The sequence below is a fragment of the Marmota monax genome, unplaced genomic scaffold, assembly GCF_021218885.2.
Source record: "Marmota monax isolate L192 unplaced genomic scaffold, Marmota_monax_Labrador192_F-V1.1 WCK01_AAM20220418_F8-fsc00201, whole genome shotgun sequence".
NCBI classification, from domain to species: domain Eukaryota; kingdom Metazoa; phylum Chordata; class Mammalia; order Rodentia; family Sciuridae; genus Marmota; species Marmota monax.
Window position 1 is genome coordinate 1,958,981 of NW_026695150.1, and position 72,089 is coordinate 2,031,069.

At 37.8% G+C, this 72,089-nt stretch overlaps 1 protein-coding gene across 2 annotated transcripts; it reads left to right on the plus strand.

Annotated features, from left to right (window-relative positions):
• The first annotated feature begins 16,757 nt into the window (after positions 1-16,757).
• On the plus strand, positions 16,758-43,601 carry Serpinb7 (serpin family B member 7). 2 transcript variants are annotated; one of them, XM_058573859.1, is made up of 8 exons: positions 16,758-16,842; positions 21,395-21,580; positions 28,293-28,337; positions 28,893-29,012; positions 34,986-35,103; positions 37,344-37,486; positions 39,949-40,095; positions 42,495-43,601. In XM_058573859.1, exons 2-8 carry the CDS (start codon positions 21,413-21,415, stop codon positions 42,891-42,893), a joined length of 1,140 nt encoding a protein of 379 aa, XP_058429842.1. In that variant the 5' UTR covers positions 16,758-16,842; positions 21,395-21,412; the 3' UTR covers positions 42,894-43,601. The 2 variants fall into 2 exon arrangements, with proteins under 2 accessions (XP_058429842.1, XP_046284170.1); XM_046428214.2 differs by having other exon boundaries at positions 28,896-29,012.
• Positions 43,602-72,089: the final 28,488 nt, after the last annotated feature.

The following is a 72,089-nucleotide window of genomic DNA, read 5'->3' on the forward strand; positions in this document are numbered from 1 at the left end:
AATTTTAAATAGTATTCATATAAAAATTATAGCCAGAAAAATTAAAAGGCAAACCACACATTGAAGAATTTATTTCTGACAAATAAATTTTCACTACCCTTAACTTTGTAAAGATTTAGTGCTAATTAATAAACTAAGTACTAATTTCCCTGCGGAAAATCAGAAGAAAGAGGAAATATAAATGACTAGCAAAAATAACTAACTCTTGTTGGACACTTTCTCATCCAACTTCCACCTCCCTCTTCTGAGTGAACTCTACCTGTTAGCCTTTGATCGTGCTCCAGAGCTACCTATGTCAGACACACAGCATCTAGCCCTTCACCCTGCACGGTGCCAGGCAGCACCGTCTCTGTGCTCTCCATTGCAGCCAAGCTTTAGAAGCAGTGGCTCAACACCTGTTTTCTTCCCATCTTCAACTTTCACTAACCTTTAACCTTCTACAAAATGGTACCAACATAACACCATTGTAGCAAAATTGTCGGGTGAAGCTCATCACTTACTCCTATGCTGTCAAACTCATTGACATCTCTGTTCTGTTACCGGTCCTTCCTCAGCAGCCTCCCCAGACCATGGCTGGTCACTCCATCTTATGCCCAACATTTCTTCTCCGAAACTTAGGGAAACCACAGTCCCCACGTTTCCTCATTTCCTGGATTCTTTTTTGAGTCTCCTGTTGTAGATCCATATTCCCTTGTCCAACTCCAAATGTCTGGCTTCTTCTGTGCTCAGTGCTGAGCCCTCTCCTCTCTCTATAGGTGATCTAGGCTGTTCTCAGGGCCTTTGGGACCCAATTCACATGACCACCTCAGCATGCTCTTCTGAGTTTCACAGCCATAGTCCAACTCTGTGAACTGCTGACAAGCACCTCAAACTTGAGTCCCCAAATCTCAACATTCTCTACAAAATCCCTCACCTTAACACTACGAACACTTGTTTCACTACTAAAGCCATCTTCTTTCCTCTCTTCCCATATTAAATTCCCTCCAGTTAGGCTGAAGATTATCCTTCCAAGAACCTGTTCTCTAGGGAGCTGCTAGACTATGAAATAAGTAGAAAGTAGAATAGGAGGGGCTGGGGATCTAGCTCAGTTGGTAGAGTGCTGGCCTTGCATGCACGGAGCCCTGGGTTCAATCCCTAGCACCACAATAAATAAATAAATAATTAGAAAGTAGGGTAAGAAAAAACCATCCCCAAACATCTTTTTAGTACTTAGCTTTGAAGGAGCTCCCTTTCCATCTAGAATAAAATGCAAATTCCTCTGGATAGCCTATGAGCCTCCACCTAGCCTGAGCCTTGCTTTCTCATTCCTCCTTGTCCCACGCCGTACGTCTCCTCGATGCGGCTTCTCTCTGGAATGCTCCCTTCCTTCCCTTCTGCTCATCATGACTCCTACCTCCTCTTACAGTCCAGCTCTACTCTTGGGTAGAAGTTAGATCCCAACATAGATGTTCCTTAGGGAAACCTCCCTCATCTATACAGTCTCAGCAAATGCCTCCCATCCCATTATTCTCTTCTATTCTTTTCCTTCTGAACATTTATTTCAGGGTGTGTTTCATGTTACGATTAGTTTGGCAAATTTCAAACACCTGAGAATCAGTCTTTCTTCTCTCATGTAATTAGAAGTTCACAGTTAGAAAGGTGGTTGCTGGCACCGGGGCAGGTGGTTCGAAGCTATTAGGACAGATGTCTCTGTGATTCTTTTGTTCTTTCCCTCAGAATTGTCCTCAAATCACAGGGAGACTGTTGTACCTAGTATCATACATTCCAGGCAAGACAAAGGAGAGAGAGCGAAAAATAGAATGGGCACAGAACAATGAAGTCACTTGTCTTCTACAAGAGATTTCTGGAAGCCCTTCCCAAACATTTCTGCTTTTATAACTATTGGCCAGAATCTAGATATATGTTCCATCCCTATCTACAAGGGAGGTAGGAAATGTGTTTTTAAATGTGTTTTTAAAACTGGACACAATGACCTCTCCCAACAAAATTAGTGATCTTTAGAAACAAAAGTAGGAAGAATATATCCTGGGCAAGCAATTAGCATTCTTGGGCAAAACAGCATACATGTTTGTTTATTAAATGTGTTTTTCTATTAGACCTTCAGCTCCTTGAATCACATTTTATGAACCCTCAGGTGGGAATCATATTTTATTTTTCAAGAAACATATACCCAGGATCTAGTAAGCTCAATACATCATGGAACAAATCCACTTGCTGTTAACATGGTGTGGTGTTCCTGAACACACCGGGTGCAGGATGCTGTATGGAGGTGCCCAGATTCTGTGGGAGGTAAACTTCTGCTCATGCGGGAGTGGACCCTACCGTAGCTTACGCTGGCAGGCTTTTCTTCTGAAATTATCACCTCTTTCTCCTACATCACCAGAGATTATTCCAAGGAGCAAGCCATGATTTAATATCTTCTGACTGGAAAGTACACATCTGACCATGCTCTGACTCCTTCATCAAAAGTTCTGGAGAGAGCCATGTGGGACTCCATCCTCCCCAATGCACTCTTCAGCCTGTAGTCCCCATAGCCCCCAGGCACAGGTTTTGTTAAAGTCACTGTAGCTCCCCATGGTGGGCTCCCTGGTCTCTCCTCTGTTTCCAGGAGACCCTACTCTCAGCATCATCGGTGTCGGCTGACAACCCCTGCCTCACACACCTTCTCCTTTGGCTCCTGGGGCATCTGGTCCCTCTTTCCCGGTCACTTCCTTGCAGTATCTTCCACTGGCTTTGCCTCTTTACGTCCTCTGGGCTGGAGCACTCCGGGGCCCTCTGCTCTTTGCCATGTCTCTCTTCCTACGTGATCTTATTTAAAGCCCTGGTTTGCAATGATCTGAATGGTGATTGCTGCGTTCACAGCTCCAGCACTGACCACTTACCTGGACTCTATAACTCTTATCTGGCGAAGCGTCTAGATAAATCACAGGCGACTCTAGCTTGACATCGTCAAAAGAGAACTTCCGCTTCTCTCTCAGTTTCCTCCTCAGTACCACCCAAGGCATCTACCTTGTAACTCAATCCAAAGAAACGTGAGATATTGTCTACTCTGACTTTACCTTCCACATCCAATCCATGAGCAAGGGCTGCTAAACCTACCTCAGGCACTGAGTACTACTTTCCTTCTCCGCTGCTCACAGCCATGCTTATCCACCTCCTGTCCAGGTATCTCAGCCTCTCAGCTATTCTCTTTGCCATTCTTGATTTCTATGGTCTATTCTTCACATAGTGGCCAAGTATTATTTGCTTTTCTTTTAAAGCTTTTAACTATTTTAAAATTTTAAAATTACAGAAATTTACAAAGAGAGGGTAGAGAGCTGTTGTATATTCCTCACCTATATTCTCCTAATGCTAATGTCTTATGTGACCATAATGCAATAAATCACACCAGGAAATTAGCATTGCATGATCATGTTAATTAAACTGAAGTCTAAATTTCATTTTTTTCCTACAGCAGAATTCTACCCAGATGCCCAAATTGCAGTTAGTTGTCTTATCCTCCTTGGTTTCCTTCAGTCTGACATTTCCTTCATCCTCTCTTTTCTGCAAAAAAAAACCAAAAAACAAAAAACAAACAAACAAAAAAAAACTATTGGTCAGTTATTTATACTACCCCCTCCCCCCCAGTTGGGCTTAGCTGATGTTTTGTTGTAGTTGGAAAGAGATTACCCTTTTGGCAACAATACTCTGGCAATGCCATTGTGTGCATCATATCATAGGGTTCATGATGCCAGTATTTCTTATTAGTGGGATATTGATCTAGACCACTGGTTATGGCAGTGTCTTCAGGTTTCTCTGCTGTAAATTACTTCTTCCTTCCTTCCTTCCTTCCTTCCTTCCTTCCTTCCTTTCTTTCTCTCTCTTTCTTTCTTTCTTTCTGCCTTTGCAGTCAATAATTGTGTGTATGAGGGAGATATTTCAGAGTATCCTAGTATTTAGCTTCTCCTCAAAATTTTGCCCACTACTTTTAGTATATATCAATGGGTTTTTCCTGCAAGAATTTTTAGGTATTCAATTATTAGTATGCTATTTTAGTTTTGGCAATATTATATTTTCCTTTATTTTACATTTCTTAAGTGGGATCTCTCTGTGAAAGAGAGCTGTCATTCTCCCTTATTTTTAATTCATTTAACGATTTATGTCAGTATGAATTCATGGATATTTATTTATTCTATCCAGTATATAAAACAATGTTATAGATACAATATACTAGAGATATAGAAGGGCAGATATGTAAATTGATGGATAGGTGAATTTGATTATGTTTTCATATATATTAAAATGATTCATATTTATACAAAAATTTTTGATTATTGCCCTTTTTTGGAACAACTAAGTAGATTTGTATTTTCTTATATTCCTTTCTTTCTTGCATGAAAGGTAGTGTACCTTAGGTACTTTAAGAGTTTTGCTTTTTCCCTTATTATATTCTGAAAAAAATCACTCTCTATTAGAATTACCTTCTTCATCCTTCTCTATTTCTGCATGTACCTGATTGAGTCGCTGATTTATAATTTATTCAACTGCTTCCTATCTGTAGACATTTAGGTTATTTGTAGTCTTGACAATTATCCACAACACTATGGTGAGCCATGTTGTGTACCTGGAGTTTCATATTAGAAGTATACCTTCAGAGTCCCAGAACTGAAATCGCTGGCTCAGAAGAAGTGTAGCTTTGCCAGGTACTGCATTCCCTCCGATGAGTACATTGCCTTTGCACCCCATGAGCACTGCCTGAGAATGCTTGTTTATCTGTTGCCTCAATGACATCTAAAATTTTTCTGCATCTGGTAAGTGAGACATGTTATCTCACTGATGCCTAAATTTACATTTTACCACATTCGTGAATTTGAGTATTTTTTACATGCTTGATGATTATTTTGTATCTATTTTTCAATTGTTTGTATTTTTCTACAATTTTCTACCAAGTTTTTGGTACTTTGTCCCTCAAGTTTCAGAGTTCTCTACATGTTAAAAATATTAGATTGTTGTCTATTTTGTATGTTATGAATATTTTTGCCAGCTTATCAGTTACATTTTTGCCTTGATTTTTGTTGTTTTTTGACATGTACAAATTTAAATTTTTATTTTTCAGTCAAATTAATCAACCTAAAAATGTTGATTAAAGTTTATTGCCTCTGGATTTTGAATCAGAATCAGAAACTTCTTTATATACCACAATTAAAGGGGAATTGAATCATCATCCTCTTCCTCCTTCCTCCTCTTCCTCCTCTTCCCTCCTCCTCCTCCTCCCTCCTCCTCCTCCTCCTCCTCCTCCTCCTCCTCCTTCTTCCTCCTCCTCCTCCTCCTCTTCTTCTTCTTCCTAATTGTATGGTTTTATTTATTATTTATATCTGTACTATATTCATAGTTTATTTCTGTGTATGGTATGAGATATGTATATAATTTATATGTGCATCTTTGCTTCATTGATTTGAGATGTCACCTCTATCATATTCTCACTTTCCATAGGTCTGTTATTCCACATCCTCATTAGCACTTATTATTGTCAGTATTTTTAATTTTAGATATTTTGATAGGTCTGTAAGTGTATTTCATTGTGGTTTTGATTTGCATTTCACTAATAGCTAAAGAAGTTGGGAACCTCATCTGCTTCTTTGCCATATCTATGAGTCCTCTTTGGCAAGGTGTTAATATTTCCCAACAACATGTACATTTCCCATCTCTCCTCAACATCTTTTATCTTATTTTGTTTTATTTATTTTTTATTTATATATGACAGTGGAATGCATTATAATTCTTATTATACATATAGAGCACAGTTTTTCATATTTCTGATTGTATACACAGTATATTCACACCAATTTATGTCTTCACACCTGTACTTTGGATAATAATGATCATCACATTCCACCATCATTAATAACCCAATGCCCCCTCCCTTCCCCTCCCACTCCTCTGCCCTATCTAGAATTCATCTATTCCTCCCATGCTCCCTCTCCCTACCCTACTATGAATCAGCCTCCTTATATCAAAGAAAATATTCAGCTTTTGGACTTTTGGGATTGGCTAACTTCACTTAGCTTCATCTTCTCTAACTCCATCCATTTACCTGCAAATGCCATGATTTTATTCCCTTCTCCTCAACATCTTACACAGAGCAAATCTTTCAAATGTTAACTTAGTTCAGTGTATCTTTTTATTTTATGGGTCATGATTTTGGTGTCATGTTATAAAATTCTCGTTGTTCAGGTCATGAAATTTTCTTTAAAAAATTTTATAGTTTTATGTCTTATGTTTTAGGCTTACATCTATGATCCATTTCTTTTTTTATTTTTGTGTATTATGTGAAGTTCTTTTTTCCTGTATGTATACATAACTGTTTCAAGACCAATTTGTTGAAAAGACAATACTTCCTACATGAAACTGTCTTTGCACACTTGTTAAAAACAGATTGGCTATACTTTTATGGATTTACTTCCATGCTTCAGTCTGTTACAGGGATTTATGTATCAATACCATACCGTCTAGATTATTAAATCTTGAAATTGGATATTATGATTCCTCCAAATCTATTATTAAAAATTATTTTAGGCATTCTGTTTCCTTTTCTATTTCATTTAAATTTTAGAATTATCTTGTCTCTGTGGATGAAAACCCCTGCTAGAATATTCATAGTGATTATGTTAAAACCTAAAGAAATTTTGGGAGAATTGAAATCTGTACTGTGTTGGATCTTCCAATCTACAAACATGGTGTGTTCTCTAGGTATTTAAGTTATGCTCTTTTCTTTTTCAGAGTTTTACAGTGTTTATCATATAGATCTTGTATATATTTTGTTAAACATATACACACACCCCTTTTGTGCATTGAAAATGCTTTTGTGTTTTTAATTTTAGTTTCCATTTGTTTATTATACTTCATGGAAATGCAATTGGTTCTTTTGTCTGTGGACTTTGTGTCCTGCATCCCTATCAAACTCCATTCCTTATGAGTTGTAGAAGCCTTCCGACAGACTCGTTGGAATTAATTCATACATGCATTATCATCTTATCTGTGAGTTTTGGTACAATTTTACTTACAACCCATCATGTCCTTGACTTCTGGCCCTATGTTGGATGAGCTTGAGGGTTCCAGCAGCCTAGCCATGACAGCTCCACCCCAGGGTCACTTGGAGACAGTGTGAGAACAGAGAAAGTAGGGAGAAAATATTTCAGAGGGATTTCCCTCTCACTCTCAGCATGATTGGAACTCTCTTTGCTATTCAAGCCAAAACAACAGAGTTTTTCCTGGATCATACTCTGTTCCACAGTGCTAAGTTCAGGATGGTATTAAGGATGTGTGTGTGTGTGTGTGGGGGGCAAACAAATAACAATAACAACAAAACCCCTCTTCATTGACTTTATTGTGCTTAGAATTGTGGTCTTCCCTAGTTTAGCATTTTTAAGCATCTGTCTGTGCATTCTTTCCAGATTTTGTAGGAGAAGTCTGTGGGAGATAAAGGGAGGATTGTGTTTACTCAATCTCCTTTTCTCCAGATTGTTAATATAATGAATCATACTGATCAACTTCCCAATACTGATGAGTCTCACATTACTGATATGAGCCTTTCTTGGTTGTGATGTATTATTCTCTATATTGCTGAGGCTGGCTTTGAACTCGTGATCCTCCTTGCAATGCTATCTTAATGCCCAGTGGCCAATCTGGAGCTATCCAGAGGAGGATGTGGACAATCTCAAAGATTTTTCTTTATTGGTTCTGCTCAATTTTACAAATGAATTAAGCAAGGAAGAGCAAAGGACTTCATATACCAATTTAGATGGAAGAACAGAAGTTCATTGGATTAGACAAAGAGGAATGAAGGGAAGGGAGAAGGGATGAGGACAGTAAAGGCAGTAGAATAAATCAGACATAACTTTCCTTTGCTTATGTATGAACACATGACCGGTGTAACTCCACTTTATGTACAACCATGAGAATGGGATCCTTGAGTGTATAATATGTCAAAATGCACTCTACTGTTATGTATATATAAAACCAACAAACAAAAAACTTACATGATCCTTTCCCTCTATTTATTACCTCTTTGTGATTTGCCTTAAACTCTGTAGTCAGGAGGGACAAATTTTAAATTTATTCTGAAAGTGGAAGAATATAGATAGAGGTTTTCTAAGCTACCATTGAGAAATAGAACAGTAATTTAAAGGACACGAAAGGTAGAAGATTATAGATAACTAAGTACATCATTTACATTGAACTTTACCACTGGAATTGATCAAAGTAATGCTTAATGAATCTGAAAGTTCAGAATATTTATTCTTCATGAAAGATAATAGTATACAGATATAATGATAGTATAATTCAGCAAATCAAATGGAACTAATTATCACTTTCTTCAGGATGTTAAGAAATTACAATTGGATCTTATTTGGGAAACTCCTGCATTAGTCTGTTCTATGAATACTTATATGTGCCTCATCACATTGTAATGGTCATAACCAATAGAAAATGAATACTAAATTTCCAAAGAATTGAATCATTAATGTTGCTTATTAATGACATTTTCTATTTTAATTCTTCTACTTCTATGATATTAGCATTCATATTTCTGTTGGTTGTGACTATAACAATGTAACGAGGCACATATAAGTGGAAGCCAAGAAGGTCTTGGTATTTAGAATTCTGGTGAGAAAAGTTGAATGGTTGCCTGCATTTAAGTGTCTGAGAAGAACAATATATCATGGTATTTACTGCCACATGAAAGCTAAGATTATTCATTTCACAAGTAGAAGAGAAGAATGTGGGGGAAGTAGAGCAAAAGGAGAATGGAATCAATATTTACATGTAAACAAGACACATAGACTTATTGAATATTTTGTGCCTGTCCATAGTAAAGCAACAAAGAATATACCGAGAAATAAAAATAGACCTAACAAAAAAAAATAGACCTAACAAGCAATCCCTTAGAATGAGTTACCTTAGATACAACACACAATTAAAGCCTGGGACTTGCTACTACAAGATTTTATTCAAATAGATAGCTTAGATAGATTGGAAGGATTTGATATGGTAAGCATAGTTTATTTAAAATTTCAGTGCCTGAAATTTGGAACAAACAAACAAAATATAAAACAAACAAATAAAACACAAATGGCACCAGCTTCCAGACTGGAAACTGAAATTGGCTGAAATATTTTAGGATGTGCAGGGAATTTTCCTTAGTTTGGAAATACTACCACACCCAGGTAGTTTCTCTTTCCAGAGTACCACTCTAAATCTAGCACTCACTGGCACACCATTTCCATTAGTCTGCCATCACCAGAGTATTTTTGTATTTCAAACAGAGTCCACAACTTCCTCTTCTAATGCCTCCTGTAATCTTCAATTTCTCCCTAGGGCTGTCCTCAAATGTCTCTCAAGTGGAAGCTGCTCATCTCCCTTGTGTCCCTTAACTCAGGCCAAGAGAAAGTGAGACCTTCTTTCTGACTCTCCATCATCAATTTCAGTTTTTTAAGAATCCTCTTTTACTGCCCTTCTTTCTTTAAAGCTCTGAATATCTACATGGATTCCTTTTGTTTCTTGTTGTTGTGACCATCTGCCCAACTCTTAAACTATCCTTAATAATCTTTGAAGATAATCTTATCTTACCGACTTTTGTATATTCCACATTCCTCTTAAACATGCTTAATGTCTTGTATTCTAGTGCATTGATGTCCAAAACCTTATACTCCATCAAGCCTCTTAGTTTCCCTTCTGTTCATCCTGTAAAGATTTACAGTGCTCATCAATTATAATAGTTTGAAGTGGGAGCCCCATGGGTTGATGTCCATGGTCCTGAAACAATCTCTGTACTTAGGAAAAGTTTTCTCTTTATTGTGTTGTGTCTAATCTGAACTTCATGGTCCAGCATTTCAACTACACTCTCACTATCACATCTCCTTTCATAGTCCACAGACAACCATCCATCTTCTCTGCCCTGTTCTTGGGCTGCCAACTTTTACTGCAGCAAAATCATATCACTGTGTTACTTGGATCCCAGAAGTATTTAATTCCTAGTCATGATTAGTTGGCTAGTCAGTCTAAGTTTCTTTTAGACTCTGAATCCTTATTATGGTTATCATTCAGGAATTTCTCAAGGGTTCTTCCTTATCTGTTTTTTCTTCTTTTTGTTTTTATCCATTGTCTAGGAGTCTCACCCATGGTTTTAACCATCTATGTGTCAAAGACCCATTCATATCACTAAGCACTTCTTTCATAGACTTGAATTTCACAGACTTGAATTTTCAACTAGATGTCTATGGGCAACTTAAATTTGCTGTATTCTAAGCAGATCAAATGATTCCCCCTCCCTCCATCATACACACTCCGCCTGATGAATTTTCTCTCCCTGTTAATGATATCATCATCCATCCAGTCAGCAGAGTCTGAAGTGCGTACACCCCTCAGCACTAGGTTACTATTATTTGCTGTCTACACACAAAGCTCATGCACACTGACTCCCATGGGCTTTTACTCATTCTGTTTTCTTCCTGAAATACTTCTCATCTTCATTTCCCAACATCCAGATCAAATGACAGTTCATTAAGATTCCCACTTCTAATTGATGATTTCTTCCTCAGTGATTACACTTTCTTTTCTAATACTTACCCTGGATCATGCTATTAATGCAATATCTTTTATTCATTAGCTATAATATACATGAGGGAAGAAAGAGAAGGAAGTCTTGGTTTCTGGCCTGAATAAGTTTGCTTTCCAATACCTAGAGTATAACTTTACCATGATGGGTATCCAAGTGTTGAATTTGAGCTTTTATTTTTTCAATCTTAAAAATATGGAAAAAAGTCATTTAAGTAGCTGTAAAACTACTATGAATAAAAACTTTCTAAGATTGGCAGTCACAATATCAAAGATACATGGAAAAATCCTCTCTTTTCTTGTGAAGTTAGCCTGAGGATGACTATGAGAAGGCTGTACCTTCTCCTAACTCTGTATAATATGACTCTCAGTTTGGGAGAATGACTTTGGATCCAGATAGAGCACTTTGCCTTATAATCAAGACTTGTATCGGAAAAAGTGATTATTCTGTATTCATATGTACTTAAAGAGAAAGTATGGATAGTGGTTTATTTGGAAATATATCAAAATATAATTCAGATAATTTCAAAGATAGAGAATTCAGTGGTAAGAATAGAGAAAATTAAAGCATATTTGGGTCATATGATGATTTGATTATCTCCCTAAGTGCCCACTTGTAACAATTAATTTTAACTGAGACAAGGAACCACAGAAAGGATGTTTATGTGTGGGTAACTATGGGTACAGTGGGTGAATGAAAAGCACAGAAAAAAAATGTCTGTTATTCATCTGGTCACAAAGTTAAGCATCAACCAAAGGAACTGTTTGGAAGACAAGTTCCAGAAGACCCCAGTACAGTAAGCATCTCTGCTAGGTGCCTGGCAACAAAGTGTGGTAAGAGTGAGGTAGGGCCCTTCTCAGTTATTCATATGACCACGCAATTGTGCTGCCCCCCTAAGTAGGCACCCATGAGGGCATGAAGAGATCACTGGTGCTTCCCGGAGACTGAGAAAATGGATGCGCAGCCAGAGGGGACACAGAAAATCATGGGAGACCCATGTGGTAGCTGAAGTTGATAGGTAGACTTGTTTCCTTGGGGGCTTCAAACATCATCGTAGGCTTCAGCCCTGGGTAAGTAAGTGAGGACAGGAGACAGTAAAACTTAAGTTAATACAATTCAGTGTGACATCATTGGTACTGTGAGCTGGTAAGGCCTATAGGAATTTGGGTTATCATTGTATGGCCAGGGAGAATTGACATGACCTACCAGTTCCCACGCCTGTTTCCTTCTGGGACTTAAGTCATTTGGGGATTGGCTAGTTGTAAATAAACTGTTGCACATGGTAGTGGGAGGAATTTATGAGTTAAAGTGGAGAAGAAAACAATGGCGAATAGACCTTTAATTATGGTCGACTCTGAGTAATCCCAGGAGGATTATCTAGTTCGTGTGTCATTTGCGTCCCTTGCTCATAACTTGCCAACAATTTCATGACCTGAAAGTACTTTACCTCTACAATAGATAGAGAATAGGAAGTGAGGTTAAAAGTATTTTGGTTCACTCTACCCAGTTATCATGACAGTGAGAATATAGAAAATAGGAGATCCATTTGTATGCTTATATTTTCCATATCAACAACTTCTCCATCAGAAAGCAATGGCTAAATCAAAAATTAGTTTCAGAAATGATCTGTTATTCCTCTGTACTCACAAGCCATCACAGAGGTGAACAGTAACTGTTCTATTTGATTATGGAAAATCTACCAAGACCTCCTTCTACATGGGAAGGAGTAAAAGTAGACAAAATTGACAGCTATGCAACAGTAATTCGATGGTACCTTCTAATTCCAACAGCTTTTCACAACACAGGAATAGTCATTTTGGTGAACATTGTACTTTGGAAAAAATTCAGCTGGAAAAAATCAGGATTGTAAACCTTTTGTGCATAGCAGGTGAGGGGGACACAATACACAGTGTGACACTGTGATGCTGAAGCCAGGACTGGGATGTGCTGCTGCCCCTGTGCGGCATGTTCTGATGGGAAAGGCATGAACCACCCATGGCTCCAATCTACCTTTCCCTGTACCTGGCCACTCTTCATGGGGCAAAACCACCTCAGTGAACCAAGCCTGCATTACTGCAGGGAGGAGCTGGGTGGTGCAGATGTGGCTTTCCATTGCCAGGTCATAAGGGTGTAGGAGAAGCTGGCAGGGAGACAAGAATGAACTAACACCCCGAGTTTCAGCTGCTATCTGAAGCTGCTGAGTTCAGGTAGAGAGGCCAAATGAGATAACTAACACAACAGATGCATCTCTGGAAAATTCCAATCCAAGGCCAACTGGGGAGAAGGAGGAGCAAGAAAGGATGGAAAACAGAACAAACAGAAGCCACTTAGGGGTCCAGAGGAGTAATAAGAAGTATGTTGTATAAATTTTATTTAAGCTCATTATGTCAGGCAAATTTGCACAAGATAGGGTGAAAAAATTGGGCTACAAGAGATCAATGACAAATTGCAATACAAATGAATACCAAAAACACAGAGTTGTAGCTCTTGTGCTTTAGTCTTTTGATGTCCATTTAATCAACTGATGCATCCTCTTCCAGAGGGTTATGTTTTGAGACAGGCTAATAAGTACTGTGGATCCTTGATTTGTTTGCATGGTTACAGTAAAACTATTGTCACTATAAAGAGTAGAGATTGGAAAACTACCTATTCAAATCTGATCACATACAAGCTGAATGAACCACATAATGACTGCCTTGGTCAGATGCTATTTTGAAACCTGGTGGAAAGCTAAATGTATGTAAGTTTCTTTAGGGTCAGGGCTGTGCTCTGAGTCACAGAGAAACAATCCCAGAAGCGAAGTTCAAACATCAATAAGCAGGTGCCTGGACTGGGTGCAGACTGCACTTATGGAAAGGCTTTAAAACCTGATTCTAAGATTTTTAGAACAAAGTTTTGTTTAGTTATCCTTACTTTGGTTCATTAAATAATGGTAAATCAATCTGTCAGCCCTTCTTTGCCACCTTAGGGCATGTGGAAAACATTTAGGACCAAATAGTCCACAGCAGTGTGGAAATGTTTTGGGAGTGAGACTTTAGACAGAAAGAGTATCAGATTCTCATCACTGCTTCTGTGTATCAGGATACTGGTGTGAATACATTGTTGATATGCAAATGTGTTTTTCCCTGCTGCTGTTGTAGATGACTCAGGTTTACTACTGGATCTGGAGAACTGTATAGATGGCCAATGATCCTGCACAGAGGCCTGAAATCTCTTTAGATTACTTTATTGAAAGGATTCCTCTTCTGGTGGGCCAGCCTGCATCACCACTAGCAAATCGGCTTGGTTTGGGGACCAGAGACCATGATCCCTGGTCTCTGCTATAAACCAGTCTTGCCAGCATTTAATTCTTACTTGTTTGTTCGTGGTTCAGGATCCCAGCCCATCTTCCATCAAAATTTGCTCTCAGGATCAGATAAATGATCAGTTACAGTCAATGTGCCATGGTCTTCTTATCTCTGAAGACTTTGATGTCTTTATTTCCTTATGAATTTGAAATTTACAAAATATAACTCATTTACATAAAGGTGTACTCAATATGTACATGCAATGTAACAGAACATTGTCAGGACCCCCGAAGCCCCCTTTTGTATTCCATAACCTAAAGAACCTCTCCTGCACTAGAGGGAACTATGGCGATCACCCCTTTGGCATGTCTTATCCACTCAGAGAAGCATTCTTAAAAATACACTTTTGCTTGGCTTGATCTTTTCAAAAAGGATTCATGCTGTGTGCATTCTTTGGGGGATGATTTATTTGGTTTCTTTTTCTTTTTTGATTCATTTGGTTTCTAAAATTGACTTCTGACAGTAGAATGGGAGCCCATGTCTCCTGTCATGAAAATATCAGGCACTGGTGAGCAGATGATGGCAAATTTGGTGGCAGAAATGCCTTCTGGTGAGAGTTGACCCAATGGTTGGGTGCATCAGATAAGCAGGTCTTGTGAGAGTTCTGGAAACAGTACCTGAAGGAAGAAGGTAGGTCTCCATGTTCAACCAAGACTGAGGGAGTTCCAGGATGCCAAGTTCAAGAAGTCCCAGGAAATCTGGGATAAGCTGGTGACCCTCACTCTTTCCTCCACAATCATTGTCCACTCAGTTCAGTTACTTCTCCCTGCTGTTAGCTCTGAACTTTCACTCCCAGCCACCCAATCCTGCCTAGTCCTCCTATGATTAAAGTCCCTAGTAGAAGCCATTGCATTATTTTCCTGAAAGGGACAGAAGTATCATATCAGAGGGATACTAGGGGCAAACCCCAGATTTCGGCAAGTAAAATACTGCATAACCAAGTTCTTTTAATGTTGCATAGTAATGACATATGATATACTATAAGAAGGTCAAAGTGGTGGTAGAGAAGAGGTAGAAAGGGGGAACTAACACTGTTGAGGGTCTGTCCTACAACAAGTGCCATGTTGATTACCATGAATATTGATCTAAATTCTTATTTTGTGAATTAAAAAAATGAAGCATAGAGAAATTAAGTTACTTCCAGATCACACAGTTAGAGTTGCCAAGTTGAGATTTAACCCTAGATCTAATAATTTGTTCATTATTTTACATTTGGTTTACATATGAACTAAGTGATGAGCAGTCCACATGAGATCACAACACTTATCATGTCAATCAACAGTATCTGCTGGCCCTTTACCTCCCACTCGGCTTTCCACTTAGTAGGAACAACATGCTCAAACACTTTTAAGGCTACTTCTCGTATCTTCTTCTGAATGTCTAAATAGCAAGCTAATGCTGCCTTTTTGTACTTTGACTTTTGAAGACTATCTATAAACTTACATTCATGGAAAGATGATGTACTACTTCAAAACTTTGTTCCACCTCACCCTTTAAAATCTCCTCTTAATTTCCCTGAGAAATACATCATAAGGTTTGTATAGCCCAACATTCAACTTGTAAATTTTACAACGAAGAGAATTTTATCCACAGTGTACCAGGAGCTGGATGTGATGGTGCACATCTGTAATCCCAGTGACCTAGGAGGCTGAGGCAGGAGGATGGCAAATTTCAGGCCAGCTTCAGCAACTTAGTATGATCCTCTCTCAAAATAAGCAACAAAACGAACTAGGGAAGAAGCTTGTGGTAAAGCATCCCTGTATTCAATCCCCAGTAGTGCCTCTGCCCAAATCAAGTGCACTGTGATATATGCTTCAAAGTATAATCTGTCTTTTTTTTTTCTGGAGTTAATCATATTTTCTCATTTTTTTTTGTGTGTGTGGTTACTTTTCTATTCTCTTATCCCTAATGTAATACTCTTCTGATGGAGGCAGCTATTTCTCCCATGTGTTCAATATATTCAAACACATCTAGCTGTCTGATATGATATTCACCCTAGAGAGTTTCAGATTATTGAGATATTCAATTTTAACAATAAATCATATAATTAAAAAATGAAGACTGTGGGCAAATGCTTGTAGGAATAATGAATGTATAAGGTAATGTCAGACACTAAGGACAATATTACTCCTCTCAAAGGGGTCAACTCACTTACCCCCAAAATGCAGTATTCCCCAATTCCAACAGAGGTATCACATATATGTATCATATGATACATATATACTATATATATGATACACATATAATATACATATATATGATATACATATAATATACACATATATATAATATATACATATGTATTTAAAATGTGATTGATCTGAATTCTTGTTTTATGGATGAAAAAATGCACATGCTCTGTTCTCCAGATCTTTGTTTTCTTCAAATCTCTTATATTGCACTTGTGTTCCTTTGTAATAGTAAACTTGCAGTTTCCAGAATATGAATCTCAAAGGAGAAAGGAGGGGCTTTGTTGTGTCTCTTGTTCGATACAAAAACTGGAGGGGGAAGGATAAAAAAAATAGCAATAACAAATATCAGTGATTGAATTCCCAACCCTGCCTAGAGTATGGATAACTACATATCCTATACAAAAATACCATGTGATGTTAAGTATCAAATTAAATACAATTTCATACCAAAAGTTCATTTGTTGAAAGTATCCGTTTTGACTATTTTGAATAGGAGCTGTAGCTTATACTCTACAAACTTCTTTTAGTTCATTGTACAAAGGGCCTGAACATAATTTCATTTTAATAGCATTATTTAAACCTATCATGGTCATCACAAAAGCAAGCAGGGAGTGTCTGAGTCAGAGGCTTTATATTTCAAAGTTGTGCAGGGAAGTCTTTCAGACTCGCCCAACCAGCTCCCAACCTCCTCTATGAAGACAGTAAGGTAAATATTTCCAAAGTTCACCCTTAAATCTGGCTAGGTAGAGAGGGAGGGAGGGAGGAAGAGAGGGAGAGAGAGATTGGAGAAATGAGCGAATCTTGGCTGCTTCTTGGTATCTGAGACACTAAACTCATCAAACTATCAAACTATCTCATCTGTTCACTTCTCTCCTTCACGGCCTGTTGGTGCCTGGTTTTCAGTGGTGACATGGAGTGGATCAGCTCCAGTGGAGAACTTTGTCCCATCTCTAAAGAGATAAATAGGGAATTAAGTACGATCCAGATTCTATATTTCTAGTGTTCTTACTTAAGGCATTACGTGTTGGAATGTACGGATTTTTGAGAATAGTATTGAAGTCTGTTTTAATAGTGTAATGAGTTACTCATCTGATGAGACATTTATCAAAATTTGAATCTATGGAAAGATTCAAAAAGACTTTTGTAGAGTAATAACTTTTTGTAGCATCACCTTTGACTTATATAACTTATAAGATTTAAAGCTCAGCATGTTTAATAGTTATTCATTACCTTCTGATATGTATATTTTAGTTTAGTAAATATGAAGGCTTCTTTTCAATAAGGCACCATGAACTAGGATTAATTTTCTGTGTATGGCCAAAATTATCCTAAGGTTATATAATGTTTTTTAACAAGCATTTAATGCAGATAATTGATCAATTAGATACAATAAGTCTAGGTCTAAGAAATATTGTCATTATAATTTCATGCTTTATTGAATTTATTTTGTGACTGTTTTTCTTTTGCTTTATTTTAAAAATTATTTTTCTTTTTTAAAAAATTAGACTTTTAAAACAAAGCTTCAGTATTGTTTTAACACCAATAGCAACTTGACTATAGGAATGAAAGGTAAAAAGTTCTTGGATTGAAATACACTGTATGTAATCAAATAAGTCTCAGTCTGCTATAGGGTTTGAGGGCCTCAAGTCTGAAGTTTGGGATTGAAGAACTTTCATGAGTATTGGCTAATTTGCATTAACTTGAAAGTTCCAAATTAATTACCTAGTTGTATATTAAGCTAAGGTATTTACACAAGAAACATCAAAATATGGTTTGTTTTGGAGAAGAAAAACTAGTCTTTTAAAGCCATGTTTTCTTATGATTTGAAAGGAATCGCTTTACTGCTCTCTCTGCACAGTGGCATTCTGGGGAATGCCACACTGACATCTTCTGCAGCTTTAATGTAATCTATTTTCTTTTCAGTAGTCTTGGTTATTTAACTGCCATCCAAGTCATTTGGCACTTCTTTGAGGCTTTCAGAATTTTTTTTTTAATTCGTGCTTTAATTATTAGTTTTTAAGTTGCTGTGAAAGTAATTAAGGGAGGAAGGAAAATCACAGTTCTGGCCCCATGCTAATTTTGATTCTTCCATCCCTGATGGACGCTTGGGGCATAGAGCCTTAGTTCAGCCTTAAATAAAATTACCTGCTTGCCACTGAGACTCAGACTTGATCTCAGATGAAGAGCATAGAATCTTGCTTTCATTTCTAGAAACTGTAGTGCATCTGCATTTTAAAAAAAGATAATAAAAGCAATTATGGGAAGAACATTTTTGGAATTTGTTTTCAGCATTCGTGAACATGTCTGTACAAAGGTGTTTAAGTACATCCTGTTTAGTGCTACCTGTCACTCTAAAAGTTATTACTTGAGAATTTATAATTGTCCAGGAATGTCTTGGCTCTTGTTTTCCGGTAATTATTCTTTAATCTAGTATGATTTCTCTCCCATAAGATTAACTTAGCCAAGAAAATTATGTAATCTGTTTCTTGAATGAACTAATTCCTGTGTTGCTTTTCTTCTCTTTGGTATGACAGTTTTGTGGCAAGTTACCAGGATGACTGAAAAATTCAAACTTGAATATCTGTGGTTATTGCTTAGAGAGTAATTGAAAAATAATGTTGAAAAATAGGAAAATGCATTTCTTCTCCAAGGAATAAAGTAGTACTTTGCAAAGCAACCGGAAAAACTGGGGCTTGAGCAAGGAAAAATGCATTTTGGGATATGGTACCAGGAAGCTTGCAGACCCCTATGGGACTGTGCAAGCAGGTCCCCATACAGGGTCATTAAAATCTTTCAGGTCTTATTTTAAAGTATCTTACCCACATTATTTCAATGTGTTGAAATAGACCCACAATCCTCTACCAAACCTAATTTTCGCAGTCAATATCTGGAAAAGATTATTGAGCTTTTGCCCTGGAAGTTACTTTCTAAGAGTGATTCATTTCATTTAGTGCTGTCTCTGATTTTCAGCAATCAGCATGAAGTCTCGGAAACTCTTTTGAAGGGAGAGAATTTAGCATACTTTTCCCCAGGAAAGAAATGAGACTCTTATGCCTACTTACTTTAATATAAAAATCATTGTTTCGTTTTCATAGACTTAATTGCATATTTGTTAATGTCAATCTTATTTGTTTCATATTTAAGAAGCAATACTCCTATTTTAGGTCTAAAATATGATTAGAATCCCTGATTGTTTGGGGCCCTTAAGCCCTACCGGTGCCCCTCACTGTGCCTACAGCTTTCAGTTTTCTCCCTTCCTTTGCTGCAAGGTTTCTCCCGTAGTGTCAGTGACAGCCGCCACAGTTCCTCACCCTGGAGTACTTGCATTAGAGATGGAATCAATTTAATATTTTTCTGGATAATTTTTATTTTATTTTTTAACTCTTTGGTGGTAGTGGGGAGATTAAACCGAGGGGCTCATGCGTTCTAGGAGAGCACTCTACCACTGAACTGCTCCCAGCCCTGGATAACTTTTAGAATATGTAGATGATCTTTCTTAGAATAAAGGGCAAGTGGGATATAAATGATGTTCTTACCTTATGATCCTGGAGTGCATCTGAGGAATGGGATGTACAATGAATGGCGAACAGCTGAACTTGACCCTAAGAAACCATTATTTATGGCCTCTTGCCTCAACAATGTTCTCTGAGCTTGGTATTCCAAAGCATATGGTATGAATTCCTCAGGAATGCTTTTTCCAGAAAAATATCATTTGTTGTCTTTTAGTACTGATTAGGTTATTGCTCTTTTACCATTTTTGATTTATTGGCTGTCTACTACTAGTATAGGTATTGTTAATTAAAAAAAAACTCAAGGTCTCAATTGATAAAAATAAAACAAAATTCTCTCACTTGTAACTTTAAAGGCATTATTTATTATTGCAACCAAGTCAACACAATGGCAATTCTAGAACACTCCATTTTTCAAATGCCATTTATCTCCTCCTTTTTTTTCCTCCCACACCATACTTTCCCCCATCAGATACCAACTATTATGATGTTCCCCTCTTATTGGGTAGAAGATAGATAAATGTATGATGTTCTGTTGAGCACAGCTAAGCTAGATCCTGTAAACAGATCATCTCATGAGGTATGATGCATCTTAGAAGCTCAGAGAAATGAAGGACTTGACCAACGTCACACAACTTCAAACAGCAAGATTGAGAGTAGGACTGGGCCTCCTAAGGTTTATGACTCTTAGAAATGTCACTAGATGTAATATCATGGCATATTCAAAGGGAATAATTAGGAGCATCCATGCAAGTTCATTTAGTCTGAGACAACCAGAACTGTGGTATTAAGATCATTGAGCTGTGGAAAAATTCTTCGAAGAAATACCAACATAGATTCCTGAAAATGTCACGGGGGTGTCAGTCTTCTGTGTTTTAGAAACAACACTTTCCAGAATTTAAAGATAATCTGATTTTCATTCTCTATTCCAAATTTGCTACTGCAGACCTGGTTTTCTACTGAGTGATAGATCTGTGTGTTAAAACATTTTTATGTCCATGATAAATACTATAGTAACCACATAATTCACTGAGAATCAGAAAATTGTCTTAAAAGAATAAATGCACTTATGGGACTAAGAATGTGTAATATTTTAAATTAAGGTGGTCCTGAAAAAAATTTGTAACAAATGATTGCTCTAACAATGTGTATGGAGGCCATAGTAGAGAGAAGGGATAAGGAAGTGATGTATTAACCTCCAAATTTTAACACTATTAAGTTACAGGTGCTTTAGAAAGCAAAGGCTATAGCACCTTGGCTAGACTATGGAATAATGTAATGTTTACTTCAAACAGAACTTTTGCTCTATTTCAGTACAAACTGGGTGATGTGAGAAATTGTGATTCCCTGAATGCATCTGCTTGGGACTTGAAACCAGAGGCTACTTAAAAGGATAGAAATGCTCAGGTAGCTCAAGGCTACTTGAGGGTAGAAATGTCCCCTCAAGGAGAATCAAGAATATTACCTGTATAAGACAATAGGAGAGCACAGGTAGAAATGCTGCACTGAAGAATATCAATGTGAGAAAAATTAGTGTATCATAATATTTTTGCCTGAGGATAGAGTTGTAGAGTATTGACAACAAGAATGTTGAGCCAAAGGAAATTTTGCTCTCTGTTATAAGCTTTTAGATTATTGCATTTAAGTCCGAAGAGACGAAGCTTTGAATTTAAACAACAAATGCATACAAAAATCTCAATGCTCGTAGAAAATGATCTCTGAACTAACTGAAATTCTGCTGTCTCCTAGGCTGCCCTCCATTTCACAATGGCCTCCCTTGCTGCAGCAAATGCAGAATTTGGCTTTGACCTCTTCAAAGAGATGGACCACAGTCAGGGAAATGAAAATGTGTTCTTGTCCTTTCTGAGCATCTTCACTGCCCTGAGCCTGGTCCGTTTGGGTGCTCAAGGAGATTGTGCACGGCAAATTGATAAGGTCAGTCTCAGCTTTTGCAATTAATCACGGGAACAAATTGTTTGCCCCGAGAGAATATTTCACTACAGTGATGCCCATATTAATGGGCGGCATTGTGAGAGTACAGGGTGTCACATCCTCACACACCTCCAGGATCCCTCTGCAGGTTGTAGCATTCATTTTTTTAGGTGCTGTGGAGTGAACTCAGGGCCTTGTGAATACCAAGCAAGAACTTTGCCCTGGAGCTATACCCCTGCCCCCTTCAGGCCCCAACTTTGTTTTTGAGCCAGGAGACAGCAAGAATACTCCTACAACCACACCTCTGATTCTTTTCATTCTCCCTTCACATAATTACTGGGTTCTTTTTAGAAAGTAATGAGTAAAGGCTTAAAATTCTGAAGAGTAGACATAAATTATGACATAAATTAGCATCAAATTATGCTTTATAATTATATTTATATGAATTTACAAAGCATTTGTAGTTTAATCAAGACATTATTAAGTGAAAACCAAATATAGTTCCCACTGTGTTCTCATGTTTCTCCCTGAACTGTTTCAAAGATCATGAAACTGGACCCTCCTATTCCTGTCCCCTCATTTTAAGAGAGAAAGGTACAAAGGGACTACTCATGTTCAAGGTTGGTAGATGCAAATTGGAGAGACTTTCTTTCCCTTTCCTTTTTTAACTGTGATGATTGACAGCAATGACTTCCAGTTGCAACATTTCCTTTTCATTTTGGGCGTACTGAGAGGCAAACTTCATTTATTTTCTTCTTCTTTTTTTATTTATATATAATAGTGGAATGCATTATAATTCTTATTACATATATAGAGAGCACAATTTTTCATATCTCTGGTTGTATACATAGTATTTTCACACCAATTTCTGTCTTCATACAGGTACTTTGGATAACAATGATCATCACATTCAACCATCATTAATTATCCGATGCCCCTCCCTTCCCCTCCAACCCCCTGCCCTTTATAGAGTTTGTCTATTCCTCCCACGCTCCATCTCCTTATCCCACTATGAATCAGCCTCCTTATATCAAAGAAAACATTCGGCATAAGAAACAATCTGTGAGGTGAATAGAGAGTTTACATTTTGGGAGCAAAAATATTTATTTTCTAAGACAGATGTCACAAAGCCACAAGAATGAAACAATTATAATGACACAGTCCAAGTTATACAGATTCATGTTTTTATTTCCTCCCTTGGTGTAGCAAAAAATAAACAATTCCATGGAGGAGTAAGGTCCTTGTTTGAACCTTCTTGTCCTAATGATAGGTTGCCAACTCTGTTGGAGTCACAGTCATGATGACGTTGACTATAAAACAAAGGAAGGGTTGTTTAAGAACCCAGAGTCTTTAAACATATTCTACCCCTAATATTTCTATCCATTGGGAAAAGATGATGACCATATTTTTTAAGGCATTGAAAATCCATGTATCTGGCCAAGGCAAAATCGGAAAGGAGACTGATGTTCTTCATGCTCCACAACAGTAGAACTAGGGGATAAGGGACCCCAGGGGATACGAGAACTCCAGACTGCCATTGTGATGTCTGAAGAGACTTTACTTCTGAATTTCTTTCTTTCTTTGTGGCGCTGGGGATTGAACCCAGGGCCTTGTGCATTAGAGGAAGCACTCTACCAAGTGAGCTATTAGAGGTAAGCACTCTACCAAGTGAGCTATATCCCCAGCCCTCTTACTTCTGAATTTTAAGTGACTAATTTGTGTATCAAGTTCGCCTTCTCATATTATCATTCTAGATTAAGATGAAGTAGAAATTAAGGTAGGTTCAGATTCTCTGTAGCCTATTAAGACTAAGGTGGACAATCATAGCCTTTTAAAGTTTTCATACCTCTTTCTGAGTGATTCCACTTTCCCCCTAGTCAATAAGGTGATATTGTTTATTGGGTGTCTGATGTCTTTTAGTTGAAAACCTTCCCAGAGAGACTGGCTAATTTAGTTGGTAGTGTACAAAATTTATTTACCCCAGCATCAGAATGGTCCTTCCTACCCCAAATCTACCCTCTCAAACTAGAGATGTGGTCAAACAAAGCACATATGACCACATTAAGAAAACCCACACTTTTTTTGTTTTTACAGAAACATGATCAAGATTCCAGCAGTTATAAACTGGTGCAGCAGGACATATCCACCTTTGCCTAGCAGTTATTTAGACCTTTCCTACAGTTGGTTGGAGGGACAGAAGTGGAATGAGTCCATGGCTGCCCCTGGGTATGGTTCATCCATGTCTGGGGTGACACATGTTCATTCTGTCTCAATAATTCCATGACTTGTTACCCCAGGTACAGTACATTTTATCACTTCCTAGTATAGTGACCCTTTGCATTTCAGATCTCATAGCCTGGAGGACCCAGGGAAAACTCAAACAAAGCCCAAAAGGAAATCACACTTGGGCATAGTAGCCACTATTAGAAAAATGGGTTATAATATGAGCCACATTGAAAAAAGAAAATCTAAAATTGCCTAATTTTAAGTAATGGTAGGATCTTAAATTTTATCTCTCAAGTCCTGATTGAGATTTATCTTATATTTCCTAGATATTCAATGACTATTTTTGACTTTAATATCTATATAATTAATCCTATCCCTGCCTCCCAATTGATGAAATTTTCCATTTTTTATTTTATTCTTTTCAATATTGTCCAGGTTGAATCATGAAGTAATCATTAAATTGCTCCTCAGAATGTACAAACAAAAACAATTAAGCACTTCTAATTTTGCAGCCACTGAATTGACTCTTCCAGTTTATGTTTTCTTGATGAATAGTCTGTTTTACCACGTCAGTCAGGCTATGTACTTTTACTTCCTGCCATACACACCAGCCAACTAACCCATCAACACAACCACCAACAACAAAGTCTCCACTCCTTATTTTATTTCACTACTACCTTTTTTTTAAAAGTCAACTTTTTATTTTTTTTTATTTTTAAAGTGAATTAATTTTAATTGACAAATAAAAATTGTTGTTTTGGTTGATGCATACCTGTAGAAAGATTAAATCAAGCCAGTTAACATATTCATCTCCTCACCAACCTGTTGTCACTGTTGTTGCTGTTGTTCACCAGGTCTTTTCTTGTTCAGTGATGAAATACAGGCTAGAAGTCTGACCCACTTTATTGTTACCCATCTGTCAGTACTGTCCCCTCTGTGGTCTCTGAATGAGCTGTTTGGCACCTCCAAGGGGGCAATAGTTGAGATTTAAACCGTCCTGTTAGAAGTTCATGATGGTGAAGACCCTGTGCTGGGACATGGTCCTGCTGCACCTGCTGCGAGGGGAGGCAGACAGGTGGAAGGCCCATGTTCGTGGCCTCTGCTGCCTCCTCCCACAGGTTGGTCTCTGCCTCTCTAGTATTTGTGGATGTGTCTGAGTTGATTTTGTTAAAGATCAACAGCATTTATTCCCTAAAGCAAAGGACTGGGAAGACCAGCCGAGAGGATCTTTCTGGGCTGGGGATGAGGCTATTGATTGCTCCTCCAAACCCACTCTGACTTTTTCTGGAATCTGGAAAAAATTACCTGGGTCACTGTGGCTAAGAAGTCCTTCCCGGGTTTCAAACGCAGTCCTTTCTAAAATCATCTTGTGTGTTGATATGTCAGGATCTTGTCAACATTGCATACCCTTTTCTTTTCAAAGATGACTTGAAATATTATTCCAATTATTGTTGTGGGTATTAACTCTTTACGTAAATTTATAAAAGGCTGGTAGATCGTTTACTTCTTTTGACATTCTTTATAAAAGACTGCCGTTTTGAGTGTACAACGTTTTTTTTTTATCCTCTACTTTATTATATTCTTCAGATGATATTTTTCTACTTTTTATCTCTGTTTTAAATACCTTTATTTCACTTATTTATCCTTATGTGGTGCTGAGGATCGAACCCAAGGTCTCAAACATGTGAGGCGAACACTCTACCATTGAGCCACAACCTCAGCCCTAGTTTTAGTAATGTGGAAACATCACAGATTTCCAGCTCCAGGAGCTAATACCATGATGGCCACAAGGCAGGCTAACAATGATGTTTTAGGACATTGCCTAAGGGAAACCCTTTTCTATTTGAAGGACAAAATTCATTGTTCTTTGAGAATTTTGGATCACTAATCCTATTATGAGTAAAATTTCCTGGGGGTGGGGGGAATGAGGAACTATCAAATCAGTAAACCATTTTCAACATATAAGCTATTATAAGAGGGGAATCCTTGCCTTTACTCAACAGTACATTAAAATTTAAATTCATTGTTTCGTGTGGCCACCAGTATGTTTTAGAAAGCTTTTTTTGTTTTGTTTTATTTTGCTTTTGCCAAAAGAGGCAGGAAAGCTCTTATTTTTGCTGGACTTCAAATTATGATGTGATTTTCTTTTCTCTGAGACAGAGAATGAACATTTCAGAACCCCAAGATCTCCAAAAATTCATATATTCAGCATCCATCAAAAAAGTTCATAAATATTTTGAGTGTACCTGGATACCTCTCTGCTCTTCCATTTAAAGGGAATCCAGGGAATTTTTGTTTACTGAAAAGCTCAGTGGATGTGCTGTGGCCTCTGCTGCTCTCCTTTGAAGTGACTGGCCAGCCTCTTAAACTTGATGATTGACAGCGAGAGCAGCCAATTGTGTTCTTCCTTTCTGATATAGGCAGTGAGGGTGAATTATTCTTTTATCTAGTAGAAATGTTGGAAAGGAGTAAGATTCTCATAATATAGTGAAAGTTTAAGATTAAAATGATATCTTACTTTTACATATTTTCTTCATCATAACACACACACACGTTTTCTTGTGGACTGCGTTGACTTGTGGCTTTCAGTTCTGCGGCCTCACAATGTCAGTTTACCAAACCTACAGATTTATGAAGGAAGCTTTTTCCTTCATAAAGTACTGGTGTTGCTGTGCACTGCCAGCCCAGAACTGTCCAAGGGCCTCTGGTACATGGTCACTTAAGGTTCTAGTTCAAAATTTTGAGTCTTTCTGCAGATGAATATGTGATATGTTAATCACTCACAATTGGAACAAAATCCACTTGCAATGAATTAATGCTGTGGGAGCAGGAAACATGGTGGAATGAGATGAACATCATTACCTAGGTACATGTATGACTGCACATATGGTGTGATGCTACATCATGTAAAACCAGAGAAATGAAAGGTTGTGCTGCAACTGTGTACAATGAATCAAAATGCATTCTGCTGTCATATATACCATATTAGAATAAATATATTAATAAAAAAATAATTAATGCTTGTCAAAACTATACCTTAATGCAGGAGTGATGTTTATACTTACTAGTGTAAGTAAGGAAGTTTTTAAACTGAAAAAAATTGTTTTCTAGTTCTATTTTATCATGAATATAACATATCTTTTAAAAAACAATAAACTCATTTAATATAAAACTGCAGATTTATAACATTTTATATTTGACAAACCTCTGTAAGCATAATCTTGATAGAGTCTAAAAAATTCTCTTCTTTTGTCTGAAGCCACCATAGTGTGACCTTGAGTCAAGCTTCCACAATGGCCCAGAGGGCAGGGCTGCTGGGGGAGGTGACAGCAGTGATGGTGGGTTTTATTGAAAACAGTTTTGACTGTTCTCTGTGCAGAGAATAGATGAGGAAACGCTCTATCAGACTGAAATGTTCTTTTCATAATCAAAATCATACCTGATACACAAAATGTAGCTTTAAAATTTGGTCAATACAAGTGACTACCTTAACTAAATTTGTTTTGTGCATTGTTTGAGACAATGTGTGGGTAAAACGAACAACACTAAAGTGTTAGCAATCTGTGCTGAAATCTATTGGATAAAGTAAGGCATGTATTCACACAGTGCTGAGTTTTGTATTACTAGTAACTTGAAAATTAGGGGAAGTTACACATATTGAGACTTCTGTAAGATTGGGGGCAGGAAGAAAAGGAAGAGAGAAAGTCCTTCAAGTGTTCAAATGGGAAGGACACAGTGTTTTAGGACCTAGCCAATAAAAGCAAAGATTAAGGTTATTTTATAAAATGAAATTTCAAGAAATTTAGAGATAATAATCAGTAGGAAATGCTGATGGGTTATATGTTTCAAGAATTACTTAAAAATAAGTTGTGTGGGAATCTAGTAGGTAAAACATAAATAAATGTTAAACAAACTCATGAGTGGAGGACCTAATTTATATTGACTTAAATGCTAAAAGTATAACTACAAGGTCATTTTAAAAAGAGGCTGAGTCATTCAACAGATCATAAAACAGTTCACAGGTATCTTGAGTTATTTCGTAAGGACTTTGGCAGAGTTCGTTGACTATATGGTAAACTGTTGGGTTCAGGTTCAAATGTTCTAATATGCTTTCTGTTCAGTGTGACGCTAGGCCCAGTGGGCAACATAGCACCCAGTGTGAATGCACCACCCATGAGCATATTTTTCTGGAAGCCAGTCACTGTAGTGTTTATGTGTATTAACATGAATTCCAAAATCCTGGTGACGCTGAGAGAAATCATCATGTGCAGAAAGAAAAAAAATGAAATGAAAAATAAAGCTATAACATGCTTCTCTCCTTCTCAGCTCACTAGTGATGGTGAGCATTACTCTAGGATACTGGTGAACTTGGAATAGCAATTAGACAAATGTATTGGGAAAGACATACTTTTATCTATAAGGTCTCTTGTCAGCCATTTCCCTGGTAATCTCTGATTCTGACAACCACTCTCCTTTGTTCTGTTTGTAGACCCTTTACTATAACATAGGACGTGGAAACTCTTCCAACAACCAGGTAAAGACAATATGATCTTTTAAAAAAGAGAATGAGACTAAATTGAGAAGAATTATTGTTTAATGAATATATTTTAATATGTTCTCTCTCTCTTTTTTTAAACAATGAAGCCTGTTCTAGATCCCCAGATATTTCAAATAAAATTTTTGAAAAGTTACTTGTTAATTATTAATTTACAAATATTTTACTTGTGTTTTGGCCAGATTTTGTTAAGTTCAAATGAATCTAAATTATATGCCTTTCTCCTACGTTATCACAGTTAACATGTTGGTAAAATCAATTATTTGGTACACATGTTAAACAAACTGCTTCGTATGAACAGTTTTATTCTAAGTCCATTTCAGTAAATTTTCAAATCTGATAACAGACATTATTATGAGGAAGGGTGAAACATTGGATATGAATATGGCATCACTTGCTGCTTTTATAGCATCATTTTGAGTTCTTTTATAGTATAATGTACATGTTTTATTTCACAGGTACTTAAGATTATGCATATACCTAAAGTTCAAGAATAAATTTTTAAACAACTTTTTTTAACACATCTTTTAATAGCAGCCAGGACTCCAGTATCAGTTGAAAAGAGTTCTTTCTGATATAAATTCATCCCACAAGGATTATGAACTCAGCATTGCCAATGGTCTTTTTGCAGAAAAAATATTTGACATTCATGAGGTAGGTGAAAACTGCTTATTTGAGAAGATTAATTCCACTCTGGATCTGGAATATTGCTCAGTTGTGTGTGTGTGTGTGTGTGAGAAGAAAGGATTATGCCTTTCTACTTAGCCATACAAAAGTGATTTTTTTTTCTTATGGCTAATCACATTGCCAAATATCTTCAAAATATCATCACTGTGTCCAGAGTTCAACTCTTCATGCTATGAATCCACATATTCAGAGTCTCTGCACTGATGGGCTCTAAGTAGAAGAGACCTTCTGCATTAGCAGAGACTTTGAGCTGTATTTGGAGGGCATTCAGCACATTTAGGGGAGTCCAGGGCCCATAGGAAGTGTCCATCAGTGTTCCTTTGCACTTTGGGTCTAGTGAGACATCGTTGGCATCCTTTGTGTGAGCTCTTCTTCTTTTTTTCAGCCGTGCTTTTCACCTCTCCTTCCAGAATTTTCTTATATTACTGTGAGACTGTTTATAAACGAGTCCCTCTTGGGAGATATGGCCAGATAAGACCAGCCATTGATAGAAGAGAAGCTCAAATCTAACACAGAGTTGGAAAAGGGGGTCACAGACTAATTTTTTGTACTTCTGTATAATGTTGGTAATGGATGCATTCATTGTAGCATCCTGCCTACCCATAGGCCTGTTAGGCACAGAAGACTCTCTCCTGGTTGCTATGCCCAATCCATGCTCTGGTTGCTATGACTACCAGAAACTGCTTACTTGGTTTGGACAGTTAAGCTGATGTACTGCCTATAGTTTTTCTGTACATATTTTCTCTCCCTCTTAATTCTCCACTCCTCAGACAACTATCTATAAAACTCTGCCTCAGACATTGCTGGGCTAATCTCTGTCTTCATCTTTGCCAGCTCTCTCTGTTCCACCCAATCATTATTGTTTTCTCTGTTTGTCACCCACTCAAATTCTTTGCCCCTCCCAATAAAACTTCCAATCTTTGGTTTCTGGCCAATTATGAAGCATCAGGTCACCTTCTGACTCTTCATAAAAGATTTCTGCACAATTTTTTACTGGGTCTCTTCATATGTTCAACATCTGATTTCTCTTTTCTTATATCCACTGCTGTCCCCATGAGGGACTACTAACTCCTTTAAACTGGGTGTTGATCTGTCTATCATGCTACTATTTTTGGGGGGTACTGGGGATTGAACACAGGGAAGTTCAACCACTTTGAACCACATCCCCAATGCTTTTTTGTACTTTATTTAGAGACAGGGTCTCAATGAATTGCTTAGCACCTTGCTAAATTGCTGAGGCTGGCTTTGAATTCACAATCCTCCTGCCTCAGCCTCCTGAGCCGCTAGAATTACAGTCATCTGCCACCATGCCTGGCTATCATGCTACTATTTATAGCAGATTTCCATGTTTTTTTCTGTACACATGGTATGTAAAAAGCAATGCAAGTGGGTGAGTTTGTGCATGCCTATAGTGCCATCTACTCAGAAGATTGAGGCAGGAGAATCACAAATTTGAGACCAGTCTCAGAAACTTAATGAGACCCTCTCTCTAAATGAAAAATTAAAAAGGTCTGGGGATGTAGCTCAGCGGTAAAGCACCACAGGGTTCAATCCACAATACTGGGCAGAGAGGTTGTAAAGGGAAGCAATGCCATTAGTTATTCTAAAAAGTACTTTTTATTTTAAATGTAATGAATCACAACATTTTAATCATTTTTAAATCAGCAAAAACTTCAATAACTGCCAAGCTATTTAGATTTTGATCCATAATGCCTTTTCCACTCATAGAAGACTCAACTGTCATATCTGATATCTTCTTCTCCCTTTTGTTCCCAATCTGTTCTGAATATGACTTGGGCCACACTTCTATAAATGCCATTCCATGTTCCCTCAACTGCTGCCACTGTCTGGCTAACTTCATTGTGGCTGTGGATTGGGACAACCACGCAAGTGGATAGTCGGCCCTACTTGCTGGCTTCTGTTCCCTGATCCTCTCTCCTTACTGTTTTCAAAGGTGATCATCTCTGTATCCATAGGATCCCAGGCTTCTTGTTCTTTCACTTCCGCTCTACCTGTTCTTCAGCTGTTTTGATTGTTACTCAGTCTCTTAACTTCTCCAATTTTTCTGAACATATTCACCATTATACCAAATTTCTCATGGATCCATTCCTTAACCACTCTCTTCCCAACTCCCTCCTTCTCCAGCAAACCTCCAAATTCATACCAATGCCACAAATTTCCTCAGCAAGTTTTCCTGGGAAAGCCTCGAAGTATGCGGTTGCCACTACTGTGCCACAGTCTCCCATCCCAGATAGACTCTTGGCAACCCTGTTGATAACCCTGGAAATTTCTCCTCTCATCATTTTTTTAAGAGAGAGAGAGAGAGAGAGAGAGAGAGAGAGAAAATTTTAATATTTATTTTTTAGTTTTCGGCGGACACAACATCTTTGTATGTGGTACTGAGGATCGAACCCGGGCTGCATGCATGCCAGGCAAGCGCACGCTACCACTTGAGCCACATCTCCAGCCCTCCTCTCATCATTTCTATAACATTAATTTCTCCCAGCTTTTCTACTTTCTCCTCCAGTCGCTTCATCTCAATCTCCTCAGCTTATCATCTTTTCTCTAATAATTCTTAAAATGTGAATGTTCTTTAGGGGTTTGACTTGGTCATCTTCCACTTTTGATCCACCTTCTTACATAGGGAGAGGTGATCTATGAATACAGTATAGAGTTTCTGGAGGCTGTCCTCTGTATTTTTGCATCTCTCCACAGTCATGTGACAAGCCGTCACTTATTCCTTAATGCCAGGCTCAACTGTATCCCTGCCCCATGTAAGTCCTCAAGTTGGCATCTGCAGGTTCCTAAACACAGCAAATCTCCTGATCCCGTACCTTCTGTCTCTCCTTGTTCTCTTTTAATGAGTGACCCATTGGGTATCAGGTCACCTCTGACTGCTCTTGTTTTCCTAAGCTTTGTAGTGCTTCTTTCCACTTAAAAACAAAACAAAACAAAACAAAACAAAACAAAACAAACAAACAAAAAACCAAAACACTTATTTAAAATACTTTCAAAGTAACAGAAAAATTTCAGGTCTTAGAGAAAAGCAAAAACAAAAACATTTTCCCTCTGAACCACCAATGGTTAGGTCTATAGAGAGTTTAGAAAGATAAATTTTTAATAGCTTGAGATAAAGTAAACTGGACACACAACACACCAAATTTTATGAGATGCAGAAAGGTGGTCATGGGAGGAAGGTTATAACAGTAAATGCCTAAATCAGATAGGAAGAAAAGGCAAAAAAAAAAAAAAAAAAAAAAAAAAACCTCATACTACATCTCAATGAATTAGAGAAAGAGCAAACTAAGCCACAAATTAGCTGAAGGAAGGCAATACTAAACCCCAGAGCAGATACAAATGAAATAGATACTAGAAAACAACCAAAAAGATCAATGAAACTAAGAGTTGACTTTTTGATAGAAATAAACTAAACTGACAAACCTCTACTAGACTATTAAGGAAAAAGAAACACTGAGAAATGAAAAAGAAGATGTTGCAATTGATGCCACAGAAATATAAATGATCTTAAGAGACTGATATGAACAATTAGGTGCCAACAAATGAATGATCTAAAAGAAATGGATAAATTCCTGTAAACATATAACCTGGGAAGACTAAATTATGAAGAAATAGAAAATCTGAGCAGAGCAATAATGAGTAAAGGGATTGAATTATAAATCAGGTGTATTCCATCAAAGAAAAGTCCAGGACCTGATGGTTTCAATGCTGAATTCTACCAAACTTTTAAAGAACTAATACTAATCTTTCTGAAATTCTTCCAAAAGACAACAAAACAAAACAAAGGCCCATCAATACCCATTACATGGAGAAATTCTGCTTTACTCAGTCTGCTGATACAGATGTTAATCTTATCTGGAAGCATCTTCACAGATACATGCACAATAATGTTCGGTCAATTGTGTGAGTACCCCATGGCCCAGTCAAATTGACACATACAATTAACAATCACAGATAATATTAATGGCCCAGGTTTTTCCTTGAAAGAGAGGGATACTTATTTCTCAGAGATAGAGATAGTAATCTAAAATGACCTTGACCACAGAGAAGTAGAATATAACACTATTAGCTGATAGAGATGCAGAGGGGTTACATATCTGAAGAAAATGACTAGTTTATTGGAACAACTGAAGTAGAGAATAGGGGAGAGGGTCATTGAGGTGTGAGAGAAGAATTGACCAGCAGCATTATGATCTCAGATAGGACCAGGTAATGCTTGAGTTAGTTGTGAAGTCACTCATTGTAGATGCTTTAAAACACCAAATTCTTGAGGTGGAATTGAGCTCTTGTAAATTACCATGAATTCTACTCTTTGCGTCATTTAAGTTTATGTCTATTTATGTCTGCTTTTAAGGACATAAGCAATAGTCTCTGAAGAAGGTTAAGGATGTATAAAAGGTATAAATGCATGTAGTGGCCTGTAGCTTTTCCAGGGTTTTCTGGGAGTGGTAAAGAATAGCCTCTATGTAATTCCCAGCCCTTCTTCTTGAGCAACCTCATTCCTTGCTGATATCTTGCACTTATCAACTTATCTCGGCAGTAGACTGGCTCTTTAAAACTGCTCTTTGTAACCAGTATCTGAGTGGATGGATGGGTGGATGGATGAATTAATCAGTAGATGGAAAGAGCCCTATCCGTGGATATGGTACACAAAGCTTGCGTCATAGAGCTCATCTCATCCTGTAGGTAGATCATGAATAACCAGATGATCCTTATTAGAATTGAAAATCCTATGTAATTTGTCAGTATACCCACTGGCAATACCTATAATTTGCATTAAATCTTTTCTCTTCCAATTATGAAAAAATTTTCCCAAAATGTGTGTGTATATATATGTTAAATATATACACTCATTATTATATATATACACATTATATATATATATATATATTAAATTATATACATATTATACACATGTGTATATATTAAATATATATTAAATATATATACATACATTTTGGGGGAAATTATACTGATAAATCAAGTCATCATGCTTTTATTAAAAACAAGTAATTCTGAGCATGTATTTCGTGCAAGACAACATGCTGGGTGGTAGGAGTATAATAATAAGCAAGGCATATAGGGTCCTTACTTCATGTTAAGGGCTCAAATGCAAATAAGATGTATTATAATAGCTGTGATCAATGTCTAAAGAGATGGAAGTGCTCATTACTCTGATTTGATCATTACACATTGAATGTAAGTGTTATATTATCACAATATCCCCCATAAAGATTTATAAATGTTCTTCCCAATTAAAAAAGAAAAGAAACAGAAGGTAAAGTGACTGTTATGAGACATAGAAGGGATCTTGGAAAGACATTTGTCAAAGAGAGGCAGTGACATTGGGAAAATGAGCAAGAAAACCATGAGAAATGTGGGACATTCCAGGAAGAAGGAATGTTGTTCAAAGACTTCAAGGGACAGAGGGCACACAGATGCCCTTTTGAGGGACTGTAAGGAACTGGGGATGGAGAGAGGGCAGAGGATGAAGGGGAACGTGACTGGCAATGAGGCAAGTTGGGCACAGGTCAGAGTCTGGAGGGCTGAGTCCAAGGGCTTGGTTTTCTCTTATGTGCAATAATTAGCCTGGATGGGGCGGGTTAGGCGGCTGTTGGGGGTTTTTAATGAGGCAGCAGTGGGTAAACCAAGGGGGTGGGCCTTAGGTATATTCTCCATTAGCCTCTGCAATCTTTTGAGATAAAATGAAGTCCAAAGAGCAAGTCTGCTGTACAAATTCAACTTCACGTTCACCAGACCCTCTACAGCCATCTTGTTATGTATCCGGCTACGTTTACTCATGTTTGAGGTGTGGATGGGGCTGTGAATAAAGCAGTAGAAATCATGATACAGGTTCAAAGATACATTTCTCATGTACTTAGTGGTGATTTGTAACTACAAGCTCTGTGTTCTTATTTATAGAACTACATTGCATGTGCTAAAAAATTATACGATGCCAAAGTAGAACGGGTGGACTTTACAAATGATGTAGAAGATACCAGAAACAAGATTAATAAATGGATCGAAAATGAGACACATGGTGAGTGCAATGTCTTAATTTTCTACAAGATATGTCAGTTATATGTGAACATTGAGGACTGTCAACGTTAAAGCTGGGAGTTTCTGTGTATATAAGGAATGGCTCCTGTCAATACCGAGTCATGGTTATTGTTCTTTAAAACTTCCTTAATATTTTTCTGCAATATGGTTTTGAGTAACCCTTAATATTTTGAATGCTTTCTACTTTTCAGAAATCTTGTTTTGTGTAATATCTCTTTTGACTGGGAAATAAACTTGTGAGACAAACATATTATTATGACCTTTTTATAAACCAACAATAACCGGATGTAATCTATGGAATCAATCTCAATCTTCACTAGTTAGAGAACAAGACCTAAGATTTGTTTACAGCACTTTTCCATGACCACAACATAGCATTTCATTCTAATAGTGCACCCCTTTTAGGGTTGGGTTAATTTTCATACGTGACTGCTCCTTCTTGGTCTGGATTTTATTAAAGTGATAATGTTCTACTGTCACAGAAATATATCTTCATGTCATTGCTTTCTCTAAAGGATGTACAGTTTATCTTTACTTTTAAAATTTGCTTTATTTATCAAAATAACATATTTGGCAAAGGAGTTATCTTCCAGAAAAAGTACAACTCTTTATTGGTAAATCTTTTTCACAACTAAAAATTAAATTCTATTTAATGTTTTTGTTTATTGCAAAACAAATAAGGAAATTTAGCATCATTTGTTAATCAACCGATTTAAAAGATAGTAGTTATTTCTTTACTTAAGAATTGATTTGTACTCTGAGCATTAAAACTGTATTTATTGAGTCTCTTTGCTTCAGAAATGTGAGACATATAATTTAACACTCTTAAAGCAAAGATTTAGCAGCATATAGTTAACCCTGGCAATAAGAATACAATGTCTCAATTTCCTTTTTGTTTGTTCATTCATCATTATATCAGTATTGAATTACTTTGGTCCTTAGCTAGCACAAGTGAATAATAAAGCTAGAAGAACTATGTAATTGTTACTTTTCCAATAACTGAATTCCATTACAATTACATAGTTCCTCTAGATTTATTATTCAGTTATTCTATGTAATATTAAATATTTAAAGGTATCACATTGATAGTATCTTTTCCCCTTTGTCTCAGTTATTTATTTCTCTTTCTCATACAAACCTATATGTGATTATCATTTGTATAAGCATATGTCCTCAACACTTATTCGGGAAAGAAACTTCATACCCTTGCCAATACCCTAAACAACCCACCCGCGTCTTACTGCCCCTCTCTCTTCACAACACCAGAGCCATCTGTTTGAGAAGTCGATCTCATCCATCATGACCTGCCTCTCCTTGTCTTTCAGTGAAATCTGAATGGCCCCCATCACCTTCAGGATAATCCAGAATTCTTACCAGACCTTCCTTCAACCTTTCCAGCTTCTCCTTCTCCCTGACACATAGGGATGAATTAGGGTTTCCTCCAAATACACTTCCCCTCCAGGATTCCATATCTTTGAACAATCAGTCTTGCTTTATGGAAGCTCCCCTTGCCCCCTTAAAGTGCCCTCAGACTCAAGCAGACAGCCCTTTCCATGGTGATGAATCCTAACCTGCACCCCTGTAGCTCACGGATCCCACCTGTGTGCCACTGGAATGTCCCAGCTGCTTGGTCAGGTTGTTAAATCCCCTGTGTTTAAACTATGGGCTGGAAGGTTGCATGGGCTATGACTTTCATGGTTTCAATTCAAGTACCCAGAATAGTGGATGGCATCTAGCAAAAATCTCATTAATAAGGAATGAGGAAAGAATCAGCCCTTTCAGCTGAATGAAGTTATCTATACTTGAAGTGCCGCAGTAGCCCAGGTGGCCCTATCAGTGCAGTAAAGGCCATTTGGTGCTTATGAACAGGGGCTCTGCAAATTTTCATCCCAGGTAGGAAATCCTATTGCCATTGCTTTCTTGCGGTGTGACTTTATATTAGTTCCTTAATCTCTCCGTGTCCCAGTTTTCTAACAGAAAACAAATAATAATAATGCCTGCCTCATAGAGATTTTAGAAAGATTCAACCAATATTGCACTTGAAGCATTTAGAAAGTGCTAGACCCATTAATTACCTATAGGTTATCACTAATAATCATGGTTATCAGTGTGATTATTACTTGGTTGGAGAAAGACTTCATGCCCATTAATGATCTTTGAAAGCAGTTTTTACATTTACATTAAGAATTAATTTTTTTCCCTCAATTTATTTTTTAAAAGGCAAAATAAAGAAGGTGTTTAGCGATGGCAGCATCAGCTCCTCCGCGGTCATGGTGCTGATAAATGCGGTGTACTTCAAGGGCCAGTGGGAGTCGGCCTTCACCAAGAACGAGACCTTAAATTGCCGGTTCAACTCTCCCAAGGTTTGTACATCTCCTGCATTACACAGGAGGCTTTCCCCCACTAGTATTTCTTTGCAGGAAATTGTGGTATTTACACAGGCAAACGGTCGGCTTTCCATTTCTTCTGCATTACCAAGCAATGCTTTATAAAGCAAATGCTAGTATAGGTTACAAAACACACTGAAGGGATCTTTGTAAACTGATATATCTTTAGACATATTCCCTATTGAAACAAGTATTAAAGTATGAATTTATTTTAAGATATTCCAATTGGAAGACTATGGAAAAGAAAACACAACAAAAGTGTATGTTATTTTATGTGTTTTTAAAGTGTGGGCTCCAACACTCATTTATCATCAATAATTTTCCTGAGTCAAAGAAAGGATATATTTCTTTTGATAAAGGATGAAGTTATATTTAGTAAACTTATGTCTTTACAAATATACCTATTTCTTTAAATAGTTATTTTTTTAACATAAAGCATCTTATTACAAAGCTTAAGCATAGACTCTTGGTTCAGTATTTAGTTTGTAATAGTATAGGGGAAACATCAGAAGCCTTGGAATCACCCATGTTGGGGTCCCTGCCTAGCTTTACTGAAGCTGTGTTGGCCGAGGCAAGTGAACTGTGGTGGACCACCTCTTCCTACGCAAAACAAAGTGATTTGTTTAGTTGACATTCAAGATTCTTTTCAATCACTCAGCCTTTTATGTTGAAGCAGAGAAACTCAGATTTAACTTTTAAATTTAGTTTTATTTTCCAAGTGGTATTTTGGTATTTCTCTTTGGTATAGTCTGTCTGCACCTTCTATTGGAAGTTATGGACCGGGAAATGCTGGGAGCTGATAGCAATTAAAGATAAGTGAATGAGTCAGGAGGAGGGAAGTAAAAGGCAATCTAAGCAGGCGCTGTGTGCAGGTATGGTAACTCCAGGGAGAGCCAGGAGAGACACCAGTGCAGAGCAGAACTGGGACTAGACTGCACCCTGCGTTGGCTGCCTGGACTGCAGGCCAGGCCTGCTCTGTGTCCCCGACCTGGGGTCCTAAGTCAGAGCCTAGTGGAGCAAATTCATGGTGTGTGTGTCTCTATGAGAAGAAAGAGTTTGGCACAGATATATTTTGAAAATTGCATATGACAAAATAATAAATATAATAAATCCTAACAAAATACAGCTCTGTCTTCTAAAGATATTAACTGGATAATAGTAATATGAAGCACACTAGGGAGTATTAGAATTTCAGTGACTGAGTTTCCCACTCTTTCCTCAGCCTTTTCCCCAGTTGATGGTATAGTTCTATAGTAAATTCCATTTGTTTCCTCCTTTCCAACAGTGAAGGCAAAGCACAAAACATTCCTGTCTCCTGGATTTTTTTTGCTTCTAATAGAGTTTTGTTTTTTAAAGTATTCATATATATATATATATATATTCATATATATATATATATATATATATATATATATATAGAGAGAGAGAGAGAGAGAGAGAGAGAGACTGTGTGTTCTATCATGGACTAGGCTATGGAATCTTGATTAATGGCATTAATGTTGGTTGCACCAAATTAAAAATTGGTGAAATCACCCCTTTAGCATGTGTAATTCTTTCCCTGCCCCAGTATAGAAAATATAATGTTATGGTATGAAATCCTTATCCCACTTATACCAAGCTCAATTATTTTGACCTGACTCACTGGGCAAATGCTACCTGTTCACTGCTTATGTGTGTCCTTTCTAAGGATCAGACTGTAAGTCAAAAGAGGCAAATTTCCTGAGGGAGAAGGATCTTTGGTTCAAGGACAGAGAAATGACCTCCCCATGTAAAACCATTTGTCCTGAAAGGAGGTATTGTAAGAAATGTTGACAAGTTTGCAGATTATAATATCATTAGCAAAAAGACAGTCCATTACATCTCTCTGGTGTTCCTAAATCTATGAACAGCATCTTTGAGACAATAGCTATTGTGCTTCTTCAAGTGAACTTAAGGGATACTATCAAATCTTTTGCAGGAATTTTTAATTTTCCAAGACTTCATCTTTAAACTGTGTAATTTTGATAATCCTAGTCCGTAGTTTATTCTGATAAGAGAGAACATCCATAGCATTCATTTTCACTGTATTGCTATTTAGTAATTATCCATTGCCTGTTAGACTTTTCAGTTATAACAGTAAGTGCAAGGCCAAGTTCTAGCTGCTAATACATTAGCTGACACAGTCCTCATAATCCACTGCAGCAAGAATTCTTGCCATCTCCATCATGTAGGTGTGGAAATGGAGATACAGGTAAGAAGTAGCTTATCCAAGTCACACAGTTGAGACCAGAGGGTAAACTCAAAGCCTGTGCTTTTACAACTAGGCTGTGCCCCAATGAAAGCAGCATGTCAGAAAAAGTCTACAGCTTTGACTAAGAAGTATAATATTTTTCATATGCACTCAGCCAGTAAATAAAGTAAGTGGGATTATGAATTACTTTTTGTGACTTGACTTGCAGTGTCCTGGGAAGCCAGTTGCCATGATGCATCAAGAGCGGAAGTTCAACTTGTCCACTATTCAGGATCCATCCATGCAGGTTCTCCAGCTCAGGTATCACAGTGGCATAAGCATGTACATTCTGCTGCCCGAGAACGACCTATCTCAAGTAAGTGACTGGTCACTTCCACTCCTGGGGAATATTAAGACCTTTAGGAAACTCTTGGTTGTGTTTTTATCCATCAATTTTAAGATTTCAGGTTAGGCTGTTAGATACTTACCTATTTATTTGACAAATATTTAAGGAGTACCTACGAATGTGCCAAACACCATTACAGATGATGAGACTGAAATATCTCAGTTTATCACAACAGTGGTTGAATAGCTATAAACTTTGGACACTCTCAGATCTAGCCATGGAGTTCAAAACACATGAGCTTAGGTCTTTTTAACTCTTGGTTATGAAGAGTCTTTAATGTTATGAAATTTTTGTTTGGCCAACCACCTTCAGTTGGCAGGAAATACTGGCATCATGAGCCTTTGGAGAATGAAAATGTATAGCATCAGACTGTGCCGCCGTGTCTCTGGTGCCAAGTGGTGATTAGGGATGTCACAGGAGAAACAGACCAGCACAGTGCAGGAACAGACGGTGGTGGCTGAGCAAACCAGGTGTCGTCACTCTATCTCAGATCTTGCTTTTCTTCCAGCCCTTCTTCCATTTATCCTCCGCCTGAACTTGGCTCTTTCTGTTTGTGACCTGCCATCCCAGAGGCCTTGGTTGGTCACCTCTCCCTTCCCTGCTCTCTCAATAAAAATAAATAATCTGACACCATTAATTGAATACCTCCTACATTGCAGGCCATGGGCTCTCCATTTCATTTCTACTATTTCATTTGATTCTAACAGCAACTGTGTGAGAAAGGGAAAAGAGGCTCGTGGGATTTAATTTGTCTCACAGCTGCATATGTGCAAATATATGTGTGTGTGTGTGTGTATGCGCATGTCAACTACAGTAAAAAGTTACAAATGCAATTTAAAATATTGGCTATGTTTTGATCTGGAAAACAAGGAAAATTCATTGTAATATAATTGGAAAGTAGGAACAGTGTAAAAAAACCAATGCGTCCACTCTCCAGTCCATCTTTTTCCTATGATTCAAAAACAAAACTTTATAGCTTTGGAAATTCAGTTTCTACATAGAAGACCCCTGAATTATTGTAATGACTTTCTTTAGTTTTTTTTTTATCTTAATATTCTTTTTAGTAAGGAACCACAGAGAAAAATGAAGATTAAAATCTAAAACATGATAATATAAAATAGTGATACTCAGATTAATTGAACAATTCACTTGATAAGCTTCATAACAATTATATTTTACCACACATAATTGTTTTACCTTAAAATATTGGCATTAGTGCAGAAAGTAGCCCATATGAAACAAAAATTGGCAGAAGAGAAAATTTGTTCTTGTACTTATTGTCTGAGATTTTTCCTATAATAATTTACCTAATAACATGTGAATTAGATTCATAAAATTTCTCACACTACAAAAGCTCAAATACTTATATTTCTGCATAATCAGATAATGATAAGGAAGTGGGCACTTAGTAAGCTGAGAAAAAACTCAGTTTAGAATAAAAAATCATTATAGATTAGCCACAAACTGGAAAATTTACACACAGAATTTTCAAATGTACTAAACTTGATTATATGAATCAATGTTCTTAATAAAAATACAAGTGAAGCTTAATGTATATGAAAAGGTATGTAAACATTTCAGTGAATCTAAATTTGAAAAGAATGCCCATATATGAGATTTCTGAAAATGTTCATGAAAAATCTCCCCATTCTAAATCTGGAAGAATCTATGATCAATTCTTAGTATCCAAGAGCCGGCAAATTCAATTTGTGAGTTGTCGTTTGGGGCAGCAACGGCATTGGAGGGAAGGGTGGGCTCCTGGTTGTGTAACTGAGGTTGTGCACTGTGCACCCCGAGCACACCTCCCTACGTCCCTTGAGATTCCATCTTCTCATGTGTTGGCCAAGAGAGTTATTGGATCCAGACCTCCCTGGGGTTGTGGATATTGGTCACCAAGCTCCCAGGGCTGCGGCTCTGGATCTTTTTTTTCAAGCCACCTTGGTTTTCATTGATTTGCTCCTGTAAGTTGTGCAAACATTATTATTTTCTGTCTTTTGTGAAAGGTAAATGATTACAAAACTCTGGTTTAAATGACTGCTGAGCTCTTGTTTCAATTGGATCCTTCATCCAGCCATATTTCACTTTGGCTGTATTTGTTCCTATGTGGGCAGAGAACAGAGAAGATAGGAAGTGCTTGCAAGTCAGGCCTCATCATAGGGGAGAAATTAAACATGGGGTTTATTTTTTTAAATGTACTTGAACTATCATTTAAATCACATTCCCTTCCCAGGCTCCTCCAGTTCCCATTCATATACCTAAATTCACAAATTCAAGAGTGGGTAATAATGGAAAACTGTTTGTCTTGGCAGCTATTGCTTCATATTTTCTTAACCATAAGATTCTAAATGGCATTTACAATATTCCTACAGGTTGAGAACAAACTGTCCTTTCGGAATCTAATGAAGTGGACCAATCCAAGAAAAATGACCTCTCAGTATGTGGAGGTGTTTCTTCCGAAGTTCAAGATAGAGAAGAACTATGAAATGAAAGGGCATTTGAGCACCCTGGGGCTGAAGGATATCTTTGATGAGTCCAGAGCTGATCTCTCTGGAATAGCTTCAGGAGGTCGCCTCTATATATCAAAACTAATGCACAAGTCTTACATAGAGGTCACCGAGGAGGGCTCAGAGGCAACTGCTGCCACAGAAAATAACATTGTGGAAAAGCAGCTCCCTGACTCGACGGTGTTTAAAGCTGATCACCCCTTCCTGTTTGTCATCAGGAAGAATGACATCATCTTATTTGGTGGCAAAGTTGCTTGCCCTTGAATATCCAATTGGTTTCTAGTATAATCGTCCCTGTGACATCAATGATATGCCCTATGTAAATAGATTTGCTGAGTTGGAATCGTGTGGTGTTCCTTTAACTTTATTTCTTCCTAACATTGGCCAGCAGATAATTTCGGTGACCCAACCCCTCTCAGATGCCTGGTTGGTTGTCTTGATCCCTGAGCTTAGCCTTTCTACTTCTATCTGGTCCCTGGTTTCTAATTTCATTGGCTTTCCACCCACACTCCTTCCTGCCATTCTCCTCTATAGCCTATCTAGGGATGATGGAGCTTGCTTACAGGCAGTGAGAAGGTAGAAGCAGCACTAGGAATCCTTTTTGAAACTCTAGACACTGCAGATTTTCTAGCTTGGTTCTGAATGATCTGGGAACTAAGACTGGTGTTTCCTAGAAATCAGTGTGAAGGAAAACTTCCTGGCTGACCTTAGAAGACATGAAAGCTGACTTTAATGCATTTGATTTTAACTCAATGTATAGTCTATATGCTAAAAAACTATGGAATTGGGATTGGGGACCAACAAAATATTTTATTAATGATTTTAAGTTGTCACCTTTGGGCTTTCCTTAATAGACTTAATATGTATGTACATAGTTTTTCAGATATTAAGCACCTTCACCTGTTGGTTCATATGTTGTAAAGTTCACACGTTTTTCCTTTATTTATCAAAATAAAGAAAATACCACATCTGTATAGTGTGATTGTTTTCCTCTAACCAGTTGTGACACTATCAGAACTTTCTTTTTTTTTTCCTCGCCCAAACAAAAATTCTATGAAAGGAAAAAAAGTGTTTTTTTGTAAAATAAGTCTGATTTGGTTCAATTTCACTAATTTATGACACATAAAGTCACTTTTACAATTCTACAGACTGATGAGCTAATCATAAGTACTAGTATTTAAATTCATGAGAAAATGATTCATAAATATGACTATAAGCCATTAAGTGTTTAGAGCTGATCACCCCTTCCTGTTTGTCATCAGGAAGAATGACATCATCTTATTTGGTGGCAAAGCTGCTTGCCCTTGAATATCCAATTGGTTTCTAGTATAATCGTGCCTGTGACATCAAAGATATGCCCTATGTAAATAGATAAAGTGACTTCACAAATAGATTAATAACGAGTTGAACCCGGTAGACCAGGATGAACTTATTTAACAGCTGATAGATAAGGCCAGCTGATTGCATTGTGTTTTTACTGCATAATACTGTCACCTGATTAGAAACTAATAAATCAGAGTAGCCTGCTGCACAGCGCTGTGGTGCTCAGTGCCAGGCCTGGCAGATACTTGATTTTCAACAGATGTTGTGGAATCCATGAATATGGCCTAAATGTGACATGAGAGCCGTGTTCTGACTTTTCGCCATGTTTGGTCTGTGTTTGTGTACATGTGTATTTGCATATGTGTTTGTATGTGTGAGGCTAGATTATAAACCCTTAGAGGGAAGAGAAGGGCATATGGAAAGGACGGATTCCACATTTTAAATAAATACATTTCCTTATGGCTCCAAGAAGGAAACAAAATCAAACAGATTGCAAATGCAGACCCTGGTTGGCCAGATAGCAGGCTCGATTGCCAGCACTCCTCCCAGCTCCACCAGGGGCTCCTTGGAAACTCTGCGCTCTGCTGCTCACAAGCCGAAGGCTGTGTAAAGGCATGAGCTCTGAGGAGGGGCAATGAGCAGGGAGGATCTGTTTCTGCAACAGGAAGAAGTGAATTTCACAGCAAAGGGGAAACATCACCTTCAGCACCATCATCTTCACCATCCTAAGACAGGTTCACAGACCCCGTCCCAATTGTCATCATACTCCTGTAAAGTGGAAATTATTATAATTGTGATTGTTGTTCCCACTTTATAAGAAAAATAAAGGTCAGAGCAGTTGGCAACTGCCCCAATTCTTGTGTGCTCTTTTCCTCAGAACACGCAGCTTGAATTTCATTCCAAGTCTTGCCTGTGCCTCGGCTGAGCTCAGGGTCCTCTCTCATGCCCCAGCACCTCAGCCGGCTCACTCCTCCCTTGGCGTGTGTCTATGACGGACAAGCACCTCTGATGACCTCAGGCTTTCCTGGGACACTACACCTCTTACAAGTTTGATGGAGTCCATAATTACTTTGTGTTCTTATGTTTGGGTCATTTGCAATTTAGGTGATTTCACTTGGCTAGATATTATTTATAATAACAAACTTTCTGAGACTTTATATAATAATAATGATAACAGTAATGAATTTAATAATAAGGTCTCCTTATTATTAACTCTTTGAGAGAAGGGACAGTTATCTTAAGTTTCTTTTATAATTCCTCTCTGGAATATTCTATAGTCCTAATGACTGAAGATTCTACTCACAGATGTTTCTAGAAATGTATCCACTTATTTTAGATTTTCCAGTTTATTGGAATATAGGTTTTCAAAATAGTCCCTAATAATCCCATGGATTTCTGTGAGATCTGTGGTGATCTTTCCTTTTTCATCTCAAAATTTATTAATTTAGGTCTTCCCCTTTTTTTTTTGAGTGTTTTTCCTTCTTGGCTAAGGGTTTTCCAATTTATTTTCAAAGAACCAATTCTTCATTTCACTAATCCTTTGTATTTTTTTATTCTCTACTTTATTGACTTCAGCTTTGAAATTAGCTTGCTCTTGTTTTTCATGTATCTCAAAATGAATCATTGGCTTATTTAGGATATTTCTGGTTTCCTTCCTTCCCCCCTCCCTTTCTTTTTTCTTTCTCTTGTTTTGTAAACCAGAGTTTGAATGCAGGGGTGCTTACCCACTGAGCAACATCCCCAGCCCTTTTTATTTTTATGTTTTAAATTTTGTGACAGGGTCTCACTAAGTTGCTTGGGCCCTCAGTAAGTTGTTGAGGCTGGCTTTGATCTTGTGGCCTCCCTCAGCCTCCTGAGCTGTTGGGATTACAGGTGTGCACCACTGTGCCCGGCTCCTAGATTTCTTTTATAAGCACTCATAACTATAAAATTTCTTCCTAGTGTACCACAGGTTCTAATATCTTATGTCCTAATATCTTATGTCACTATGATCATTTGATTCTAAGTATTTTTTAGTTTTTTCCTTGCTTTTGACCACCCATTCATTACTTCAAATTGCATTGTTTAATGCTATGTGTCTATATAGTTTGGTGTTGGTTTCTGATTTAATTTCATTGTGATCAAATAAAATGCAAGGAATTACATTGATTTTTCTATATTTGCTAGGAGTTGCTTTGCAATCAAAAATATGGTCTATTCTGAAGAAAGTTTTCATTAGCTACTGGAAAGAAAATTAATTAATCTTTTGTTGTGTGAAATATTCTATAGACATCTGTGAAGTCCATTTGATTTATAATATTAAGTCTAAAGAGTTATTCCACCTATCAACATTGAGTGAATTCAACATGCCTCTATTGGTGAGAGGCATGTCGAATTCACTCAGTATTATTCTAATGGGGTCTGTCTGAGTCTTTGAGCAGTGTTGGTTTTATATAATTAGGTGGACTGACATTTGGGGTATAAATATTTATTATCATTATATCTTCTTGTTTGATTGTACACTTTACTAGTAAAAATTAACTTTTGTCCTTTCTGATTAATTTTGGTTTGAAGTCTGCTTTGTTGAGTATGGAATAGATACTCGTGTTTTTTTCTGGGCTCTATTTGCATGGTATATCAATTTCTCTCCTTTCACTTTCAGTCTGTGGTTGTTCTGCCCATAAGGTGAGTCTCTTGCAAACACCATATAGTTGAATCTGTTTTTAATCCATTCTTCCAGCCTATGTCTTTAATTTGAGAGTTGAAGTCAATAAATTCAAAGTTATCAGTTATCAGAGAGAGAGAGAGAGAGAGAGAAATGTTTATTAGTCCTGATATTTTTTTTTTATTTCTAATGTTTATTTGGTCCTGTTTCGCATTTGCTTAGATACTCTTCAAATGAGATCTGTCCATTTGTGGGCTCTGGAATTTGTTTTTGATTTCTTCTATGTGTATTATTTTTTTACATATTTTCTATAGTGACAGCTTCATAGGAATTGTTTAAGTTTCTGCTTATCTTTGAAGTTTTAAATTTTTTGATTCCAAAAGATTACTTTGCTGAATATAGCAATATTGGTTGAAAGTTATTTTCTTCCAGGGCTTGGAACTCATCATTTCAAGCACTCATGGATTTCAGAGTTTGTGCTGAGAAATCAGACATGATTCTGATTTTCTTGCCTCTAAATGTGACCTGACATTTTTCCTCTTGAAGTTTTAAAAATTCTATCCTTTTTCTGTATGTTAATTATGATTATACATTTAATTATATGAATTAAATTATAATGTGTTGTGGAGAGGATCTTTTTTGACCTTGTCTGTTTGGGATTCTGAATGTATTTGGATGTCATTTCATTCTCAAGATTTGGAAATTTCTCTGTTATTATTTCCCGAAAGAGATTATCCATGCCATTAGCCTACATTTTATAATTTTCTTCAATTTTAACTATTCTCAAATTTGTTCTCTTAATTTTATCTTAGTGTTGGTCATTGTTACTTATTTCATTTTCTTTAATACTGTCTGTTCAAGGTTGGCTACATTGTCTTCCCACTCTAAGATTCTGTCTTTACCCTGGTATAGTCTATTAAACAGACTTTCAACTGAACATTTTATTTGATTTATTTGGTTTTTCATTTCCAAGATTTTTTTTGGTTCTTTTTCAATATTGATATCTCCTTATTGATTTTCTCATGCATATCCTATACTGACTTCCTTAATTTATTCGGTTGTTTTTCTGATTTCTTGGAATTCGTTGATCATTTTATAATAATTCTTTATTTGGCATTTATTTAATACACTTATGTATCTTTGGAATCCATTGCTGGTGAACTTTAGTAGGTGTCGTGTTACCTTATTTTTTTTCATATTTCTTGTATTACTTTGTTGTGTTTTATGCTGGGGGCCTTTGTAGGGCACAGTCTTCTCCTGACAAAGTGTTCTGGAATATCAGGGTATTGTGAACTTTTAAGTATATTTCCAAATAAGTTTGTAGTACAGTTTACCTGCTAGTTCGTTGATGATGATTAGTGTATTTTGATACAGTGTGCATTATGTCATAGCTTGAGGATCCTACTTTCCTGTAAGTCTCAAAATTGTGAGGTATTTCTTGTAGATTTGGCAATTGTGTTGTATACAGCAGGGTATATGAGGTACACTCTCTGTGTTTGCTTTCTTTATACAAAACCTCTGTATATTCTAGCAAGTTATGGGCATGAACAGAGATTGAGACCCCTTGTAGGTATCCATAAACTGTATGCTTTTGTTGTAGGAGTGGATGCCCACGTGTGGGATCTGAGGGCCCCACTTACCCATTTCTACTTGAGGACTGGTCATTTGTTTGGGGGTTTTTCTCTTACATTCTTTGTATTAAAGTATTACTGAAGTTTTAGCATGATTAGTTTGTGTGTGGAGCAAAGTGTATTAACTCTTGGCTGGATTTAGCTCAGCAGCAAAACCTGAAGTATTCTAGTAGATTCCCACTACCTCGCAAAAAATGTGGAAAAAATATCAACAACTTCAGAAAACAATGTACATGATTAAAGTAAATACCTGGTGCTCACTGTGATATCAACAACACTGATTACCCCAAAACATAATTGGTGGGGTCAGCAATTGCCAACAGCTAAAACCAAAAATTTCCAAGAACTATATCCAGCATTAAAGTAAACAACAGATATCAACTCTGCCATCTTCAGTACTAATATCTATTAAAACATGAATTATGATGGCAGGATTATATAAACCTAACAGTTCTAAAAGATGACAAAAATACTATTCATTAAAAGAAAATAAAATGTGATAGGAAGGTAAAATGAAGTTCAAAATATTCAAAATGCAATCAGAGAGAATGCATAGAAGATATTATAAATGACAGCTATAAATGAGGAGGACAAATAAATTAAAGAAACAAGTAGAGAGAGGGAGAGAGAGAGGGAGAAAGAGAGAGAGAGCGAGCGCACGCAAGAGAATTGGCTATTGGAGAGGAAAGATGAGAAAAATAATAAAAGAGACAAACAAAAACAAAGTAAACAAATTAAAACCTCTAAATCTCAAAAGGCAAGACAAAGAAAAAAAACATTAAAATGCTAAAATTGAGAAAAAGAAATAAACACCCCCCCACACACCCCCCCACCCCCCCCCCCACACACATAAAGTATGAACCAATCAGCACAGCAAGGAACCATCCCTCAATAAATAAATAAATAAATAAATAGAGAAAAATTCATCATAAAAAATGAAAAATTGTATCTGTGGCTGTGGTCAAAACTATCGATGAGGATGGGTGGTCAGTCCTATGGGCCTTACTGTTCTTCCCATTTCTTGTTGGGTATGAACCCCTTAGAGAGAGTAAGGGATGGGGGTTGTTAAACTCTTCTTCTTTTAGTGTTGCTCACAGAGCTGCCAGCTGAAGTGTCCTGAAACTGAAACTGATTGACATAGCTCTCAGCTTTTGTTCTCACTAGCATGAGGCAGGATGGAGTGGGAAGTACTGTGGGTTGGAGTTTTGTCCAGACAGACTAGATCAATGCATTTCCAGGGTGGGGCTGCTGCAGGGTTCTAAGTGGGAAGTTCAGGGGCTGAGGCTTAGGTATAATTAGGCCTTGGGGACTTTCTTGGGTGATATTTGCTCTGGGGAAATTAGATCAATGCATCCCTAAGGTTGGGCAGAGGATGATCCCTGATGGAAGTTTGGATCTCAGGAAACTCCCAAGAATTTTACGCATAGAACAGGGGAGCCAACCCTCCACACTCCATTGCTCATGAGTACACCCTTCCCGGGTTCCATCCCTGAGTGTTTTCACACCCACCTATTCAATGTCCCAATCCTCTTCATCTGGTCTTGTGAGAGACCAGCTCAAAGGCTCAAGGGGAAAGTGAGTTGAACGCCCCTCCATATCTCCGCCTTGCATCCCCTGGGTACAAACTTCTCTGTGCCTGTTTCATTCATTCTGCGAGGAACACCCTTGGCCACGTGGTAGGTGCTTACTGGGACAGTGTGGCCACATTTTCTATGATCTCTTGGACTTCCACAGAAGCACGCTGTAGCATGGCCTCAGCTCCGAGCCTCAGCTCTCTGCTTGCCAGTTAAGAAAGGGCACTTTTCAAACTCCAGTTCACTGTCCAGGCTCTGCGACCCGTAAGTTCAGGCTGCTTTCTGTTTCACAGGCCTTTCCATGCCAGATGTGTCCATTGTGTCTCCCTCTGTGTGTCATCCCTTCCCTTTCTGGTGGACTGGAGCCACTGCTGCTGCAGCCAACTTGGCTCCAACGCACTCTTTTTATTTTTGTCTTTCATGCAATGCAGGCAACTTCCTGAGTCTCTAAGAGTCTCTGACACTAACTTTCCGTGAATTCTCTCTTTCACCCACGTCACTGAGAAGTGGCGTTCCTACTGCTTAAATCCCAATTCATGGAGCAATTGGAAAGGCAGCCTTCCTCTAATCCGCCATCTTGAATCTTCAAAGTGCGGTAGTTTAAGGAACAGGGGGTAAAATGAAAGCAAAGATTCTCAGGGAATCCAGATGAAATTACTTAAGTCAACCAGGATATTTGCTATCAACATACAGATAAATATTTCTGCTAGTGGATTGAACAAAAGCATACAAAATTATCCTGCATATAAATTTCCTCTGTCTACTCAACAATTCCAGGAGACTAATCCTTGCTAGTCTATGTACTGTGTTAAATGACTTACCCATTGCTTAATTTCTCCTTTTGTAAAAAATTAGTCAACTAGGCTATATCAGTGTTTTTCAACTATGGAATGGTATCTCTTAATGGGTTATACAAACAATTTAGTGGATTTCTATCAGTATTTAGTTAAGAAATAGGTCTCTGAGGCTTTTACTTCTGTGTTGACTTGAAGAGTTGTAGCTTTCCAATCAAGTGATATACTTGCCAATTCCTATGAATATCAACCAGGCAGCCACACAAATTGCTTAAGGTGGCTCTCCCTTGTGTAGGAGTTTTTAAAGCTGTTTTACTGGAACCACACCCCTGGCTGGGATGGTTCCTGTTGGGAGTTCAGATATTGGCATAACGTGACATAAAATAAATATTCCAGAAGCAAGGAGTATGAGTTTCCTATTAATATTCTCACCCAAACCCTGCAACCACACACTTTCCTTTAACCAATTTTATTTATTTATTTACTTGTTTACTTTGTGGTACTGGGGATTGTACTCAGGGGTGCTCTATCACTGAGCTATATCCCCACTTTTTATTTTATTTTATTTTTATTTTGAGACAAGGTCACACTAAGTTTCCCAGCCTGTCCTTGAACTTGTGATCCTTCTGTCTCAGCTTCCTGAGTTGCTAGGATTACAGGTGTGCAGGACAACACCTGGCACTTTTGTGTACTTTTGCAAGACTTGGTGAGGTCATATGGATATTGGGCTCAAAACTATTACCTTGCCCTCTTTGTCATTAGCCTGACCTAGTGAGCTAAAGTGAGCTAAGAGTAACAACAATAGTAACACTCTTCACTGCTACCCTTGACCACCCACTATAGACAGGGACTGTCCTGGGAACTCTACAAACACGGCTTCATTTCACCAGCACACTAATTCTTAAAGAAGCTGGTATTTAACCACCATCACAGAAGAGTAAACAGAAGCCAGGAGAACTTAAGATACTGGTCCTAAAGTTAGAGTGTGGCAGAGCTGAAAATGCTTTTGATTCCAATATCTACGTTTTTTTTTTTTTTGGCTTCCAAAGAGCCCCTCATGGAGCATTCGGACTGGTAGGTAGAATTGGTGCTTGCCTTAATTTGAAGTAAAGGTCTAAATGATGGAACTTCGACCTGTTGTTGGTGGTATTGGTGTCTGTGTGTTCCATTCCCCAGGTGCAGGAATGGGCTGAGTGCAGCAAATGCACAGTTCTGTTTTGATACCTTCAAAGAAATGAGCGATGATCATTGTCTATGGCCTGAGAAGCTCTTCTTTTCTCCCTTAGCTCTCGTATATGCACTAGCTGTGGTGTTCTTTGGGGCCAGAGGTGACAGTGCATCTCAAGTACACTTACATCCATGTCTAGAAGACAATCAAGTGATGATTCCAGTTTCATTACAAAGCTTTCATAGGTACCCAACTCTGTGAACACTGAAGGGTTTCTAGAAAATCACCTTCTTTATAAAGGGATACAAGAGGTAAGGGTTCCCATAGTTCTGTCCTGAGGAGCAGGGGAAGAAGGGACATAGCAGAACACTGAGCAGATAGATGCACTCAGTGAGGTCAACCTGACCATGGGAATTGGAAGTCTTACTCCACCCAACCCTGTGCATTGTTAACTTCCCAGAGCCATCTTGCCATAGGTCAGCATCCCAAAATGCTTTCCAAATTCAGGAACTTTTAGCATCCTACCGATTGTTTCTATGTGTCCTATTTGCTCAAAACACAATGGTGTGCTAAGTGAACTAAATGTAATATTTTAAGATACAAATAGATAACTTGCTCAAGATTGTGCTAAATTGACTCTTGTGCATAGCAGATGCCTCCAGCACCCAACACTCATGGAGCCTTTCAAAAGCTGTTTTGATTGTTGACTGCTGAAATAATTGGTAGTTGAATAAATAAATGACTATGGATCACATAAAGGGCTTTAAAAAAAAAAAACAAGTCTTATTCCCTCAAGGAGTTTATAATCCAGGGGAAGAATTTGTATTCTACACAATTGCATTTTCAAGGGAATCATGAGTACTTTAACTTAACTGCAAATGAGTGCAAGAAGTGTTTTTTAGTAAGGATCTTTCAACATTGTCCATCTCCCTGCTTAGGTGAGAGGGAATGATTAACAAATGGAACAAAGTTTCTCCTGATTAATTTGGAAATTAATTTGAAAGGCTAGAATTTAAAATTTTTAAGCATGAGAAAAAATGAAATGTAAAAGCTCCTGTGTTCTATTTGTTTCTTTGTCCATGCATTGGAAGAGTAGCTTCCAAGTGACTTACCTGGAGTAGGTGTTCCATAAATACACACTTGTGGAGAAGGAGATGTAGTTGGAAACATGGAAGTTGTGGGAATCTCTACAAGTTGTTTTGGGATGTGGATGAGGTGGAGGCACTCCTCCCTCACCCCCTCTCTTCAATGTGAGAGAGCATCTGGTGGCTCCATCTACCCATGTGCCTGCTTCAGGTTGTGCACCCAGGGAGATGGCATGTCCCATAGGGCTGCAGACACAAGGCAGGCAGTGAGAGTTTGGACTGGAAATAATTCTTTGTCTCACTGACAACCAAGCAACCTTAGTTATAGGAGAGCCAAAAAATTCAACAATTACCTTCATTGTTTTCCACATATAATGGAGATAAATCCTTGCATTTTCATCTTGTTAATGCATGTCTTCAAAGACTGAGCAGAATGCTGAGAGTTACAGGTTGAATCATTGTTTTTTATTTTGATTGTGGTGGTTACAATGAAGGAAGTGACACCAAGAGTAGCATTTGTGCCATCCCTGGATTATGAAGCTATAGGACCTCTTGTGATACAGAAGACCATTAGACAATCTCAGAAATGGAAAAACTCATGCAATTCAAACTCTCCATGCTTGAATCTCCACTGTAGCTCAGCAGGCAAGAGTTTGTTCAGCTTGTCTGAACTTCTTCAAAAAGGCAGAACTTAAGGTCACAAAGGAGCCCATTAATAAGCATCCAGACAACTCTAAATGTTAAAAAGTTCTTCCTTGAGTTGAAATCTACCTTTTAATAATCATTGCTCCATTATAATTTTCTCTTCATAAAATACACATGTACCAAAAATAGTCCTTCCATTTTTTAAAAAAATATTCTTCTTTAGTTGTAGATGGACAAAATGACTTTATTTTATTTATTTATTTTTATGTGGTGTTGAGGACCAAACCCAGTGTCTCACATGTGCTAGGTGAGCACTCAACCACTGAGCCACAACCCCAACCCACCTTCTTCCATTTTTATATTAATCAAGTTATAATATTGTTATGGCCCAGGCTATATGGGCAATGACCAAACAGACTCCATCTTACCCTGAGACTTCGTGTCACGTAAATACTGCTTCTCTCAGGGAAAGCCCGGCCTCTGTACCCATCAACAGTTGCTTAGCATAGCATGTTCGGCAACACAAAATGACAATTCTTATGCAATGTAAAATTGCTCTCTCTCTTTGGTTCCCATTTTTCTTGGACAATGCATCCTGTCACAGATTGATTGTCTAGATGTTAGTAACCATTCTTCAACTTGCACTTAACTAGGGACGTTTTGGTCCAGTCCTTTTCTGCTTATGATTTTAGATCTCATGACGTTTGTTTATGGTTTTGAATCATAGCAACCTTCATTTATAATATGGTTTTGGACTATAAGAGGTGTATTCAAACCCTGGGAGGGGGTCAAAGGGTGTAGACTTGCCGCCTACTCCTTGGCTCGCCAGCTGGTGGGTCCAGACCGCCAGCTGTTGAATAAAGTTTCCGTCTCCTGATTCAAGATCGACTCAGTGATTTATTACAATCTTGCCATAACAATATCTTCCACTGCCTCTTGTCCCATTTCTACTCTCAGGAACCATACAAAATATGTTTAAAACATTAAGCCTTTAAATCTTTGCAGATAATTGGTAATGTTTTATTTCAGTTGTCCTCTGTCAGAGGACTTAGGACATTCTAGCTATGTCTCAACTAAGTCAATAGATTGCCTTGTAACTGGAGACCTATAGGAACCCTACTAACCAGTAGCAGAGAAAATGATGCAAGCTACTGGAATATCAGGAAAATACTATGAGCACCAAATCAGACAATGTTTGTGAAAGTATTAACTATTAAATGAATTCAAGCCATTATTTTTGTATGCCCTGTGGCTAACCAGTGATATTAACTGCCCACAAATGATACTAAGATTCATGTATCTCTCCATACTCAGATAAATATTTGTGGGTTTCCTACTGTGTTTCTGGTAATACAAGGATGAACAAAATATTTTTAAGTGACAGCATGAAGGAGGAATCCCCAAATGATTTCAAAATTCCTTTCAAACTTTCAGCTTGGATTCTACCATGAGGGTTGTAGAGGTGTGCACATACCCCACTCTTCCATTGTCTGGCACTCAGACCCCTGCCTAAAAGCAGTGGAAAGATTTTGTTTTCCAAGCTAAATTTTTCTCTTTGAAATAACTTTTTAAAAAATGGGTAGCAAAATTAAGAGACAGATAAGAGAAAAGTGATTAATTAAGTAGTTAATTAAGATTAATTAAGAAGTGATTAATTAAAAGTTCATAAAATATAAAGAGTGCAACACTTACAATAAAAAATGGTTTTCTCTGTCACCATCTAGCCTTTGGAGTAGGCTTTGTGAAGTCTTTGAAAATGGTTGTTTCACATTGTAGGTGTTCCACTGGACGTGAGTGAACAAGAACTTCAAATTCTTTAAATGCAAAGGTAGTTACTATTGCAGCTTTCCTTTCTTCTTCTTTTAGGGGAGTCCATAGTTAGCTTTTGAGGCCTAAAGATTCGTGGGATGGCATTTATTTCATCTGTCCTTTGAGCCTAGAATTGGATCTAAACATTCCAATTCCTACTATGCTGCTTTAAAAGTATTAATCAAGTTGAAATTTGGAAACAAAAGGTGACAAAAACTTTCAAAAAGTTGAGCTTGTCACAATTGGTCTTTAAGAAGAAGGGCTCTCCTTGACAGGAGCACTAAGTGTAGAAGGAGATTCTTCTCAGACATTTCACAAGAGAACCTCAAAAGCTCTGTAGAGAAAAGAAGAGCTTCCAACAGTGTCCAGACCACAGGGAGTGGTCAGTCACTATAAACTTTTTTTTTTTAAATCTGTTATTGAGGATCAAGGAACTTTAGGTGAATAGGGGAATACTAACTGTAAAAATATAAGTGTTATTTTTGAAAATATAACTATGTAAAGATGGTTTAACTTTATAAATTTCACTGATGATTTATTTTCATATTGTTAATTTCTGGGGCAGTATATATAAGGTACACCTTCAATAGTCTAGGTGGTCTGAAGCTTCCTAGAAGTTGTTGTCTTCCCTATTATTACCAATGGGTGGGGGGGGGTTACCAATACTAAACCTGATTGTCCAAAATTCTGATTTATTAAAACATACAGTATCTTAGTTTTTTTTTTTTCACTGTGATTTACATACCTGACAAGAACAACTTAGAGAAAGAAAAATTATTTGGAGCCTATGGTTTCAGAGGTCTGTGTCCATAAATGGCTGACTCTATTGCTCTGGGCCAAAGGTAAAGCAGCAAATCATGAATAAGGGCCCAGGAGAAGGGAGCTGCTCAGCTCATGGTGGGGTCAGGAAGCAGAGAGAGAGGATGCCCTCACTGACTTAGCTCCTCCAGCCATGCCCCTCCTGCCTGCAGTTAGCACCCAGTTACTCCATTCAAACTGCGATGGACTTATTAGGTTAGAGCTCTCACATTGCGATTATTTCACTTATGAATATTCCTGGTTTAAAACAAGAGCTTTTGGGGGACACCTTATATCCAAACCATAACATATGGCAAAAACACTTTTCTTGATGCCAGTTGTACTAAGATTCACATCTCTGCCAGCTGGTGGAGAAGACACGATGAGTTCTGGCTGGGGTGTGGACTAAGCCAAGTGGCCCCTCGCTTCTCTGAGTGTGACTTCACTGCCTGACCACGTGCCTGCTCTCTACCTGTGTTCAGATTATTGGGCTACACATTTTGGTGAAAGCCAAGAATTTCAGTAAGTACAAGTGGTGGAATGAGTAGCTTCTTATTCTATTTCACTCTGAAATAGCATGCCATACCCAAGAACCTCTTGTCAACCAAGGTTGATTCTAAAGTGCTATATATCACAATCCCCAGGTTCAAATCTTTTAAACTATATCTTAGTAGGAACACAACAAGGGGTCTCGTTCATACATCCAAGCATTCCCCTCTGGACTCAACGAGTCTGGCCACAGTAGAGTCCAGGTGGCAAATGGACTTTTTGCACAAGAAGCCTATTCATTTCTTCTGGTGAGTTACAATAATATGTTTTCCTAATTAGTTTCTTTATTTAATCTATGCTAGTATTGTTTGTATGATTAAAACTGTAGAGAAATATAAAATATGTCAACAGATGGATATGTGTATCCATATACACATATATGCTGTATATCATTTAAAATATTTTATATGTGCATTGCATTTCTTAAATAATATGAAGAGTTTAGGTTCTAACTTTTAGATGCTAGTTTGTAATGATTTCAATTGTATTTTAGACTGCATAAAACCCAAAATTTTACATAGTTTATGATTAAGAGCAATAACATTAATAAAAATTTTGATATTAGTAATAAAATAAGACTTGATGTCTTGGAACTCCAGTCTGAGGAGACTAATTATCCTGATTATCTTTGCTATTGGTCATCAAGATATGGGCAGTATTGAGCATAAGGTACAATCTCAGAGACTGAGAAAAAGATAAATGTTCTTCATTTATCAGCCTTTATGTTTGTTTATCAGCCTTTATGTTTGTTTACTTGAATGTCTTCCTCAAACATGACAAAAGTGCACATTTTTATTATTTTTTCCTAGTTCTTCATAAGGATATTTTATACATTTCTGCCTCCATTTGCATATAATCCCTACCTTATATGATCTAAACGTATTGATTATAGTTTATTTTGTGTCTATTGTTTTCTGTGTTCCCCTTATAGAAATACTTACACTGCATTGAACAATTATACAAACTGAAACTTGAAATTTTGTATTAAATATAGAAGAAGCCAGAATGCAGATTAATTCATGGGCTGAAAGCAAGATCAAAAATAAGAACAGAGCTAAGATATTTTCCCTTTCTCAATGGTATAGATTGGTCTCAAAAATAATATATTGAGTGTAAAATTACAGAACAAACAAAATTCCATGCTATATGATTCCAGTTATTTGAAATTTTAGAATATACAGAGCTAATCTATGATGATAGAAATTTATTCAGTGATTCCTTGGAGCAGATGATTAGGGACAGGCACAAAGAAACTCTGGGTACTAGAAATGGCCTATGTCTTGATGCGCATTTGTTAAAAACAGGTGGGTATACCTGAGTATACTCATTAAAATCTGAACATTTCCTGAGTGTAAATTCTGCCTCACAAAGAAGGAGAAGGAGGAGGAGGAGTTGGGCACACAGTCCAACTCACAGCTAGTTCAACCTCTTGGCTTATGTCAGAACTTTTAAAACATTTCTACTGTTCAAATGGAATATTCAGATACAAGAAACCTAATATTAACAACTTCCCTTAACTCAGTTGATTGGTCATGTTGGTCTGGTGAATCACCCCAGGAGCCTCTGCAGTACAATGAGACTGTCTCTCAACCCCAAGGCCTTTCAATTTGAATTTTAATAGCTTCATAGGTGGGATAACAATTATATTTAGACAGAACTGGCAAAAGTCTGTGATGTATAATTGAGGAAATGTTGGCAATATTGCACTCTGAAATGCTCGATGGTTACATAGAGCATTTCCCATCCACTAACCATGCCCTGTGCTGCACAAGTGCCTTGTTACATTCTAAGAACACATTCCCAGAATCTGTAAGTACCTTCCACTGTGTTTGCTTCATCTGAGTCACTGTGGTTTTCAAATTAAGTAGCTCCAGAAGCAGCCAAAGAGGTATAAGGAGACAATTAATGCCAGTTAGCCCAGTAAGAAAAGAAATGGGCTGTGGAACAAGGGTAAAGTGTACCATGTAGCAAAGCATTTCAACTGTTTTTATTTTGAGGGTCTTCTTTCTTCTTCTTCTCCTTCTTAAAAATTTACACTATGCCCCTGGTCAGTTCAGTAGGGAAGGAAAGGTAAAATATAAAGAAAAATGGTATTAGGGGAAGTAGAAACACACACACACACACACACACACACACACACACATATATATTTATGGAAACTATTTAAAAAAAACAAACAAAAAACCAGAAAGGAGAAGAGGAGTCTAAATGTCTGATAGTTATTTGAAATAGCACACAGAGAAGCCGAGTACTACATAGTCCTCTCTTGAATGAAAACAGAATAAATGAACAAAAATGAATAAGCAGTTTCCCAAGAATGCATGTTGTTGAAAGTGATACACCTGAGGAGAAAACGTACCCCTCCCTAAGGCTTTTCATTGCCAGCGACATGCTTCTGGAGGGTGGGGCTGCCAGCTCTGGGTGTGGCTGCCAGCTCTGCTGACGGGAAGATGGCTGGTCATGGATCTTCTGCCCTGGCACTTCCTGGCAAGTAGAGGCACAAAGTTTAGTTGACTTTTTATGGAGTGCTTTTGGTTCCAGTTACACAAAAGACATTGATAGAAAGAAAGAGTATTGATATAGATGGATTCTAGATAGGGCAGAGGGGTGGGAGGGGAAGGGAGGGGGCATGGGGTTAGAAATGATGGTGGAATGTGATGATCATTATTATCCAAAGTACATGTATGAAGACACAAACTGGTGTGAATATACTTTATATACAACCAGAGAAATGAGAAATTGTGCTCTACATGTGTAATATGAATTGTAATGCATTCTATATATATATATATATATATATATATATATATATATAAAGTTTTTATGGTATAAGAAAGGGACAGATGCCCAGTTTCCTGATTGTTGTTATCTTGAAGGCCGTAAGTCAGCAGCAGAGAGATGAATCCTTAATAGTCTCTTTAATAGAGCTCGCTTGCTGTAATAGAACCTTACAAAGTTTTGTTTTTATTAATTTGACTCCTTGGACATTAAAATGATCAATTCTGACTAAAAAAACTAGTACTGAAATAAATTTTGGATATATTTCATGAATGAATTCACTAAATTCATGAATTTGTCCCTGAATGTGGTTCGATTGATTATCTTCTTTCTGAATTTCACATTGAACTGTGTCTCTAGGTGCCTGATCAGTTCCCTGTTTCAGTAATGTTTTCTTGTCTTCTGAAATTCAAGGCATTCTGACTTCCTAGCCTTGGAAGACAGTGTTGAGTGGACAGTGTGGGTTTCTGATTGAATCTTCATGCTCTTTACATTATCCCCAAAGTATCTCTGCCTGGTCCCACTCTGGCTAAGCCACGTCTCCCCTCACGGCCATGTTTCCATACTCTTCAACTCACATTGACCTTTCTGTAGGTGCCACCCTTCCATTTCATTCATGCAACTTAGTGAGACCCTGTCTCAAAATGAAAAATAAAAGTGGCTGGGATGAAGCTCAGTGGTAAAGCGCCCCTGGATTCAATTCCCAGTATCCAAAAACCAACCAACCAACCAAAAAGACAAAAACATATTTTAGAGTCTGAAATGGGGAATGTATATGGAATATACACGTACCCTAAAGTTGAATAATAGCATGAAGTTTCTAGTTCATGCCTTTAGCTTAAAGAAACTTTTAGTTCATGCCTTGGCTCAAACAAATTTCTTATTTTGTAGTTAATAAAAATATTTCACCAGTATTTCCATCTTTTTCTGCCTGGTGCTATATACAGGTCACTCACTCTCTTAATGGGTGGCTGACCTTGGATCTTTATGAAAGCAAATTAGAATATTGAAGAAGTTAGTCAGAGTGTCAGTCACAAAAGCCTGTTGTGTGACCATCCATTGGGAACACAGTGCCACCCAAAGATTCCCAGCCTTCAACATAGCAATAAGGACACTGCATTGCTTAAGATGCTTGCTCTCCTCGCCGCTGTCATTACAGGGCGGGATGTGCAGAGACTGCCAGCGGCTCTCAGGGCAGCCCTGGCCTGGCAGACATGCTGAATCACTGCATGTCTGTCTGAAGAAAATGTTGGCATAAGATAAAAGATACAATTTGGAATGAAATATATTATGAACTAATCTCCTTGATCTTGACATTTAAAATTTGAGAAAAAGGAATGAGGGCAGAAAATATGCCCCAATAATGAATAAATCATTAAATTGAATTCTTAAAATGAGCTCCACCTGGTGCTAGCTCAGACCAAGAGAACTTGATGTCCAAAGGATCAGGAGTAAAGTAGTTCCTTTTATGGGAATAATTAAATGTTCAGAACAGAAATCATATATTTCCATAATATTATCTGAGATATAAATAATAAAAAATATATTGTCTAGAATCAATCTTTCTACCTAAGATTGTTTCTGAAACAGAAAACCATAAAATCTATGAACATTTTTTTTCTATTGAATTGTAGAATTTTCTAGAAAAGAACCAGGCCTCCATTCCCCGAACTGTTCTATAGAGCCCATGCCACATACGCTCTCATCCAACTGATAAGCAATTTTAAATATAGGCAATAACTTAGTTATTATAATAGTAATCAGTGAACAGTAATGAAAAAATTAAAATCAATAAGATGAATGGCATGCATTTGCTTCTAATTTTAATGAATGATTTTATTTGGGTCATGATTTACTTAAATTGGAGGCGGGCATGCATATTTATAAAACTGGGGAAAGCTTTGGATCTATGGAGAAACACAGAAGAAATCAAATGAGAAGAGTAAAATGAGGCAAATGCTTGAATTCGTGGAACTCCCTGAGGAGCGGAAGGCACTCCCTGCAGTGGCCTGTCATGGGGGAAGGTGGTTCCCTTTCCTGCTATTCCAAAAGGAACAACCCAGGCACATGAATTCGATTTTCAACTTGACCAGGAATCTTTATTTAATTTATAATGTTCTTTTCATTAAAATCCTAGATGAGTTAATAAAGTGAGGAAAGATGTTTAAAATTATAATAATTCCTGCAGCATACAGATTTCATAGATAATTTGGGTTTATAAATGGTCTTTTAAAAACAGGCTTCACTAGACTCTATAAGAAGCCATATACTGATTCTTGGTGATAGTATTACATATTATTGTGTTACCTAAATTATTAAATGCATGCCATATATATATGATTTTATTGTATTACGGAGAGAATCTTCAAATACATGATTTACTCAGGCCCTAAATTTTGTAGTCCTACTTTCTGATCAGACCTTTAAAAAACTGACCATCATCAAATCTAGAATCAGGCCAGATGAAGAGGGCTTGGGATCAATGAATGACGACTCTGAATAAAGACTCGATTTCATCTTAGTAAAGTATTGTTGAAGGCTTCTAGATCAGAATGGGAGAAAGCCAAAAGCGTAAGCTATCTGCACCTCTTCTCACGATTCTGTCCTGCTGTCCCACCATCCTCATCAGGACAGGCAGGCACAGGAAGTGCAGCTGGAAATTCAAAGCTGTTAACTCACTTTTCTTTGGGATATCAGAGCAATTCTATCAAATAAAAACTACGAATTTTATTGATTTCATGGTTGGAAATGCCAAATACAGAAATAAAACAAGTTTTGTTTTGTTTTTCTTTCATGGTCTGAGGTTCATAGAATAGGTAGAGCCCTTGGAACCCAAAAGGAGCCCCTGAGAACTCTTCAGTGAGTCTGAGCCTGCTGTCTCTTTAAAGTCACAAATCAACTGAAAATCCCCATCTACAAGGGGATGGCTGAAAGATAAATGCAGAATAAAACTCTAAAATATTTCTATTTTAGGTGTAGCAAAAAGACACAATGATTTAATTTTAACAAATAGCATTGTTTTGTTCCAAGAGTTTATGTGAATTAAATTTTTCATCCACACATTCAGGAAGCAAAGTGCTTAAAGTGGCAAATGCACACTTAGCACAAACCCATAGAGCTGTGCCCTCGAGGGGTGTCCTAGCACACTTCCCAGACCTCTAAACTGTTCATGGATCCCAGGCCAAGGTGTCCTGATACATAAGTGCATATACTTTTATATCAGAAGCTCTCAGATACCTGAACATTATGATAATCTTTGTGGAACACCACCTGCATTTATTCTAACATACACTTCTGAAAAAATTGACACTGATGAATATTTATGCATATCTTTATGCACATACATACATTATATATTAAATACATTTATATGACTATATATCATTTGACTATATAAATACGACTGTGTTATATGACTATGTAGTATGACTGTGTGACTGTATGTCCTAAGAATCATCAAATTCATCACTTAACAGCAATGAATTTAAATACAATTGGCTGCCTTGAGTTGTTCTTCTTTTAATTCTTCTTTGCATTTGCTTGTACATTCACTAAAATGTTAAAAGTATTTATTTCTGGGTGAAAAAATTGAAGTGATTGGGTTCTATTCATGGGTTTAACGTGTTTGTTCACTGGTTTGCTTTCTGAGATTCTTTTAACAAGGCTGCCGGTCCTCTGCCTGACGCACCATCTCCTTTGCCATTGTGTGTTCCATGAAAGGCTGGCTGTGGAATGGTTAACAAACACAGTCATTTTGGGGATAGTGGGGCGGGGGGCCACAGGTTTGAATATTGAATAAAATCATGGGGAAGTTTATTATTAGTCCTTCATCTTTTGGTTTCTATCCCTGATTTCAGCAGTTTCACCTGCTTCCTGAAGCTCTGAATGTGGCCTCCGTGCATATCTGGGTTTCGAGAGAACCTTGTCATAGAATTCACACCCGAGGTCCCCTGGGTGTGAGGCAGTGCTTCTCCTCAGGGCACACCCAGGAGCAGTCTGACCAACCTCAGCCATCATCCTATCAGCAGATGCTTACCCCTTCTGGGTGCCAGGCTGGGCCTAGACACACAGTGGAACAGAAAGGCCAGCGCTGGGATCTTGTGGAGCTTGGAAACATTTTAAAAAGCCAATAGGGAATTGTGTGTCCAATCGCAAATTTGGATGAGGACTAGGAAAGATAAGTGTGGTGTGTTAGAATAGAAACCAAAGAGAGAGTCTTCTCAGAGTGAATTCTCAGGGAGGCCTCGCTGAGGAAAATAATCAAGTTAGCATTGAACCCCAACCAGGGTGAACATCTGCCTTGTACTGTGAGGATGTCAATGTCATCCACGAAGTTGCTCCACCTGTGTCCTCAGGGAACCATGGATAGCAAAGCGTTGACAGTGTCTAGCTCCTGCTGAGCATGCATGCTGACTGGCTCCTACCTGAAGGCCTGGATCATCCAGTGCTTCCTGGGAGAGTTCATCTCCTTCCTTTGGTTAAGCCACCACAGGTCACCTCCCTTCACCCAGAGCCACCAGTGACTGACAGGAATCTGCTGCATGTCTTTGATGGAGCTTTAGAAAGTTACTTAAAGCCCAGGTGTTTGAAAACCTTGCTTTATGTGTCATCTTTGCAAATTGGGGGGCAAGGCACTGTTCTGTGTATTAAAAATACATTTATGTACACATCCATGTTCTTCAAAAGATGATGGAGTTTAAAAAATAAATTGATCAAGGCAAGTAATGGTGGTAATGAAAAGTGAAAATTATCTTCAGGGTTTTTTTTTTAAATTGTTATGGTTTTTACAAAAACTTCACATTTTTACTTTGAAAATTTTTCAAAATTGAAGAAGAGTTGAAAGAATTGTAGAGCAAACATCTGCACACACAGTGCAGATTCACCAGCAATATTTTGTTACATATGCTAGCTTTCTATTACTTGTCTGTCTGTCTGTCTGTCTTTCTATCTATCTATCATCTATCATCTTCTAAACAATTAGAATGTAAGCTATAAATACAGGGATACTTTTCTTTAAAGACTTTAATACATCTCTCCCCGAAATAAGGACACCTTCCATCATTCCACAATGCAATACACTTGAGAAAATTAGCCTAATTAAGCATAATATATGATAATTACATTTCTAAATTGCCTTAAATGCCATTTATAGGTTTTTTTGTGGGGGGGGGGGTTTGCTCAGGATCCAATGAAAGTTTGCACATTATATTTGGTTTTATATTTCATTTATTTCTTTGACCTGGATCTATCCTCGACTTTTTTGGTTTGTATTTTTTTTCCCGAACTTGACTCTTTTTGAAGGGTCCAGGAGAGTGGTCTTTATATAGCTCCACATCCTGGTTTTATCTGATGGTTACCTGGTGGTTAGAATCAAGTCAAACCTTTCATAAGGTGATTATGTGGGTGACATGTTTTCCTCAGTATCACATCAGGTTACAAAAGATGTCAGGGTGTCCACTTTTGAAGGACTGTTTGGCCACCTGCTGCAGTGTTGTTGACTGTTGGATCTCTCTATTTTAGGATACATTCCCCTTGTTTTAATAAGCAATCCAGGGGAATCTCTGAGACAGTGAATGTATTCTTCCCTGCCAAACTTTTACCTAGTAGTTTTATCATGTCAGTGATCCTTGTTGGAAGCAACAACTCCTTTGGGATAAAAAAAAAATCATATGTATTTTAAGATTCTATCCTTCTTCCTATGTTTATTCAGCATTCTTCAATACATAATAGTTTCTCATTAATAAATAATTTTTGTTAAAAGTATTTATTTTAACAAAATAAAATACTTATTTTAACAAAAAGTATTTATTTTCATCCATTAGATTTTTTTCTTTTTCATATACTAATTGTGTCAACTATAGCCCCTCAGAACAAATCCTGTGTCCTTTTGAAGTTCTTTTCCATTACAGTTTCAAGAACTTTCTTACTCTCTGGCTTAGGGATTTATCCCAACTTCTTCCTGTCTAGTTCCTGGAATGACCCACTTCACTGAGAAACTCAAGTTCCTTTTAGTAGAGAAAAGTATTATTTAGAAAGCAGGAGTTGGGTATCAGGAGTGCTTCTTGCTTTAGAGGCATCTTCATTTGGGAACCTCTGGAAAGAGACAGGAAGTTGATATATGGCATCACGTGATATTGTGTGCAACAACACTGTTACATTGCATTATCCATGTGTTTAGACTGAAAAAAATCTGCAAATCAAATACAACTCAAAAGGTTCTTCCTCACTCTGTCCCATTTTTTTTTACTGAATATTTACTTGTTTCCTACAAGACATATAAGAAAAGTTTTAGAAACAACGCCGAACTCCTTTTGATGGTTGGAAAATTATTTAGAAAGTGACATTTCATGCCTCCATACTGACACCTAGTGTTTACTTTGTGCTTTTCTAGTTTTCAAATGGTCATTCATAATAAGTTTGCCTGTTCTGTACCAGGTTTTCTCAGCCTCTCTTACTGGAGGCTCCGCTGTGATGGGCTGTCCTGTGTGCGAAAGTGTCTCTGGAAATATTTTTTTCTTTCTACATATTAGATGCACAGAGCATCTAATATCACTGCCCCTGCGCTCCCCAGTTGTGACCATCAAAAAATGTCTCCCCCCCAGACATGACTAACATCTCCCCAAGATCAAAACTGCCCTGGTTGGGAATCACTGCTCTACCTAGACCTGCAGTTGAAAGGAATGTTAGTACAAATGCCTTCAGACTATAAATATCTAACTCTCCAATAAAGAAGACAAATCATCACTAGGGTTTTTCAGGTTGATTCTGTCATAGTGTTTTCCAAGTATCTAGGATTATAGGATTTGTTACTTTAGAGTTTGATCATTTGCTATGCGATTTTAAATAAAACAGAATAAAAACAAATGCATATTATGATGATGCCCTGAAAGTATCATTTCATCATCAAATGATAAGTGGGCCATGCAGGACTGGGTTTTGTTACACTGAAAATATGATCAATCACTGATAATCTCTCTGCAAGTATCAGTTTGGCTGATCTCCATTTTGAAAATGTCAAAAATTCCTTTCTTGGTTTGGAAGCAGGTCATACTTATTTTTATTGCACTTTGCTATAGGAATTCTAATGTTCTTGGAAGAGACCACACATCAAGAAACATAAGTGTCTCTTTCGCTTCGCTCCGGGCAGAGAAGTTGAGTGTGTAATCAGCAGTGGATTGTAAGTACCCAAGGCAAAGAAAGCTCAGTGCGCCCCGCCTTTTTTTCTTTTTTTTTTTTTGAATATTTTTTATACAGGGAGAGTTTGTGGATTGGGATTGCTGGCGGGGCTGTGGTTTCTGTGCCGAAAATCCACTCCGCGGGAGCCGCCATTTGCTTTCTGCTTGCCGTCTTGATGGCTCCGTATACACTGTCCGGCAGCCGCACCTAGAGGTTGGAGCTGGGCTGCGTGCCGAGCCCTGTCCTCCGAAGGCTGGACTGCAGCCTCGAGCGCCTCGGTGGCCTGTTCGCCGCTGCACCTTCGGGCAGAGCCTGCTCTGGGGTCGTTCTGCACCCCCCTGCCAGGGGACCCGTGCTCCGGAGGAGGGGGACGGAGAGCCGCGGCGGCAGCCACTTGGGCCCCAGGGGCCGGGCACCGGGCTGAAGAGCTGCGGAGGCCAGGGCGGCTCTGCTACGGTCTCAGACAAGCGCGGCGCTCGTCAGCGCGGCCCAGAGACGGAGGCGACAGCGGCAGGGTTTCATTTCTAGAAATCTGGACTGGAAACAGAAGCAGCAGTTTGTATAATCCCAAGAACTTGCTTATGCCAGGAAGCTATAAGGGCAACATGAATATCACTGAGGAGATCTAACATGGTGGCAGGCGCAGAGAGATCAAGTCTCTGACATCTTCAACTGCGCGGGCATAGGGAGCCGTAAACTGTCTAAATGCTGTTTGCTCAGGATCACTAGGCAATGCTGAGCTGACGTGGATCTGGGGTGTACAGGCTGGGCCCCTCAGAACACACACACAGAGCCCGAATCGGAGGCAATTAAGCTCCGGTTCGCCTGCTTCGTGTGACTCAGCACTAACGATCCCGCTGAAATAATTGGCCGGCCCTTAGGAACCTACAGAGGTAAAAGCCAACAGAGCCTTCATAGGCAGTGGCCACAGGACTGAAACGGGGATTGGGAGAGACAGTCAGGACCCACCCGTTGCATTGGTCACCCGGCAAAGGGAACGAACGGTCACCATTTGCATGGGAAACCACCATGGCAGAGAAATGGCGTCACGGGCGGAGGAGATAACTGCAGTGAAACCAGCGCGACAGGTGTGTAATCCCCTAGTCATCTCTCTCCACACAGCGGGGAAACCTTAAGGGCCACTCCCAGCTCTCCTGTGAACGCAATAACCAGACCAAGGGAATCAGGAGTGGCGCGGGACTCGCAGCACGGAACTCCCGGCTACCGCTCCCACCAGTGCTGACAACTGAGGGCTCTTGCACCAGCTACCGGGGGCGTGGCTACAGGAGGGCAAGCAAATTCGCTGGGGGATCTCAGCCCCAAGCTCTACAAACTTAGGGTCTGAGGGAGGCAAACAGGGAGAGTGAGCCCAGGTGTTCATGAAAACAGGGCTCCCAGGAGCAGCAGACCTGGCGTGTAGCCAGTATTGTGGTGAGCGCCACAGGTGAGCACGGCCTGGCTTGAGGAAACAAAAGACAAGGCCCTAGACACTCAGGATTGGAGACCAGCCCAGTCTAGGAGAAAGAGCTGCTGCACAGTGAATGGTTCCCACCTATTGAGAGGAGAAGCTTGGCCCAGTGGGCACAGCTCCACCTACTGGAAGAGAAGTTAATAGAACTCTAGGACTGCATTTATTATTATTATTATCATTTTTTTCTTTTTCTTTTCTTTTCTTCTTTTTTTTCATTTTCAATTTTTATTTGTTGTTGTTTTTTAACTTTTTTTCAATGTTTCTAATTTTTTTTAATTTTTTTATTTTATTATTATTATTTTTTTTAAATTTTAATTTTCATTTTTTATTATCATTATTATTTTTGTTAAATTTTTTTCTCGTCTTTTCTTTCTTTCTTTATTATCTAATCTTTGTTATTTTTGTTTCTTTTGTCTTTTCATTTCTTTTCAATTTTCTTATTCCCCCTTCCTTGAATTCTACCTGCCTACTCTCATTCTCTTTAGTGACTTCTTCCCTTCCCTTCTAATATCTTTCCTCTCAAGCATCAAATAAATTTATAAGAGTAAACAGAAACTCAGCAGTCAAACAGAACAAGAAGTAACATGAGCAGCATAAAAAAGCAAGGAAGAAAAGGAGTACAAACAATGAAGGACAGCCTAAATATTCAGGAGGACCTAGAGTCAGCAGAAAAATGGTCATATAAAGAACTCAAGGAATACCTTAGACAGATGGAATGGAACCTTAAAGAAGATACGAGACAGCAAATCCAAACAGTGAAAGAACACTTTGAAAATGAATTACATAAACAGATAAAAGAAGAAGTTAAGCATCTTTATCAGAGATAGAGATTATTAAAAAAAAAAAAACCAAACAATAATTCTAGAAATGAAGGAAACGATAAACCAAATTAAAAACTCAATTGAGAGTATCACCAACAGAGTGGAGCAAGTAGAAGCCAGAACATCAGATAATGAAGACAAAATATATCATCTTGAAAAGAGCCTAGCCAACTCAGAAAGGCTGGTTAAAAACCACGAGAAAAACATCCAAGAGATATGGGATAACATAAAAAAAATCAAACCTACGAGTCATCGGGATAGAAGAAGGTACAGAGATTCAAACCAAGGGAATGAGTAGCCTGCTGAATGAAATAATTACAGAAAACTTTCCAGATATAAAAAAGGAAACGGATATACAAATTGTAGATGCATACAGGACACCGAGCACACAAAATCACAGTAGACCAACGCCAAGACACATTGTTATGAAGATATCCAATATACAGAACAAAGAGAAAATATTAAAAGCTACAAGAGAAAGGAGGCAGATTACATTCAGGGGTAAACCAATAAGGTTAACAACGGATTTTTCATCACAGACGCTGAAAGCGAGAAGATCCTGGAACAACGTATTTCAAACACTGAAAGACAATGGATGCCAACCAAGAATTCTGTATCCAGCAAAATTAAGCTTCAGGTACGACAACGAAATAAAAATCTTTCATGATAAACAAAAGCTAAAAGAATTTGCAGCCAAAAAACCAGCATTGCAAAGCATCTTGAGCAAAACACTACACGAGGAAGAAATGAAAAACAATAACCAAAACCATCAGTGGGAAGTGCCTCTATAAAGACAGAGGGCGGGGGGAAAGCTAACCATGGAGAAACAAACTAAATTAAAAAAAAAAAGAAGATAAATAATCAAACATGGCTGGAAGTACAAACCATATATCCATAGTAACTCTAAACGTTAATGGCTTAAACTCTCCAATAAAGCGACATAGGCTGGTAACATGGATTAAAAAAACAAATCCAACAATATGCTGCCTCCAGGAGACACATCTGATTGGAAAAGACATACACAGGCTGAAGGTGAAAGGTTGGGAAAAAATATACCACGCACACGGTCCTCGTAAGCAAGCAGGGGTGGCCATCCTCATATCGAATAAAATTGACTTCAAGACTAAATTAATCAAAAGGGATAAGGAAGGATATTATATACTGTTAAAAGGAACCATTCACCAACAAGACATAACAATTATCAATATTTATGCACCAAATAATGGTGCTGCGACGTTCATAAATTCTCCTCAAGTTCAAGAATCAAATAGACCACAACACAATAATTATGGGTGACTTCAACACACCTCTCTCACAATTGGACAGATCCTCCAAACAAAAGCTGAATAAAGAAACTATAGAACTCAATATCACAATCAACAACCTAGACTTAACTGACATATATAGAATATATCAACCATCATCAAGTGGATATACTTTTTTCTCAGCAGCACATGGATCCTTCTCAAAAATAGACCATATATTATGCCATAGGGCAACCCTCAGTAAATATACAGGGGTGGAGATAATACCATGCATTTTATCTGATCATAATGGAATGAAACTGGAAATCAATGATAAAAGAAGGAAGGAAAAATCCTACATCACATGGAAAATGAACAATATGTTACTGAATGATCAATGGGTTACAGAAGACATAAAGGAGGAAATCAAAAAATTCTTAGAGATAAATGAAAATACAGACACAACATATCGGAATCTATGGGACACAATGAAAGCAGTTTTAAGAGGGAAATTCATCGCTTGGAGGTCATTCCTCAAAAAAAGGAAAAACCAACAAATAAATGAGCTCACACTTCATCTCAAAGCCCTAGAAAAGGAAGAGCAAAACAACAGCAAATGTAGCAGAAGGCAAGAAATAATTAAAATCAGAGTGGAAATCAACGAAATTGAAACAAAAGAAACCATTGAAAAAATTAACAAAACTAAAAGTTGGTTCTTTGAAAAAATAAATAAGATCGACAGACCCTTAGCCATGCTAACGAAGAGAAGAAGAGAGAGAACTCAAATTACTAACATATGGGATGAAAAAGGCAATATCACAACAGACGCTACAGAAATACAGAAGACAATTAGAAATTATTTTGAAAACCTATATTCCAATAAAATAGAAGATAGTGAAGACATCGATAAATTCCTTAAGTCATATGATTTGCCCAGACTGAGTCAGGAGGATTCTCACAACTTAAACAGACCAATAACAATAGATGAAATAGAAGAAGCAATCAAAAGACTTCCAACCAAGAAAAGCTCAGGACCGGATGGGTATACAGCGGAGTTTTACAAAACCTTTAAGGAAGAATTAATACCAATACTTTTCAAGTTATTTCAGGAAATAGAAAAAGAAGGAGCTCTGCCAAATTCATTCTATGAGGCCAACATCACCCTGATTCCGAAACCAGACAAAGACACCTCAAAGAAAGAAAACTACAGACCAATACCTCTGATGAACCTAGATGCAAAAATCCTCAATAAAATTCTGGCGAATCGGATACAAAGGCACATCAAAAAAATTGTGCACCATGATCAAGTAGGATTCATCCCTGGGATGCAAGGCTGGTTCAATACACGGAAATCAATAAATGTTATTCACCACATCAATAGACTTAAAAATAAGAACCATATGATCATCTCGATAGATGTGGAAAAAGCATTCGACAAAGTACAGCATCCCTTTATGCTCAAAACTCTAGAAAAACTAGGGATAATAGGAACATACCTCAATACTGTAAAAGCAATCTATGCTAAGCCTCAGGCTAGCATCATTCTGAATGGAGAAAAATTGAAGGCATTCCCTCTAAAATCTGGAACAAGACAGGGATGCCCTCTCTCACCACTTCTGTTCAACATAGTTCTCGAAACACTGGCCAGAGCAATTAGACAGACGAAAGAAATTAAAGGCATAAAAATAGGAAAGGAAGAACTTAAATTATCACTATTTGCAGAATACATGATTCTATACCTAGAAGACCCAAAAGGGTCTACAAAAAAACTACTAGAACTAATAAATGAATTCAGCAAAGTGGCAGGATATAAAATCAACACGCATAAATCAAAGGCATTTCTGTATATCAGCGACAAAACCTCTGAAATGGAAATGAGGAAAAACACTCCATTCACAATATCCTCAAAAAAAAATAAAATACTTGGGAATCAACCTAACAAAAGAGGTG

Bases quoted from the DNA above. Each gene is read 5' to 3' on its own strand.
- Serpinb7 (XM_058573859.1), top strand. From the start codon at position 21,413: ATGGCCTCCCTTGCTGCAGCAAATGCAGAATTTGGCTTTGACCTCTTC. The intron at 21,581-28,292 runs GTCAGTCTCAGC...TTCTGTTTGTAG, and splicing joins GTGCACGGCAAATTGATAAG to ACCCTTTACTATAACATAGG. The intron at 29,013-34,985 runs GTAGGTGAAAAC...TCTTATTTATAG, and splicing joins AAATATTTGACATTCATGAG to AACTACATTGCATGTGCTAA.